General features: G+C 42.6%; 1 protein-coding gene across 1 annotated transcript; it reads left to right on the forward strand.

Annotated features, from left to right (window-relative positions):
- Nucleotides 1–1866: 1866 nt before the first annotated feature.
- LOC148540816 (calcium-activated chloride channel regulator 1-like) lies at nt 1867–52535 on the forward strand. Its single transcript, XM_088482196.1, has 14 exons — nt 1867–2025; nt 5371–5511; nt 7597–7744; nt 12265–12373; nt 29089–29272; nt 32217–32441; nt 36785–37009; nt 38545–38722; nt 42722–42828; nt 45432–45653; nt 47404–47674; nt 49560–49724; nt 51356–51583; nt 52192–52535. Exons 1-14 carry the CDS (start codon nt 1867–1869, stop codon nt 52533–52535), a joined length of 2706 nt encoding a protein of 901 aa, XP_088338322.1.
- Nucleotides 52536–72089: the final 19554 nt, after the last annotated feature.

A 72089-nucleotide genomic window follows, 5' to 3' on the forward strand; every position in this document is an offset into this window, starting at 1 on the left:
CCATAGTGTTTTCCCCTCTCTGAATAGGAGTATTATATGTGATGTATAATTATTGAAGGCACAGAAATAAGAGTCTCTTGCTGTTTACCAATATTATTCTTTTGGTTTAGAATGCTTTTTTAAGTGTTATGCTGCATGCAATTGTCAGACTCATTATGGAGGAGAGAAGAAGCTGCTAATAAGACTACAAGGATTTATCATGTCATCCATGCTGTTGACAGAATAGACTGGGATCGGGGTTTTACCGCATTTTAAATATGTACCATCACCTGGCCACCGTGGCTCCGATGCAGAAAGTAATGTCAGCTTTTGCTGGTGTTACCCTATAGAAGCCTATGGGCTTCTACCACATCGTGCTGGTATGAAGGATCCGATCTTATTCCTCCTATCATGCCCCACGGCCGCTGCGTCACTCTGCGCATGTGCAGATGGACTCCTGGGTCATAAACCCTGAAGTCCACAGCACAGCGCAGATCGCAAAGGACAGCTCTCACTGGAAGAGCTGTCTTTTGTGCTACTGATCGCATATGTTAGTGCATATGCGATCAGTAGGGATGCGATGCATGGCGGGATGTACACCGCAAGGTTAGTACATCCCGCCCATAGAGAGAAAAAAGAGATAAATATATTTTCACCTGCTTAATATTGAAGGTTATATGCTCCATGTATGAATAAGGTTACAAGTATGCTAAAAAATCTTTCTCCTGGCTATAACTTATCCATATTCTTAGAGTGATTTATTGATTTATATTCAGACACATACAGAGTCTATGTTTGTCTGAGAGTATGTTGTATGTGTGCTACATATATATCTTTTAATTTTTTAAAGAATATGAAATTAAAAGTTATATATTAAATTAAACCTATTACTTAAGCGTGCCCTCAAAAAGAGAGTTTTCTTTTCTTCCTTGTGTTCTGCTGGATAGCTTTACGTCAGCATCATTGGAATCGATGGATGGAGCACAGCACAGCAGCAGCCACTGGAGTGAATATTATGTATTGCAAGTGATACATGCTTTAGCACAATACCTTTCATGCCAACAGAAGTTCTAAGTGAGAGGGTGTTATGTAGTGCCACCCACCTCCCCAAATAATTAGATAAATAAATATGGTTACTAGGGGCTTGACACTTGCATGCTATGCCTGTCTATTGCTAATCTGTTTTCTGTTTCCTTTTACACATCAGCAAACAGTTTACCTAATGCTGGGCATACACTGCCAGATAAAATGTCTGTCAGACCGACAGACATTTTATCTCGCTGGCTGCCAGCCGCAGATGTCCGCGGCATACACTGTGAGAGAAATCTCACAGTGTATAGCCTGACATCTGCGCTCCGCCCCCGGGGGAGGAGACATTTCCCTGTTCCTTCCGTAGGAAGGAAGTCTGTCTGTCGGCCGCGCTGGGCATACACTGCCCGATGCGGCCGACAGTTTCCCGGGTAAATATCGCATCGGACGGGCATGCTGGACAATCCAGCATGCCCGACCGAGCAATATTTAACCCTCGGTCGCCCGCATACACGCTGCAATTATCGCGGCGATCCGCCGATATCGGGCGGATCGTCCCGATAATTGCAGAGTGTATGGCCAGCATTAGCCATATTATTATTATTATCCTTAGCAAATAATACCTAATATTTTATCATAGCAAATAATAACTGACTCATAGTTTGGTTGTGCATAGACACACAATATACAGTATTATTGAGAAATTTGTACCAAAACCAGTTGTGAAATTGTCGACCAATTACAGGATAACAAGATATCATGATAACATTGTATGCACCTCTCCACAGGGGTTGGCTGTACAGAAACTTATATTAAGAAGAACAACCACAAGAAGGTGTTGATCCCAGAGAAGAAACAATGAAGATTATTGGGGTATTCATATTATTTTCCATATTTCATTTGACACTTTCAGCTAGAGGCTCTTTGGTGAAAGTCAAAGATAATGGATATGAAGACATTATTATTGCAATAAGCCCAAAAATTCCTGAAAATGGAGAGTTAATTCAAAGACTAAAGGTATGTTATTGTTATTATAATTATAGTATGGGAATAGGCAAAGTCGCCATTTGTGTTGACGGCATACGTTCAGGAAGCCGGCGGACGGAATGCCGACCGCCGGCTTCCAGACACTGTTATCCTGACTAGGGATGAATGACAGGCATCTAAATCTAGAAGCCTGTCATTTACCTGATGTCGGGAGACTGGTGCCTGGCATCCCGACCGAGCGGATGCTGGGTGCCGCAGCAGACAGCCGTGGGGGGAGGGTTAGGTTTAGGGCTCCCGGGGGGACTTAGGGTTAGGCACCCCCCCGGGAGGTTAGGGTTAGGCTAGGGGGAGGGAGGGTTAGGCACCCCCGGGGGGAGGTCAGGGTTAGGCATCCCCCTGGGGGACTTAGGTTTAGGCAGCGGGGAAGGGGGGGTTAGGTTTAGGCACTTAGAGGGGGGATTAGGGTTAGGCACTGGGGGGTAAGGTTAGGGTTAGGCACCCTAAAAGATGGTTAGGGTTAAGGGGTAGATTAGGTTAGTCAATACGTACCTATGGACGATCAGGATTTCTTCCTCTGTTGGCCACACGCTGTCGGGATTTGAACCGCCGACAAGGGGTCCAGCGGTAATTCATACCGATTCCGTGTTGACATACAGTAGAAGTGTTAAAATACGTGTTTTAAATATATATATAAATCTTTATATGTTAAATGTTTTAGTTTTACTTTTTCAGTATTATTGTTTACATTATATAATAAAATTGCAGTTTTCTGGGCAGATTTCATTACATGCATTGCGCAGTAACAGTACAGTAGGCTGATTCTGCTCACACCTCCATAGGCTGCGAGCAGGATCAGCCGTCTGTGAGTTAACGCACGTAGCAGTCATAAAGCCTGATTCAGAAATGTATGCAAACCAGTAGTGCAACTTTGGTTCATTTTTGGGGCGTGGGTCCCCCTGGATTGCTTTTGTTGATCTGTTTCAGGGCACCGCATTATAACACATTTTTCTTTTATAACACATTTTAACCCTCCACTGTTTGTTTATTATACATGTACCTCACCTTTTTTTATTTTCATTCTTTATATGCAGCTGTGGCTGATCTTAACTATCTCTTTTACACTGCACTTTTCTTACTATGGTGGTGCCCTGGGGTGGCTTAGCTGGGCTAGTTTGGGGGTGCCTGCGCTCTGGATTTGAACCCTAGTATGTTAGGGACCTACCCTGAAGAGGTTACCTGGATATTGGTGGGTAGGCCCATAACCTTGGCCAAGATTATGCTAAAAACCTCTATTGATTGCAAAATTTTATTGCATTTATATGTTATCAATAATTTGGAGTTGTGCACCTGAGATTTGCCTGTTTTTGTGCCTGCAATTAGTCTCATCAGGTAGCACCTCCCATTATATATATATTCAAGAAATCTTTCCCAAACCCTGATGGCTTGCATACATCTCAGATTGTTAGGGGTATGCGCATGTGAGTGTTGCCCCCGTTGTGAAGGCATGCTGATCCCAGAGTCTGCTTCGTCAGACACAAATTTCCTGGACCCAGCTATCCAGTTCTGATTGCACAGCAGCTTTCCTGTGGCTGCCCAATAATATCCAGCTCTGATTCAGGCCCTGAAGCTGCTCCATCGTTTGCACTTTTAATTGAAACTACCCCTTAGAGGTAAATCTACTAAGATTAAAGTTTGGTCAAGTTAGCATTCTCTGGAGAGTTTGGGCATTTTTTTCCACTCGCAAATTTACTAATGACAAACTTGGGAGAGAAATCTCCTTTGCTACAGGAAAATTCTGGAGAGTTAGCAAACTCTCTTTACTTCACCATCGGCCAAACTCGAGTAACTTTTCACTAGTGAAGATAGGATTCGAGAATTTACCAAGATGAGAGTTTCTAAACTCTCATGAGAATGGACAATAGGCCTGTAAAAATTTGTGAAATCATTTTGCCTGCCTGTGAGCTGCTAGTTTGCCAGAAACATACACAGATCAGTGTGATCCATGTATGTTTCTGCCTGTATATAGTACATACTTCTCTGCTGTCAGATGTTCACCACCGCTTCTCCAGTAGATCCAATGGGAGTACCTGGAATAAAGATCCCATACTCACCTATATCTTGTCGCTGCTCTCCGTAGCATCCCCGTACTTGGCTCGGGAGACGGTTAGCAGAGTATGTGTTCAAACACATACACCGCTAATGTAAGTATCTGGTTCGGGTTTCGTTTTTTTTGTTGCCAAATACGGGGATGCTACGGAGAGCAGCGACAAGATATAGGCGAGTATGGGATCTTTATTCCAGGTACTCCCATTGGATCCGGGAGAAGCGGTGGTGAACATCTGGCAGCAGATAAGTATGTGTGAGTGGGATAGGTGTATGTATTAAATTTCTACTGCATACGGTGTGTGTACTGTGTTTTTTTAACTATTTATTTTACAGTGTGGGTACGGGTGCCGGCCACCTGCTGGCACTTGTAGTTCCACAAGTGTAAAAGGGCATGCATGCTGGCACCTGTAATTCCACTGTAAAATACAATAGTTTTGAACTATTTTCCACATTATTACCCCTGTAACCACAGCCCAGGGGTAGGAGAAGAGCCCCAGGCTTCAGATTAAGCCTGGGGTTTCGGGAGAGGGGGGACCCCTTCTTGGGGGGGTCCCCACCTTCCCTGAGATTTCTGGCTTGGGCTGGCCAGCTAGGGGTGTTAATGCTTTGGTCCTGGAGACCCGGTGATAGGGTCTCCTGGCTGTGACATTACACCCCGGTCGGTTTGGGTCCAGTGCTGGGTTTAAATATAGGGGGACCCCTACGCATTTTTTTATCCCTATATTTAAAACCAGGACAGGCCCTGTAGCCAGGTGGTTATCGAACATCCTGCACATGCACCATTCCCTCAACTACTATGATGACCCTCGATCAACGATCGAGGGTCCCTATATTAACCAGGTTAACCTGGTCGATATCGACCAGGTTGGCCTGCATGCACGGGCGTTGGTCGATATCTATATCAACCATTTATGCCCACACATCGACCATCGTTTGGTTGTTTGAAGGGGCCAGAAACTGGTCGATTTGAACGATAACGATATATCAATATCAACGATATATCAATATCGTTATCATTCAAATCGACCAGGGAATCTGACCGTGTGTATGCACCATTAGTGTGTGTGGCTTTGAGTCACACAAATCAAACTCTATATAGGTGAAGGCAAGGATATTTTATTACATTTGACTGACCTGACAGTCCATATACAATCACTGATCAAACTCCTTCCATTTGTTACATGTTTTCTCCTGAGTATGTTTGCCATAACAGGATATATAATAGGATCATCTATTACAGTACTATTTTGTTTGCAAATGTGTTTACAGAAAATGGTGACAGACGCTTCTACCTACATGCTGCAAGCTACGGGAAACAGAGTTTTTATTAGGAGTGCAAAAATTTTAATTCCCAACACCTGGTCAAGCAACAGCATGTTTGAAAGGCCAAAGGCAGAGTCCTATGATAAAGTAAGTTATATATATATATATATATATATATATATATATATAATATATATATATATATATATATATAATATATATATATATATATATATATATATGTGTGTGTGTGTGTAATTATATAGTACAATACTATTTAATTTATATAGAAAAGTTAGAATGCCCAAGTTCAGATAACAAGGTCGGTAAACAATGTTCAAATATTTATACTAGAGGTAGCAGAATCACTGGAATGGACACACAAGACAAATACTCTGCAGACATACATAAGTTCAACTATGCATCCAAAAGGATATTACACACTACACATGCACCCACCCCCCAAATGTGTGTTTGAAAGACACTTTTAAAATAGAGACCTAAGAAAAACATCTGTATCCAATGCTATTGTTTTACAGTTGCCTGGTGTACCTGAGCCCTTAAAGCAAATACTGTAAATTACATAAAATAATACGCAACACAGCAATCAATTAAAATATAAAGTGGGGTTAATGCAACAAACTCCCATTCACGAGGTCAACTGAAAAATGCTGCCGCTCCCCTCTCTCCCCTCATGCATACATCTCAAACATTGTGACCAGTGGCGTATCTATAATGGGTGCAGTGTGTGCTGGGCACATGGACCCCCCAGGTCCAGGGGGGCCCCGCACCGCACACACTGCACCCATATTATTTTAGACTTACCTGTCCGTGGTCCCATGTCGGGTGTCTGCGCTGCTCAGAACTCCGGAAAATGGCCACGGCGGCCATTTTTCCGGTGTTCTGTGCATACGCAGTAGACTCTGGGCACTAGAGTGTGCCCAGAGTCTACTGCGCATGCGCAGAACGCCAGAAAAATGGCCACCATGGCCATTTACCGGTGTTCTGCGCATGCGCTGTAGACTCCGGGCACACTCTAGTGCCCAGAGTCTACTAAGGCTCCGGTGGCTGGCTAGCCGCATCAGTCGGCTGCCGGCCACCGGGGAGAGAGGAGGGGGCCCCACACAGGGAGTGCACATGGGCCCCCTCCTCTCTTAAGATGCCCCTGATTGTGACAGTCCATTCAGTGACAAGGGGTGGGGCAGGGACATTGGCTGCTGGACACTGGGAGTGTGACAGCATCATAGTGTATGTGTCCATATCCCAGCGGGTGTTTTTACAAGAAAAGGCCATTTGTTATGCCAAATCAGTAGAGACACCTTGCAACTTGAGAGATATTCCCACAGTTAACACATCCCTATTTGTGACAACTGCTCACTTGAAAATGAAACTGCAGTTCTTAGACATATGTGTGTATTGCACATCATCTTTGCCCCAATTCTATAGGAATAAAATGTTCATGTGCACTGTGTATCTATTAAATGCAGAGCAATTTTTTTTATGAATTCTTGGAGAAAAGTGCTATATAAATAAACTTTTTTATTAGTAGTAGTAGTAGTAGTATCACTACTACAATAAATTGTTGCTCGATATGTGCTTTTTGTTGATATGTAGTTAAATTGTTAATGGCTTCATGCTGCCTCTTAACTATGTGTTATTGTGCATGACTCATCTGACTCAATAACATTACATGTTTGAGTCACTAGGCTTAAAGGTCAGACTCATTAGACTCCTGGTGCAAGACTACTTTACTTGGTTCTATAAAAAGATATGCATATGCACAAGACTGTATCTTTTCTATGGGAGCCTCAAAGTGCTGTACAGTTTTACAATACCTTGCCCAAGAGGGATTGAAACTGCTGTTTGTCCTAGCATGTTTTATCTATTTTATAATAACTCTGGTTTGGAACCAACATTTAGACTAATCTACTTGCTCACATCCACTATGATCCTACCAGCTTGTAGGTATCTGCCTATACTTTTAACAGTGGCCTGATATTGCAGAAATTATTTAGGTATATTGAAATAGCGTATATCTTTGTGTGGTAAAAGAAAAATAACATAAGTAGTATACATTTTGCACAATTAATGGTTGGCATGTAAGTTTACTGTACAAGCTGTGAAATATTTAGGCCCTTTCAGCAGTATGAGATCTTGGGGTTCCAGCTTATATGTTCACTGAAATTTACAGTCAAGAAGAAATGACTTTCCAATTTGCTCTTTTCCCCTTAGGCTGATGTTATCATAGCTGATCCTTTAATTGACAGAGATTTCCCATACACTTTGCAATATGGTGGCTGTGGGGAAAAGGGAAAATACATACATCTGACACCAAGTCTCATACTAAATGACAACTTGCTGACAATCTTTGGACCCAGAGGTAAAGTCAATTGTTTATCTATATATGCCTTCCATGACGTAGGTATCCATATAGAAGGGATTTTTCAACTCCTAAGAGGATGAAAAGGGCTAAAATGTGCAATCTCCTGCCTGACTGTCTCATCGTGGCTGTAGCACAGTTCATATTCAAACACCAACTGTCATCCCAAGTGCTACCAAACATCATTGGCAGTTGGTGTGGCTCCCCTATTTGAATAGTGAGGAAAGGAAATGTGTTACTACAGGGGTGAGAGAGGAAAATGTGTTACTACACAAGTGAGACAGTGGAATGTGTTAGTACACAGGTGAGACAAGGTAGTGTCTTACTATAGCAGTGAAGAATTACTATAGAGGTAAAGGATTAATGTGTTATTAGAGTGGTGAGATAAAAACAGTAAATATCTAAGGTCTACCCGTATGACACAAGGTACATCAGCTAGTAACATATCATTTTATGTATCTCCATCTTTGGGCGGGCCAGTCAGCTCTTCACAGTGTTCCGCAGGGCAGTGGCATCACAAGGTGGGTAAGGGCCACACCCGGGTGTCACCCATCGAGGAGTGACCACAAGGTGCAGGCTCCCCCTAAGTGACAGGAGCTGGGTGCTGCACTGTAGCAGTAAGTGCAGCACCTGGCTCCTATCACAGTGAGGGAGTCGGCATTGCCCTCACCTCCGGCACCCCCCACCACCCCTCTGATAACCATGGACCGGGTTTCAATATTTGAGGCCATGCCCCTTCCCTGAGATCATGCCCCTTCCCTGATGCCACACCCCTTCCCAAAGGTCACACCAATTTTTGCCGGCACTCGGCTACGCTGCACGCATAGCATCCCTCCCCACACCAGGTGTCATGGCGGAGAGGGACGCCACTGCCGCAGAGGAAAGGAATTTGGGTGAGCACTCTCTCCGCATTGGGTGAGTAGCATCTACACAGTTTGGAGGAGAGCCTGGGGGCAGCCTAGCATCTGCGGGCATGCCCCCATAGTGATGAAATGGGGGGAGTACCGCAAAGCCATGCCCCTTCTCCATGAGTCCACCCCATTTTCGGGAGGTTTGGCTTAGCCATTCACTTGTTACCTATAGTAAAGTAAAGTATTATCTTGTATATCGAGTTTTTTATCTGAGACTTTCCAGGTGAATGCACAATGTCTTACATCAGAAAAGAGAAAAGTTGGGAGTTATGTGTAGAGGAAGAGGCAGCAAGGGAAAGTAAAAGCTGGGACAGGACTTTTCTGCAAAGGCTATTCCAGCAAGTGTCAGATTGACACATTCAAGCGGCATTTGCATAGACTGCACTGAGAATTACAGCGTTATTAGTACTTTCAAATCATACTGAAAACACAAATTGTGATAAATATACACACCATGATCTTCTCAAAGTAAAACAATAATACCAGAAGTATCTGAGTATTTTACCAATAATATAATTAAACTTTTAGTCAAGTTCACATATCCAGTAACACTACTCATTTCCCTTGCTCAAATAAACGCATTGGGTCTGATTCTGAGGTGCACCTAGTACCGATGTTTGCGCCTTTGTTTTGTTTCTGCGCATACACTAGTCTGGAAATACTTAATGCACACGCATGAACCAATGAGTGCGATGATGTACAAAATCGCTATGACTTGAGATGCCATTTGCAATCCATAGCTGTTTCAGGGTGGATACTGGGAAGTGACCAAAAGTGATTGCACAAAGAGGAGGTGGCATGGGTCTGTAATGGGAGTGTGATGGGTGTGTTTCGGCATGTGGCTGCGTTCTCTGTCGATGTTGGAGAAATCGGACCCACCAGTGCAGCTGAACGTTGCTCAAAAATGCAAAGTGGGCATCGCAGGCTCTGCTCAGTTGGTCACATGGAATTACACAAGATACATGCTCAAGCTAACATTTGCCTATTTTCGCACTTGTGAATCCGGAACAAATCGCAGCCGCACATGTACTGCACCTCTGAATTAGACTCATTATTAGCAGCAAAAAACTTTGCTAATTTTGTACTCTAATTATTATTGTTATAATGCATGATTGCAAAAAGAGAACAAAAAAGAAGTCTATTTTGCAGTCTACCTGGACCGAAATTACTTAAAATATAACCTTTATTGGTATTAGTTAAAATATATTTATAACTTTAAGAGACAAATATTGTAATCGAAATAGTGAAACTTAAACATATAAAGTAAGACACACCTATGTGAAAAATAAAAAAATTACATATATTTTGAAATATAATTTTGCCACTGTGTTCCACTGGTAATTATATTTCTTTATTATTTTCAAGGTAATGTCAATCTATATTATTATATGGTTAGTACCTGCACTTATTGGTATATATGTCAGTATGCTTAATTGGAAATATATAGATTGTATTTATAAATAATAAAAGATCAATTGGACATTATTGTAGAAATTCCTCTTTTCTGGCTCAGTAGAGATATATATTGTATTGTTACATTGACAAACCAGTTCTAATTGGATCATTGTATTTCTCTGTGTCTTCTCTGTGTCTTCCAAATAATTCACATAAAAATCACTGGACATGCATGCCCAGAAAAGAATTGTAATAGTTGTTGGACAGAAAAATCTGTTGTAAATGCACCCTCTGGGGATTAAGATACTGTAGATAAACATGAACTCCTAGATTCCAGCATGCAGAAATTGACTAATAATTGAACAGATCCAAACATTACACCGGGGGCTTTACCTGTGCAGTAAATATTATGGGTAATTTAATCCAGAGCCGTAACTAGAGTTTTTGGTTGCTTGTGCCAGAAAGAGCATTGGCGCCCCCCTCATTTTTCAAAGGGACATAATGCACCCAAAAAAGGGCCATTCCTTCATGGGGAAGGGCCAGGGAAGAGATAGGTGAGGCCAGGAGATGCTGGGGATGAAATAAGAGGAAGTTACAAGCAAGAATGATAATAAACAGAAAATTGACAGGCACAAAGAGCGCCCCCTGACCTGTGGTGCCCTGTGCGATGGCAACGGCCGCACTACCCTAGCTATGGCCCTGATTGAATCTCCCCTTATGTAAACACCAAGCAGAAAACCCCACAGAGGTACCCTGGCATGGTAAATACAAGCACAACTTTAATCTACAGTATATCTCTGTGATAAGTGGCGATAGTGAATATTAGTTAGCACTTGATATTGTTTAATAGATCCCCTGGATCTTTAATGTATCTCTGTGTTAATTATTGTGAGTGTGCTTTCAGTTCCACTTAGGAAAACCCTGTACTCAACTCACCTCAGTGACATTATAGTGAGAGGAGTGGCCACTGATCCCTCATGCAAAGTGCTTCCTACGGGTCTATTTACTAAGCCTTGGATGGAGATAAAGTGAATGGAGATAAAGTACAAGCCAATCAATTCCTAACTGCCATGTCCCAGGCTGTGTTTGAAAAATGACAGGTAGGAGCTGGTTGGCTGGTACTTTATCTCTCTCCACTTTATATCTCTTCAAGGCTTAGTACATAGACCCCTTAGTCACATGCACACTTAAGCTTGTAACTCGAAAGCAATTTGCTACAGGGATCATAATCGCTGTGGGCCCTTGTCAGACTGACCAGCAGCAACATCCCCCATCCCTCCTCCGATACGACTGTCCTCACTTATGGTGATAGGAGGCGTGGCTGTGCTCAACCTGCTAGGACAACCCAGAACCAAAGTCATGCCTCCTCCCAGCATCAGTGAGGAGAGACGGAGCACCAGACTCAGGGGGTGAGTAGTTTGGAGGGGGAAGGGGTACAGCTAAACCTATGGGGGTCCCGTGGAAATTTTGCTATGGGTCCCTCATACAGTGTCGGACTGGGGCATAAAGGGCCCCCTGGGGGTATGCAGTGCTATGGGCCCGTGCTTAAGGGGTGTGGTCAGCCACTACAGCTGCTGAGCTAACCATTAGGCAAATCTTGGTGTAATTTCTTTAGAAGTTCATCAAGCACCCATGTTTATCCATAGTCCTGCTCCACCAGGTAACTGACCCTCTAATAGAGTAACAATGTATAATTTGAGTGCACAGTCTTGAACCTGACACCTAGTGGAGGGGGAGGGGCCCCCAGACACTGAGGCCCATCGGGGAATTCCCCTATGCCCCTGTGGGCCAGTCCAACCCTGCCCTCTTAGCTCTAGCTACACCCCTGTTGTTCTCCCTATAAGAAATAGGCCAGTTACGCTTAGAAATATCTAGATTCACACAAGCAGGGACAAAGATTGAATTTAATATGAGCAATGTTATGTACCTGTAATACACAGTAAATGTAACATGTTTCCTACATACTGTATGTGATACATACACTAAGAATTGTGTCATACTGTAAGTACAGATGGTGTACTACTCTGTATGACCTAATACAACCATGAAAATGTGTTTTCTAGGGAAGGGAATCTCATTTCACATTTCTGTGAATAGCAAAATGCTAATGTATGGCAAATACAATGCAATTATAAATTAAGATGCAATAGTGGGACATGAAATAATTGTTTATATGAATTGATGTTCTCGTAAATGTGTTATTTCTATTTGCAGGAAGAGTGTTTGTCCATGAATGGGCTCACCTGAGATGGGGAGTTTTTGATGAATACAATGAAGAGATTCCCTTCTACCACAGTAAAGTAGGCAAAGTGGAGGCAACCAGGTAAATGTGAGATCTGTGAAACTCATATTCAATGTCCCCTGTACAATCAATCACAATACTGAGGATCTATACTCCTGTTGTTTAGTGCAACCCCCTCACAATGAATCTTTCCAACAGGCTTAGTTTTTTTTAGATACTATGGGGCATATCTACAGTAATTAGGCACAGTGTTTACAGCATGGGGTAAAGCTCTGTGTTTTACATCTGGAGCTATTCAATTATTTTCCATTTTCCTGCACAGTAGACTCTCAGGAAACGCGAGGTAACCCGTAGATTCAGTGTAAAATGCTGTTATCTATTGGTTTCCCCACTCGTTAAATCCCAGATGGTCCATTTCAACAGCCCCTGAGGCTGCCAGTAAAAGTACACCCTTTGGGCCTAATGCGCGGAGATGCAGAACCTAATTGAATAGGCCCGAGTACATACTTACAAGAAAAGGAAAACACTCATGTCCGTGTGCAGATCTGACACTTACGCCTCCTCATGCTTAGAGAGGTGGGATGCGGGAGATGGTCTAACATAGGCCAATTACAGTAAGGACTTGTTCACATAATTGAGTATAAAAGGCTATTTTCATTTCACCGTGTGATAGTATCCCAGCGCTCTTGAGTCCCGGAGCCGCACATTGTAGCTGGAGGGACGGGGGATGTGGCATTTAGGTCAGCGCTGCGGTGTGTGTGTTTAATGTGTGTTTCTGTGTCAGTGTGTCTGTCAGCATGTGTGTGTGTGTGTATGTGTGTATCTGTCTGTGTCACTATGTGTGTAGGCTAAAGGGGGGGGAGAACAAGTCGCATGCTGTACATTTGAAAAGCGGATGTTTATGTTTATGTGGATTCCAAACTTTTTTCTTAATATTATGTATTATTTTGTATTAGGCTATGACCTGCATGTAATGAAGACAATCATGTAGTGGGCTAAATAATTATCAAGCATGAACTGTATATATTCACCAGACACGATATTGGCTAGGGTCATAAAATAGAGTGATCAGTGCAGGATACAAATTAAGAATTAAGTAATGATGTGCTCAATTCACAAAGACTATGATGGTGAATTGTACAGTATAACACTTCTATATAAAGTAAAAATGGGAATTTGGTTATTAATGCAAGTGCATTATGACCAATTGTTTTATACATTAGTAAATAAAAATACATTAATCATTCAGGTGCTTTTATGTAAAAAAAAAATATTTAAATATAAAAGGTAAGTCTCCTTGCAGTCTGGGCACGACAGACAGTACCTAGAGAAGGCAATCTGTATCTGCTCTCTCACCCTCTCTTCCTCCTAAATCCCCCCTAACTTTTTTCCCCTTTTTTCCCATATCGCTCCCCCATCACCCTGTCACTTTATACTCTTCTTTTCTCTCTCACCCTTTTTATCTCGTCTCTCACCGCAGACGGATGCGTGCATACCTAAGCGGCACTGGATTACATGCAAATAAAGCAATTGCCTGCGCAATTTTTCTGTAAGTGGGGAATGGGTAGTGTTGTACTGGGGCATGAGGAAAGTGTCGGCATAGCAGGAGATTCAGATCAGTCCCTGTAGGAGTAGGTAATACAACAGCAGCAATACTGCAGAGCAATTGTATAAAGGGAAATACTGGGGGCATTGCATAAGGGGGACCACTACTGGGGGCACTGTATAAGGAGCACTGCATAGGAGGGACCACTCCTGGGAACTCTGTATAAGGGGCACTACTGTGGGGAGTGGGTCTTTAATAAATCATGCTGGCTGTATTTATTTGCCTGCTGCATTCATTTTTATTAGTGATAGAGCAGTGTATGTCTGTGTCAGTCAGTTTGTGTGTACCCCATCATAGGCCGGGTGCTATATTTTACTGTAGTGGTCCTAAATCCAGTGTAATATATATATATATATATATATATATATATATATAAATATTCGTGGCTAGATGTTTTTTCATTGGTTTGGTAACCAATGATTTGGAAGTCCCCCTTTCAAAATCCTGCGTTTGCCACTGACATGCAGTCTATGCAACTGAGGTTTGAGCAGTAATGTGGCTCCTACAACCCACTCAGTGCCCACAATCTTCCCTTTCGATCACCACAACAATCTCACTGGCTTCCAACATCCTTCTTACTGCATACATTTATCTAATTTAGAATACACATTCAGCTCCCTTATTTTTAAAAATATCATACTCTGTCTCTGCATGTACATGTTCTTCCCCTACTGCATATGCCTTCATGCTGCTATATATTCCCCAATCCCTACTGCTTTGTGGTCTCCCAACTGTGCTAGTCTGTGTTCCCTCAACAGCACCAATCTGTTTTTCCCCAGCCAGACCGCCCTGCATCGGCGCTTTCTCCACAGCCACGTTGCTGTCTTTCTCTTATCTGTGGCACTCTTTCTTCCTTCATGTGCACTACTCTGTTCCCCCCAACCATGCAACTCTGTCTCCCCCCCCCATTGGCACCACTCTGTCTTCCTCCCTATCCACACCATCTGTCTTCCCCAATCCCTACTGCTGTGTGGTCTTGCTAGTCTGTGTTCTTTCATCTGCACCAATCTGTCTTTCTCCATCCGCACCGCCCTGCATCCGTGCCACTCTGTTTCCTGCTGCACCACTGCCTCCCCCTGAGCCATGCTGCTTGTCTTCCTTTCCACTGTGGCACTCTTCCTTCCTCCATCTGCACCACTCTGTCCCCCCCAACTGTGGAACTCTGTCTCCTCCCCCCACTCACACTACTCTGTCTTCCTACCCATCCACACCAATCTGTATTCCCCAATCCCTACCGCTGTGTGTTCTCCCATTTGTGTTAGTCTGTATTCCCTTATCTGCACCAATCTGTCTTTACCCATCTGCACTGCTGTCTTCCCATGTTCATGCCACTCTCTACCCCCATCCATGTTACTGTCCCCCCAAACTGTGCCACTCTGTTTCCCCCCATCTGCACCACTGTTTTCCACCCATCTGTATTACTTTGTTCCTCCACCCTATCCGCACCACTGTTTTTCACCCATCTGCATCACTTTGGTTACCCACCCATCTGTACTGCTTAATCTTCCCTAATCTACACACCTTTTTGTCTCACCCATCCAAACTGATCTGTCTCATCGCCCATCCACACCACTTTTATCCCATCAGCACAGCTCTATTTTCTGCTTAGACCTCAGTTGCATAGACTGCAAGTGTGTATTCCAATGAGCACATAATTCTGTGAATTAGCAGCTCCACCATTTTGTGAGTGACAGCAATCTTATTCTGTGAGAGTGCTGAATCTGCAGTTAACCACAGGTTGTGATGGCATACCATATCTGTATTGCGCAAGGAACACATCTATTAAGGTGTCAGCCTTAATGATTGTAATTTCATTGCTTTTTTTAGTTTGAGTGGCACAAATTCAGTAGGTTTTGTGGAATTTCAGATCATGTGTAAGAAGCCTTAATGGGACATGAAAAACCATAAGGTTTTTGTATAAGGAATTTCATTGCTTTTTTATAATTTATTAACCATCAGGGTTTTGAGGAGCAAACCGGTCCACCTGCAGGGCAGAAGGACAACACATAGGTACACTAACACGGGTGGAGGAGTAGACAGTACACAGGAGGTGTTTTAAGGGTGCAGAGGGAGAGACGGCTGCGGGGGCAGCCTGCAGGAGTGTGGGGCAGTGGCAGCAGTGGAGGTGTGGAGCAGTGGCAACAACGGGCATGCACAGAAGCATGGGTGACAAAGGGACTCACTGGTGCTGGGCATGCACCTGAGAAAATCAAATCAATATGACACAGATGCATGGACGTATCGGTGAGATCCATCCATATATTGTTTTAGAAAATGAATGTGTAATCCACAGCACAACCAGCATCAGGCTTGGAGCCCCAGTGCTGGTTGTGCTAAACACAGGGGACAAATTACGTAGGGGTTCCCTGTATTAAGCACAACCAGCACCAGGCAAATCAGAGCCAATCTTGGTTGTCAAAATGCAGAGGATGAGCGAAAAATGAAAAAAACTGAATTTTCCCCATAGAGAAATCTGAGGGGGCATGGTGTTTAAGGGGCTGCACCTCAAAAGGTATTAAAGGTATGGTGCTGAAATTTGGCATGGGCTGGTAGAACTGTTGCTCAGTGCTGCATGCAAAATTTCAGGGCAAAAACATACAAAATGAGGATTTGGGAGTAATTTAAATTTCCAACTGTCAGTAATTTCTGACACTCAATTAGGACCACTTTTCTACTGTTCTCTAGGGGGGATTTTTGGGAAGGCATAACTCAGGGTAGGGGACAAATTTACACTTTGGGTTTGTTTTATTATGTAGCTATTGTTCCAGGGTAAGTGTTTTTGGGGTTTAGGTAATTGAGAAAGTTATAGTTTTTAAACTATTACCTCATGAATCCGCCGTTATAGAGATAGGAATTTTCAACTTGATGCGCAGCCTCAGAAGGAGCCTCCATCAGGTGTACTCACTGTGGCTTCACTTGGGTGCACCAAGATGGCAGGTCAGTATGGGTGGTAGTGGCGGTGGGCTCGGAGGAAGGAAGCAGTCATAAGCTGCGGCTGGACATGGGGGATAGCAGACATTAGCTGCGGCTGGGACCCATGGGTGTTAGCAGCGGCAGTGGTGCAGGTGGCAGGACCCGGGGGAGGTAGCAGCAGACTGATGCAGGCTCAGATCTGAACGATCCGTGATACCTGTATCTAAATAAACACAGAAGCAGGGACAGGTCAGTGAGACCCATCTGTGCTTCTGAGTAATTAAAAAAATACCCTGTGTAAAAAAAAAAATGGCGTGGCCCCCTCCCCAAAAACAACAACCAGCCCTTGGCTTTGGAAAGCCAGTACTGGTTGTGCTAAGTACAGGGGACAAATGATGTAGGGGTCCCCCATATGTAGCACAACCAGTACCAGGCTTTTCAGAACCAGTACTGGTTGCCAAAATACGGGGGACATATGACAGAGGGGTCCCCTGTATTCAGCGCAACCAGCACAGGGCTCTAAGCTGGCCCTAGTTCTGAAAATACAGGGGGAAAAATGCGTAGGGTCCCCCGTATTTACCAGAACCAGCACCGGACTCTTTCTAGCGGGGGGTGATGCCACAGCCAGGGGAGCCCTTTCACCAGGCCCTCCAACCAAAGCATCACCCTGCTAGTCAGCCCAGGCCAGGGATCCCAGGGGAGCTGCAGACACCCAAATAAAGGTGTCCCCTTCTCCAGGGCACCCCAGGCCCACGCTGATATCCCGGGGCTATCCCCAGCACCCCTGGCAGGGGGGTGCCGGGTTGATTTTGTACAGTATGTGTCGTGTTTGTTTATCTAGTGTTTTAAATACTTACAGACAACAGCTTAGTTATATACTGTAACTTACCATCTGGGAAATTAACTCCACCTTACCCTAGATCTTTGCAGGACAGCCATACTGATTTTTGTTTTTTTGTTATTCCAAATAAATGTACAAACTGTTGTGAGAAGTTTTTCTTTTATCAGGATTAATCAATATTAAGGGCAAGACCTGAAGTGGGTAAAGATTTTTGAAAATGCAGTAATTTTTATAAGATCCATCCTTCCCCAAGAAAGAGAAGGTGACACCAACTCTTAAACTCCTCTAGAGAGCATTATACAAAGTTTTATATTAAGGGGCATATGTATCAAAGCTTGATGTGAAATAAAATTGTGAAATATATATCACCAACCAATCGGCTCCAAACTATCATTTCTTAAACACAGCCTGCAAAATGTAAATTAGAAGCTGACTGGTTAGTGATATATATCTCACAATTTAATCTCACATCAAGCATTGATACATATGTCCCTAAGACCATAAAAATCACCTATTCTGTGGGGAAGGTATATCCCCAGGCATTTAATATACAGTAGAGTTTCGCCTATCTGAAGCTTATGCCTCACCCCCAGGAAGGATGTAGCTCTGGACCTATGGAAGGGGAAGAGCATTACATTTGTTTATATTTACTTTAGAAACAGAAATAATGCCAAATTGAGTAATTTTTATTCATTATAGCTGCAAGACTGTCCTCTGGGTTACGTATATATAAAAGTAGTCAGTAAAAGCAGTTAGTTATGAATTCCATATGTCCTACCTAAATACCTCTGAAACAAGTCCAAGTCTGCAAAATACTAAGGTGTGGGTCAAGAGCCAGGTTAAACACTAAAAAGGGTAGAGGACATTCCCGATGTGTAACCCTAAATAGCACCAGGGGGGATCCCTGCAAGTCATTTATGAGTAGCAATGTCTGTGGCAAATGATAAATGTATTCAAAAAAAGGGGTGAAGGCAGGGTCAAAACCATGGGCTTCAAAACCACTCTGAAGATGACTTCACAGACTACTATCAAATTGCTTTACAGCGTCTAAACTCAAAATAATATTTTGGAAAGAAGGATTGCCCATAGATGCTAATACTTTCCAGACTCCCTGTCTATCATGAGTAAACCCCAGTTGGTGTGGGGTAAGTATGAATACTATTTTTGTAAGTGGGTAACCATCAAATCGGTGATTAAATTAGGCTAGCTACTTGGGAGTCCATAAGCAATGGGAGCTTGGCTTTGGCAAACAAAGTGCGAGCATTATCTATGTCCACATGAGTATACAATTCCGAATAATAGTCATAAAACTATGCAGATATATTCTTATGAGAAGTAAGTTTAGTATCAGCAGAGGGATTAGTTATGGACATAATATAACACTTTCTACACTGTTATTTAGTAATGGAAACCACAATCTTCCCTGAGTTTTTACCCCATCCATGGAATTTATTTTTAGTATAGTCTACACTTTGCTGTGCTTGTTTCAACTAAACTGTTTCCAGAAGATGTTTAGGACTAGTATATAGGGTCATGTTATCGGGGGTGGGATTGGTCACAAAGGTGTCATAGGAGGAGACCATCTGATTATGAAAATATTTAAACTTGGCATTATTGTAAGAGGTGGTCCAACCATGCATGACCCCTTTGGACGTCTCCCAAAACAGTATAGGTGTATCCCAATACTCAAAATTATCATCCACAAATTTATTCCATTTTTATTTGTTATACAAGTCAAATCGTCATTGTGGGACAAATAAGAGGAGAGGAACCAAAAGCGGTTGGAACATCCAGGCAAAATATGCATTTCTAACTGTATGGGAGCATGGTCAGAAATTAAAATAGGATTGATGAAGGTGCAACAGTGTCCTGACTATTTATGTAATTAGTTTTGTCTTGTGACTTACCCCTGCCATCTGATCTGTGGATCTGGATGTTCTAATAAAGAGATCTGCTCAACATGCAGGCTGCAACACTTCCAATGTGTGCATTTAGACTGTGCTATTCCTTCCAAGCTGATTACTAACTTGAGTCTCCTTTTGTCTGTGAATTCAGCAACAGCAAGTGTAGTCCAAACAGTAGTGCTGGCTTTGAACTATACAGATTGAAGATACAGTTACTCTCTGTGCATGCTGTTCTTACACATCCACAGCATGCTGTGGGCCAGAGTTCCCTTCTAAAATCAGTATGATCGCAGCCGTGTTGGATCCAATCACCTGACTTTCCTCCACCACTCAGAGCACTGCTACCAGACCACCTGATTGCATCACCCAATCCCTGTGAGTCCCAGGGTATAAGTATCCTGAACTGACAGCATTCAGTGCCTGAACAATAGCTACTTCCTGCGGTGAGACAGGTTACTCTTTTGCACTCTCACAGTGTCTGTGCTAAACTGTTCTAGGCTCCTGCCGATTCCAATCCAGTTCTGCAAGTTGCTCCTGCCATTCTCAGCCCAGTTCTGTAAATTGCTCCTGATGGTCCCAGTCTGGTTCTGCAAGTTGGGTATGAAATCCTGGTGGTGTTCAGCCGCCATGTGAAAGGCCAATGCCGGATGCCCGAAATACCAGAATCCTGAAAGGGCAGGTAAGTATACTAACCCTACCCCTCTCCCCCCCTAACCTTAACCCTCCCTTAGGGGTGCCGAACCCTAAAACTCCCAGGGTGATGCCTAACCCTATGTCCCCCCCAGGTGTGCTTAAACTAAAAACTGTTCCCCTTCCCATACCTTAAACCTAACTCTCCAGGGAGGCCTAACCCTAACCTCACCCAGGTGGTGCCTAACCCTAACACCCCTTCCTCTAGCCTAACCCTAACCCTCCCTGGGTGTCTAAACCTAACACCCCCCCCCCCCCCCTGCACGTGGCTAACGCTAACCCTGTTCCCGCTTACTATCATTCGGGAAGCTGACTGTCGGGATTCCATCGTCGGGCTAAAGATAGGAACAGGTATTTAGTCACCTATCTTTGGTACTAAGTTGGGATTTCGATGATGGGATTCTGTCAGACGGCTTTCTGTGCATCGGTATTCTAACTACATCCCCCTGCCGGTCCCAGGCTGGTTCTGCAAGTTACTCCTGCCTGTTCCAGTCCAATTCTGCAAGTTGGCAGTGGCAGTGTGTTTGTTTTAGTACTGCAGCCAACAAGAGTCAGACAGACTCTTATTTAATGCTGCACCCAGGGCTGGAGCTGGACTGGAGTTCACTCATGAGCTCCGTCTTTGGGCTTCCACACTCGGTGAAGGGAGAGACGTCATGATGTCATGACGTCTCTCCCATAGTGGCGAGTGGGATGGGAGTAGCGGATGGTGGCACAGGAGTGGGGATTCTGGTATAATTTTGTCTGTCTGTGTGTGTGTCTACATATTTTATGTGTAAAAGTCACTACTACTAGGGGCACTGTATATTGGGCACTGCATAGGGGGCACTATACAAGGGGAACTACTGCGGGCTCTATATAAGGGGCAAAACTGGGGCACTATATAAGGGGCACTATATAAGGGGCACTACTGGGGGCACTGTATATTGGGCACTGCATAAGGGGCACTATATATGGGGCACTACTTGGGGCACTGTATAAGGGCCACTGTATAAGGGGCACTATATATTGGGCACTGCATAAGGGGCACTACTGGGGGCACTGTATATTGGGCACTGCATAAGGGGCACTATATATGGGGCACTACTTGGGGCACTGTATAAGGGCCACTGTATAAGGGGCACTATATATTGGGCACTGCATAAGGGGCACTACTGGGGGCACTGTATATTGGGCACTGCATAAGGGGCACTGTATAAGGGACATTACTATGGGCAGTATATAAGAGACACTACTGGGGGCACTATATATTGGGCACTGTACAAGAGGCACTACTGGGGCACTGTATATTGGGCATTGCATAAGGGGCACTACTGGGGGCACTATAGAAGAGGCATTACTGGGGGCACTGTATAATGTGCACTACAACAAGGGGCATTGCATAATGTGCACTACAACAGGGGGCACTGCATAAGGGGCACTACAACAGGGGGCACTGCATAAGGGGCACTACTACTGGGGCACTGTATAATGGGCACTGCTACAGGGGGCATTGCATAAGGAGCACTACTACAGTGGGCATTGCATGTGGGGCACTACTATTAGGGGCATTGCATAAGGGGCACTACTACTGGGGGTATTGCATAAGGGGCACTACTACTGGGGGCATTAAGTTGCATATGGACCTGAAAAGAAATGTGATGAGAGATGGTGGTGTGTCAAGTTGACAAGCACCATTTTTCAGTGGCCATACCTCTTGTGACATGTGGCCATGCCCACTTTTTTGGCATGCATACACAGAGGGGGGTTCCATTCTGGTTCTGCAAGCTATCCCTGCCGGTCTCAGTCCGGTTCTGCAAGTTACTCCTGCCAGTTCCAGTCCAGTGCTGCAAGTTACTCCTGCCAGTCCCAGTTTGGTGCTGCAAGTACTCCTGCCAGTCCCAGTCTGGTGCTGCAAGTTACTCCAGCCGGTCCCAGTTCAGTTCATTCGAATTGCAGCTAATCTACCTTTCCCTGTTACTCACTACCAAAGGCAGTTCTCACTGCTACCTAAAGTTACATGAGAAAGAATTATATTCAGCTTCCTCTGTTTCTGCTGCACTCACCCGCTGCTAATCCTCCATCTATGCCAGAGACAGGTAACTCAGTAACACCAGCCGTGATAATTCGTTTAGGCCTACAAATGGATTTGGGTCAAGCGCAAAACCCTGGAGCTAATCCTTTACAGAGTCTGGCCACCCTTCTGGACACACAGGAGGCAGCACACGATCAAGTGCTACAGTACTTACAAGAACTTTCTACATGTTTAGATAGAATTCAGTCTGTCTTGCCAGCTCCCAGGACCTCAACCAGTCCTTCTATTATACAGTTCCTGCAAGATCTGGCTAGTCAGATAGATGAAGCTACTATTCCCTATTACCTTTGTACTTGAACACATTACTACTTTGCATCAACTGTTGGAACAGTTACAAGGCCTTCTCACCAAAATGTTTCAGATTATTCCTGAGTCTCTTGGTGATACCTCTGACTCAACTAAAACTTCAGCTCTACGTCTCATGTCTGAAGAGACTTCTGTCTCAGACTTCCCTAGAACTAAGGCTTCTTTCATGCAAAGTAAGTGAGACACTGGAGTTTACTGCGTCCCAAGTTCTCCGTGGCTGAACATCAGCAGCACAAGGAGTTACGTTTCTGTTTTTATTGTGGAACTTCAGATGACTTCATTAATGACTGTTTTCTTTGCAAGTCAAGCAATGGTGACAAGTGTCAGTGTCACAGTGTCTGTGTCTTCAATTCTTCCCATCTGCCATCTGCAGTTCCAATTTCCTCACTCCTGGGCAAGAGGGTAATGTCTGCCTTTCAAAAGAAGGTTTAAGTTTATGATTAGGGCCCCGTAAAACAAGATGATCCTACTCTAGATTTGAAAACTAAGGGAGAATGTCCAAACCTCTCATAGTCAGAGAGGCATCTGATTTGCAAGCCACAGGAGAGGCATCTGATTTTCCAGCCTCAGGAGAGGTATCTGATTTCCCTGCCTCAGTAGAGGCATCTGGTTTTCCAGCCTCTGGAGAGGCATCTGATGTTCTGACTCCAGGCAAGGGTCCTCAGTACCAAGTTCCCAGATGGGAATTATAGTGCCATGAAGGCAGTCATGCATTCCTTCAAAAAAGGAGAGAAGGGAAGAATCCCTATATGAGTGCACTATTACTTATAATAAAAAATAAAATATAACCTTTATTATAATTCTTAAAATACACCCTTGGGTGAACAAACACTGCAAAATACAAAACATACAATATTACATATAACAGAACATATTAAAATATGTGTGCTCAGTCCTATATATTTGTCACATATACACTTGATAGTGGCCCTTTGTGTACCTATTAAATTTATAATGCTACTAAATTCAATGACAGTTTGAGTTTTTTTGAGTTTTGAATTTGAGTTCTCAAATTATTGGCTGCTTAATAGAGACTATCTGCAATTAGTTTAACCCATGTGTGTACGTCTCATTTGAGAAGATCCAGTTATAATCATGTGTGCTTTCAAATCTAAAATATCAACCAAATGAATCCCCTTACTAGGGTATTATATTATGATGTAACACATTATAGACCATTTCTCTGTTTGTAATACCCCTTTTCCACCTAAATTCCGGGTCTGACCCGGAGTTGGAACAAAGTTCCTATCTGGATCAGACCCGGAATTTTGCTGGCGCCGACTCGGGATATTCCCGAGTCAGCGCCGCACACACCGGAGTCGGGTCTGCATAGACCCGGCTTTTCCGGAGTGAAAGTGGTCGCTTGGAGATGACTTCATTTCCAAGCGCCACTGAAGCCGGACCAATCGGCCGGCTACCAGTGCACTCCAGGTCATCGTGACCCGGAGTGCGCTGTTCTCACTGCAGTGTTTCACGGGCTACGCCCATGTTAAACCCTGCTAGTTACCTGGGTTGGATTGCCGGGTCACTCGACTCGGCAATCCAACCATCTCCCCTTTTACACCAGGGAGCTGCCCGGGTTAACCCTTCAAAAACCCGGGGTTTAGTTCTGGTGTAAAAGGGGTATAATTGTGTTTCCACAACACCATGTCGATTCCAAAACAGCAACACTGTATGAATCTCAAGAGTCTGGTTTAATAGTGGATAATAAACAGATCATTACAGAGTATCCAACCTGCCAGTAATTCCGCTAATTTATTTTAATTTACAGGTGCTTGTTCCCATTCATCACTAATTAATAGCTTGGTTCATACACATGGGGTAATAGTATAATATAAAGCGACACTGCTGATTCTGGCTGTATATATCTCTCATTCAGCTGAGTTATCACATAAGGCAGTGCTGCTTACAGTGGCTGCATTTCTTTCTCAGCTGGCTCACTTAATATACACAGCAGTGCTTTGAGTCTGACCACATGTCTCCTCTCAGAGAGAGATACAGCCAGAATCAGCAGTGCCGCTTTATATTATACTATTACCCCATGTGTATGAACCAAGCTATTAATTAGTGATGAATGCGAACAAGCACCTGTAAATTAAAATAAACTGGAGGAGTTACTGGCAGGTTGGATACTCTGTAATGATCTGTTTGTTATACACTATTAAACCAGACTCTTGAGATTGATACAGTGTTGCTGTTTTGGAATCGACGTGGTGTTGTGGAAACACAATTACAAACAGAGAAATGGTCTATAATGTGTTACATCATAATATAATACCCTAGTAAGGGGATTCATTTGGTTGATATATTAGATTTGTAAGCACGCATGATTATAACTGGATCTTCTCAAATGAGGCATACACATATGGGTTAAACTAATTGCAGATACTCTCTATTAAGCAGCCAATAATTTGAGAACATCTCAAACTGTCATTGTATTTAGGAGCATTATAAATTTAATAGGTACACAAAGGGACACTATTAAGTGTATATGTGACAAATATATAGGACTGAGCACACATATTTTAATATGTTCTGTTATATGTAATTTTGTATGTTTTGTATTTTGCTGTGTTTGTTCACCCAAGGGTGTAATTTAAAAATTATAATAAAGGTTATATTTTATTTTTTATTGTAAGTAATAGTGCACTCATATAGGGATTCTTCCCTTCTCTCCTTTTTTGAAATAATGTATAATGTCCCTGAGTAGCACCCCTTACCTGATCAATAATTTATAATAGCAATAGGAATTTAAGGGTTATTTGAGAATTCATGATGTTTTGAATATTAGTCCTTGGTGCGACCTTTCTTCCATTCCCCCTTACCCTTATTTGTGTAGTCATGGATTCCTGTTGACCACTTCCGGAAAGTGCCATCAAAATATAGACCAGCTTGGTTCAGATCCTAGATGAGCCAGCTGAACATCTGGATTCTACCTATTCTGGTTCTTGCTGGATTCTGCTTCCTTCAGTGCCAACTGATTTAAGTTTCTCTGGACTCCATCCGGTTTCATCCATCACTCCAAGGTCACCTGCGGTTCTAGCAAGAAATTCTGATTCCAATTTGGTTCAATCTTATTTGGTTCCTACTGATTCAAGTGTCTCCTTACCCAATCCGATTCCAACCGGTAGTCCAAGTAACCCAGGAGAGGCATCTGAGTCTTTAACTCCAGGAGTTGCGACTTATCTGCCAACCACAGAGGGGGTCTCCAGAGTCTCAACCCCAGAGGGGATCTCCAGAGCCTCAGCCTCAGAGGGTGTCTTGAGTACCACAGATTCAGATATCGACTCTTGTCAGTCAACTCCTCAGAACACTACCCTGTTGGAGTCTAGCTTGTGTACTGCCATATCAACCTTGTGACCTTCCTGGTCACTCAAGACTTTCAGCAAGGTTCTGGCCCAAGAAGGACCATCCAATCCTGTGGTTCCAGCTGATTCCAGTCCACTCAGACTCAACCCAAGTTTATCCGTTTGTCTAATGTCTCCTCCAGCTCCAGTCAGTTTAAATGTCTCTGGACTCAATTTGGTTCCATCTGTTGCTGTAGCATGGGCTAACCCATTTGTTGAGTCTGATGATGCAATGCTTCAGAATTTAGGTACTTTTAGTAAAGCTGTAATTAAGAAATTTGGTCCAAAGACAGCCCATGTGGGATCACCCATGCATTCAAATCCTTCTGCCAAGAATTCATCTATTGCTAAGTCCTCCACTCCTTTGCAGTAAGAGAAATATCAAGTTTTAAAAGGCCAGCATGCAAAGGACTTCCAAGCCTTCAAGAAAAGCAGCACTACAGAATCTGCATCCATGGACATTAGAATTGTGTACACTTCCTTGTCTCCTTCTTACAGCAGTTCCTCTCAAAACTTTAATGTTCTGCATTGATCATCTACTCAGCTCTCTAGATATACAACCCTTTCCGAGCAAGACCAAACTTTGTCAGTGTGTGTCAGACCACCAAGTTACTCCTGCCGGTCCTAGTCCAGTTTCTGCAAGTTGCTCTTGCTGGTCCCAGTCTAGTTATGCAAGTTGCTCCTGCCAGCCCCAGTCCAGTTCTGCAAGTTGTTAGTGCCGGTCCCAGTCCAGTTCTGCAAGTTACTCCTGCCGGTCCCAGTCCGGTTCATTCCAGTCGTAGCTAATCTACCTTTCCTTGTTACTCACTACTAAAGGCAGTTCTCACTGCTAACCAAACCTACATGAGAATGAGTTATATTCAGCCTCCTCAGTTCATGCTGTGCTCACCCGCTGCTGATCCTCCACCAATGCCACAGACAGGTAATTCTGTAACACCAGTCGTGACAAACAGATCCCGTGAAAGAGACTATTTGCAGCAAGAAAATAGTCAATCCATGAGAATGTTTGATGTATCCTGAAGTAAAAGATATATTCAGGGCTATTGCCATGTGTAAGCCTCCAAGGGTCAATCATACACATCCTATTTTTTAAGAGGTGCATCCCAACCAGAGTGCATAGCACAGAACATGAGGACATAGAGCGATCCAGATTGGACTGACCCACCACATTAAAGTCTCCCCCAATTATTAGGTTTGGAGTGCCTGACTCCATTAGTAGATGCAATATTTTCCAGTAAAGGGAGTACTTGGGGATATCGCGAGCATAAGTATATTTACCCCCCTGAATAGTAAGATGTATTAAAATATATCTACTTTCTGGGTTGAATATTATTGCTTTGATATCCTAATGTTTGCTTTAGATTGCAGATTACATAATGACTGAAAGATTGTAGATAATAAAATTACTATGAGAATGATGGGTGAGGACATGGCATGAGCCCTGCCAACCCTTAGCACCTGAGTGGTATAGTTTGATGATGCAATTGCATTATCATTGTTACTGCCACTCTGTGTATTACTGGACGGACAGGACCTAATTTCATACAGTAACTGAGCCACTCACTTGATAAATCACATTATCATCCCCTGCCCACCTTTTCTTTCCTGTCTCACCTACACATCTCCTAGAAGTGAAGAAGAAAAATTAGGCGCACATAGGGAGTTGTGGACAAACCCATTGTAATAAAGGACAAATTAAAGAAAATGAATTAATAAATATGAAAAAAAAATAATTAAATACAGCACAATATTGGTGTAATCTCTATTTGCTAATCATAGAGGGTAATAAAAGAGAATGGGTTTTATTTCACAAGCATTATAAATGCCAGTCAAGCTCAATATTTAAACATCAGTGGGTGAGGCCTCTTATTCTGTGTTGTTGCCTGGAGAATGTAGATTAATTGTAACTGCTTTAATGGAGGGCAAAAATTATATGCACTGGTGCACACAGGAGGGGGGATTCTGAGTATCTAGAAACCCTCCCCGCAGCCGGACCAATGTTTTTTTTGTTATGTCTTTGGACACTGGTCCAAATAGCCAGAGATCGGAACTGCAACCGCACCTCATGATATAGTGCATGATCATCCAGCGATGGCCATGGGGTAGCATCCACAACTGCCACGCGCAGCAGCTTCCCCCAGTGGCCATTGCGAGCAGCGCTGGCCTGGGCTGACTAACGGTCAGGGCTGATACTGCGGCTGGGGGGCCCGGTGAAAGGGCATCCCTGGCTCTGGCATCAACCCCCCATTAGAATGGGTCCTGGGCTGGTTTTAAATATACGGTGGAACCCACATGATTTTTTTTCACCGTATATTTAAAACCAGCTCTGTCCCTGCAGCCTTATGCTGGTTCTTACATTACAGGGGATCCCTACACATTTTTTTCCCTGTAATGTTAAGAACCTGGACAGGCTGGCAAGCCTGAAGCTGGTTAGTGTTTTTGGGGGGAGACCTCACATCATTTTTTTTTAAAACATTTTTCTAATTTTTACAAGGATTAAAACACAAGCAGCAAGCACATATCTCACTGATATGTGTAGGCTGCTAGCTCGGGAGAGATTTGCAGAGAGAAAACACTGCAATCTCTGGTGACTAATCTCCTGCAAAACGAGTTACTCGGGAGAGATATCTTGTTCTGCTTCACCATCGGCAAACTCGTTTAGCGTCAAATCGCCTGTTGGTAAGTTTGGTAAAAGAAAAGGTATTAAATCACCAGAATTCCAGCGACTTAAATCACTTTGAAAATCGGGACCATCTCGAATCTTAGTAAATTTACCCCTAAGAATAGTATGTTCATGTAAAAATGCATAATGTCAACATTTTGGATATGAACATTTTCGAAATGTTGAATGATGACATTATGAATGAAATTGTCTACATTCAGAATGTCGACAATATGACTGCATACCCTTTATTTAAAATGGAAAACATGCGTTTAATAATTTAGTGCCCTGTGCATCAACTGGTTTAATTTAAATAACCATAAACATATATTGACACCATCAATTAAAATATAGATCTCATCAGCTTACAAAAGTGTCTTTGCTGCTGCAACATAGTGAGTTCTGTAAAGGAGAAAATATAAATTATAACATTTGTTTCTCTTTCCATTTCAGGTGTCCTCTGAGCTTGGGTGGGCTAAGTAAGATTGATGAATACAAACATCTAGAAAACAAATATGCAAAAGTAGATTGTAAGATTCATCCTGTCAATGGCCTCTATGAGGAGTACTGTCAGTTTTATCCAAATATGGACCCGAATGTGCATGAATCTGTTATGTATGGACAAGCACTGGAACCTGTAAGTGTCAAAAGTAAAGTGTTTCATTTAGTTGTAAATCCTGAGAAACCTGTTATATAAGTAGGAATATATTCATCTGTAAAAGTATCTTCCCCTACATTTTGTTATGCTTTTATATATTACTATCACTGATTTCTAAGGCAGAGGGAAAACAGGATATACTGCACATCAAACAGGGACATACAAAACAGACAAATCAATGCAAATATAAACCCAAGTATTAGGGAGGATACTGATATTTTCAATAATTTTGCAAACTCAAGACTGTCCAAACTCAGAGAGGCTGCCTAATATTTATGATTCACCACTAAAGTACTATGGGGCTGGTTCAGTGATGTACATTAATTCGATGTTAACACACTTCTCTGATGTTTTAAGATCTGTGCATGTGCCAGAGCTGCACTGTGCACCAGGAGATCTGGTTCTGCGATGACACTTGCAGTGCCCAAAACGCCGCAGCATGATTGACATGCTGCTGGTGTTTAGGGAGGCCGCAATGGCCAACGCTCCAGAAAACATGGGCATGTTGGCCCCGTTTTCTGGGAGTGGAAAAGCCTGGAAACATGATTTCACAGAACATCCTGAGTAACCTAGGGGTTACTCAGCTGTCCGATGGTCACACAGTTGATCTGATAGCTTTGGATGTAGCATCAGATCAGAGAAGACAGCAGTGGGCATCTTTTAACATAAAACATCTCCTGCATCTTCTGCATAATTTTGTACCACCGCTCCGTACCAAGACGTAGCAGCTTTATCTCTGAATCAGCCCCTATATTGTGTGTGAATTGGGTACTGTACCGTTAGCATCTACAGTGCTACTATTACTGTCAAGATGCATCATGTGACATAAACCAGGTGCCCTTGCATTGTAAGATAAAGTGTATCCTGAGATTCATCCAGATCTGCAACATGAACAAAATGTGTTTTTAATTTTGGCGCATAATACGTCCAACTCCACATCAGCCTCATGTTCAGCAGCTAGATCTGTACTTTTCCATTTTTCATTTATTGTACTGCGTTTGTCTCATATTCTGACAAGGCCTGGATTCATGTAAAGGCCATGCAGGCCAGGTTTTCCTTATGAACACTTGTCATAGAAATCTTTTAATTACACTACTCAACAAAATTGGAAAGATTCTCTGCATCTGGCATGTGAATATGAGTTTTTGCCTAATATCGGGTTGCTGAATTCAGTTGAAAAATCTGATTTTCTCTATCACGTCACATTTCTTAGATATATACAAATAACAAAAGTGGTAATATCTTACTTATTTCATATATAGCAAATTGAAAACTTTATTTCAATTCTATAGAAATTACTTACTCATCGTATTCATTTATATAATACTAATAAAACTACAGAAACACTTAAAAACTACAGAAACTAAACTAGTGTAATGTTTTATGTTCTAAGATAAAATGTAAAGCCACTGCTTTAGGAAAATAGAATGTTGATACTTTCCATTTGTACAGCATCTCATTGGTCTCTCTAATAATGAGCCAGCTGTAGTCCACCATCATTGCAGGGTGCCAGCATCCTTGGTAGCAATGCTCCATTGGCAGAATGTCTTGGTGAAAATGTTCTCGTTGTTCATTACTTACACTACCTAGGTTGTCAGAGAAAAAGTCTAGATGGGAATATAAAAAGTAAATTTTAAGTGACATTCTACAACCCATATTTTGTAGTTGTCCAATAATTCTTTCACAATGGACATATAGTTGGCCTCTTTTCTGTTTGCTAAGAATCCATTCACAGCAGCCTTGAAGGAGGAGCGAGCAGCAGATTCAATTTCTGTAAATTTATCGTTAAATATTTAATCTGTAAGCAGTATCCTTATTTGGGGCCAGCAAATATGCCTTGTTTTAGCTTTGCTTAACTCAAGAAACTTTTTTCAGATAACTGAAATCCTGGCGTCCTTTATCCAGAGCTTTCACAAATTTCTTCATTAGGCTCAACTTAATGTACAGTAAAGCAGAGGTCAAATGCAGTGTATTTCACATTTTTCTCTCCTGCTACATATGTTACTCTCTCTGGCCACTTCTTTGTGATATAGTGATTTTAGTGTCTGCTTACCCATAAACACAGAAAACAGCCTTTCTGCTCCAAAGGAGGTTTCTTTTCTCCCTGAGCTCGCCTTGGGACACCTTTATTACGGTTTGACAGGTGTACTGCCCCAGTCAAACTCCCCACTTGACACTGCAAACCTAACAGCAGTGCAACTACCTTTAAGTCCCAAAAAAGATTCCATCCATGATCTTTATACTTAATTCCCTCCAACAACACAGCCATACTTTCATAAGTTTCTTTTATGTCCACCGCAAAGGCCAGTGGCACTGAAGAGGGTGTCTTCCCATTATGGAGTAACACTGCTTTCAGACTACTCTTCGAGGAATCCATAAACAGTAACCACTCAATAGTATTGTGCTGAACACCAAACTCAATAATACCGATCACATCAGTATACACACACATTTTGAATTTTTCTTTTCCAAAAATGTGGGCAAAATGTTTTTTCTTGTTCTAAAACTTGAAATTGTTGTACCTTGAGTCAGAAGGTTCCACTGTTACAGCCTAGAAACCAAAAGTTCGGCTTGTTGTATTGACAGTTTCAAGTCTCGAACCAAATCATTTCATTCCTACTGTTCTATGTTGTGAGGTGATTTATCTTGAGTTTTGGGGTGATACTCCTCTGTAGTTTTTGTATCTTCTGACTAGCCTTCCTCTGATGTCCGCGATTCACTGGTGCACACACGAGGTACAGGCAGCCTTTCTGCATGAAGTACAGGTTTTAGCACCGAAGACACTTGGGGATATTTGAGAGACCACTTCCCAATCCTCCTTTAGAAGAGACCACTTCCAATAATAATAGTAACCTAGAATAGGGAGGGCATTCTCTTAGCAGCAATCATTTAAAATAATGAACTAATAAGACCATTTCTCCAGGTGCATGCATTCTGCAATGAAAAGACCCATAACAAAGAAGCTCCAAACCAACATAACAGATTATGTAACCAGCAGAGCACATGGGAAGTGATTATGAAATCTCCGGACATATCACAGAGCGCTCCTCTACCTGACACCAATATCTCCCCACCTACTATCAGCCTGCTGCAGTATAAAGACAGAGTGGTCACCTTGGTTCTTGATGTTTCAGGAAGCATGAAACATGTAAGTTCTTTTTCCATTTACTAATTTCTTTATGGGACACTTGTCCATATTTACAGCCACACATGATGAAAAATGGTCTATTTTTCAATTTTAAAAAGTATTTTATAAAGATTTATTTTACAACATGGTACAAATAATACTAATAGTAATGTGCTGTAAAACATAACAAAGTATTGATGTCCCTTTTCTAACATTGAATGTACGGCCACAATGTACACTTGAAGCAACACAAGACACTTGCTGTCATTGTCTAACTTTTACTAGTCAGATAAAAGCTAACTTATTATTAGTTGATGAGATTCAGTGCATACAGTATATTGCTTAGAAATTAAATGTCAGTAAATGATGAATTTTATATGTATTTGGTCTAATTAATTAGCCATTGACTTATCAAAGCTTACACATATACTTGCTTGCCAGGGGTTCCAGTACAGTACATCTATACAGTATATAGTATATACAGTACATCTATACAGTATGTCCACATATAGCTGTACTCCATGCGCTGAAAGTCACATTGCACAGAATTTGTGAGCGTCGTGCGACTCGGTAGCACTGAGTGTCTTTTCGTGCAACTTTTACCCTTAAAATGCCTTTTACTCGCAAAGCAGCTTATGCTGATTAAATTATATGCTATTGACTGCATGCAAAATGCTACAGTGTCAGTGAATTACTGTTGCTAAAGGACTGTCATTCTAAACTGCAACAAAATATCCACCATCTGGATTTAGGTCTGATTTTCATGATTGTAATGGTGCATACACACGGTCAGATTTTTCCTTCAGATATGAAAGATAACGATTTAAAAATCGTTCAGTCGTTCATATCTGAAGGAAAATCTGACATATCTGACATACCTGAACGATGGACGATCAACGATGCGCGTTCCCGTTCGTCAGATAACGATTTCTGACATCTGATGTGTTTGCAGTCAGACTTGGACGATTCCATTCATTTTAATGCAGTCAAAAATCGTTCAATCGTTCAAATCGTTCAAATCGTTCAATCGTTCAATCGTTCATCTGACAAATCTGACAAGTCTGACAAATCTGACCGTGTGTATGCTCCATAATGGTGATAACGATTTAAAAATTGTTCGGTAGTTCATATCTGAAGGAAAATCTGACATATCTGACATGCCTGAATGATGGACGATGAACGATGCGCGTTCCCGTTTGTCAGATAACGATATCTGACATCTGATGTGTTTGCAGTCAGACTTGGACGATTCCATTCACTTTAATGCAGTCAAAAATCGTTCAATCGTTCAAATCGTTCAAATCGTTCAAAACTTTGGTAAAATCGTTCAAATCGTTCAATCGTTCAATCGTTTATCTGACAAATCTGACCGTGTGTATGCTCCATAACAGTGTTTGTGAGACAGGTGATCTGTTGAGCTGATAATTTTTAAAAATTGCTATTTTATATATTTTTCAATTTGTATCTATATTCTTTTATTGATTATAGTTTTACTTGTGCATGTGTATCTAAAAAGGCCCACTGCAAATACATTTTATATATATTTTTAATGTTATCCCTGACATTTGACAGTGGTCATTTTCTTAAAAGTGTGACAAACCTAGAGAGTGCTGTGTTGACTTTGCACCTAACAATATTAGCTATGAACTTACATGGTTTATCAGAAGATCTGCATTAATTAGTAGAATTATCTGAAAAGGGGGGAACTGCAATTACTTTTTCACCTACTCCAGAAGTGGAACGGATTGCCAACACATCCCTGGACTTGCTTGATTGTCCATAACTGCATGGTGCGCAAACTATGTCATGACACGTTGACCTCCGATTTTCATTCTTAGATCTGGTCTTATCCAAAATGGGATGCAGTAATCTCGAAGCAGCCATATGTGAGGGATGGTGTGAAACAGGGACAACTAAAGGAACAAAAGGGGTGAATGAAACCCTTTGAAGGGATGGAGGTGGGGTTTAGAGTGAACTTCTGAGGGTGGGGTAGGTGGCCATGTGGGAGAAGGAACCAATGGTAGTAGGGCCAAAGCTGTGGGGTACGAATCCCAACATAATGAGGGGGCTGCACAAATTGTTCAGGGTAAGAGCTATATAAAAACCTGGCACACTAGCATAAGGCTGGTCATAAACTTGTTATAAAGTAGGCAGTATAACTTGCACAGTGGGCTGCACAAAAGGGGTATTAACCTTTGGCCTGGGAAGGATGCATGAACAGCCTGTATGAGTGCATTTTACTCAAATAAGGTGACCAATCAATTGATGAAGAGGAGGCAGCTAATGGCAGTGCAGCCTGTGCAGGATCCATGACATTTAGAAGCCTAGTGTCAACAAGGGGAGATGCAAATCCAGGTGTAACCAGGCAGAGGAGGGCTCTATGAGGGAAATTGGGTTGAATGGCTTGAATAATGCAGCCCTAATCTGGTAACATTCACAGGAAGGTGGGACTGTATAGTAATAATGGGGGTCACTGTCAGACTGCCAGGAGGGGTCTACAATGATAATTAGTGCTTCCCCCCTCCAGCTTTTGAAGCCATGGTGGAAGCAGGGGGAGAGCTTCATCATTTTGGGAAGCTAAAATTGTGGCAGCAACTATGGGGGCAGGCCTAGACATGGGCACCAACTCTAAGCTAGCTGTGGCTGTGGGTGACAGGGACCAGGAGGCTGGACAAGGGCTGCCGGCGGTACTTGTGGCACCCCTCTCTAACCATATCTGTAGGCTGAAAGTGGAAGGCATGGGTCGCAACGCGATCTTGGCAAGGTACAGCGGCCAGTAACAAGCCGCACACCAAGTTTGAGGGTGACTGAAAGAGACCAGGAGGCTTCCATTAGGCATGGGGAGGGGGGCATTTTAACAGGAATGAGGCATTGTTAAAGGAGATTGAAGTAAAAAGGAAATAGTACAAGAAAATCAAGGGAAAAAGACTGAGGTAAAATATAAAGGGCCTCATTTATCAACGAGTTTGATCATTCACGACGAGTGATAAAACTCATTGCATATGCTAAATGGTGCTCCAGCCAGTCAGCTCCCAATTGTCATTTTTCAAACAGATGACAGTTGGGAGCTGATTGGCTGGAGCATCATTATCATACTCAACAACTTTTATCACTCATTGTGAATGATAAAACTCATTGCTAAATGAGGCCCAAAGGACGGTAACAGTGACAGTGAAAAACAGGAATAAAAGATAAAAAGAACAATAATTCAGTGATACACTGTATACCTAACCATCCTAGATCAAAAACTAGAAAAAAGAAAATGACCCATGGGGTCGCGCAAGCCGGCCACCACAGATACAACAAAGAGGCCTGGAAATCTCCATCCTCTGATGGAGATCCTGGCCTCGTTGCTCACACAATGGTGGTGACACATGTCAATTTTGCGAAACTATGGCCATTGCCGCCCCTTCTCACCTCCAAATGCCATCAGACTGTCAATCACTGACAGTCTGATGCCATACTGCATCCTAAGTCGCAGAACCATACTACACATGTGCAGTACACATTGGCACTTTGACTATGCACAGCACCTCCATCCACATCTGAGTAAGGCTCAATGCAAATATCGGCCCATATTCTGAGTTTTATGTATGTATGCAACAACATTTATTTATTTATTAACAGTTTCTTATATAATTCAACATATTCCACTGTGCTTTACAAGTAGAAATATTAATAGAACAAAACTAGGTAATAACAGACTGCTATAGGTAGGAAGGCCCTGCTCACAAGCTTACAATCTATAGGGAAGTAGGCATTAATACACAAAAATAAGTGCTACAGTACATATTGCATATTGGTCCAGCCAGATTGCAGAGGTTCTTGGTTGGCTGTATGATCCAGTTACAAAGGATGTTTGCCAAAGGTCAGGAGGATGTGAAAGTAAAGAAGGACAATGTGTGAGGTTATGTGGGCTGTGTGAGGGGATGTAATTAGATATGAAATCTATGAAGGTTAAGAACTTCCCACAGCACTCTGATAATAGCTATCACAACTTACACATACACCATTCTTGGTGCAGAAGATGCCACTGAAAATGGCTAAGAATCATTAGTAACTGCTCTAAGTTGCTTATGTTGGCTGCTGCACATGCACAGTTTAATCAAAATATATAGCCACATTCAGGATCAGAACCAGTGATTTCACAATGTAATTCATGTTCCTTCTTTCATCTACAGAATAATTTTTTTTTATATAAAACATTATTTCAATAAACTGCTCTTCACCTTTATTACAATTTTTTACGCTTAGTATAATGCAAGTATATAGTATATCACCATGCTAAATACATTGTGAAAATTATAGTCATTAGTTTTTTTCCTATATACATATAATTTAAAACTGTCCCTTTTACTTTGCAGTTCGATCGAATCTCCCGCATGTACCAGGCCTCTGAAGTGTACATTATGCAAATCGTTGAATCTGGATCATATGTTGGAATTGTCACTTTTGCTAGTGATGCCACAATTATGACCAACCTAGTTAAGATTGTTGACACATTTCAGCGTGAACAGCTTAAAGGGTTTCTTCCAAAGACAACTGTAGGTGGTACAAATATATGTTCTGGAGTTCACAAAGGATTTCAGGTATTTCCTTTTATGAGTAGCTTTGTTTAGTTGAAAATGTTTATGCCATACCTGAGCGCCAATGCCTGTATCCGTCTTGCTCAAAAGGTCCCCTAAGCAGATAGAGGCGGTGATTCAGAGGTGGACTCAGGGAAGGGATTAGGCACAAGTGGAGTAGCTAACAGGAGTGGGCATTTTGTGGATGTGTCGGTGTCAGTGACTGTGTCTAAAGACACAGTTGCACTGACACTGGCGTCCATGGTCAGTTGGACATTCTGTCTCTGCTACAGGCAGGTGCAATCTCCGATGATGTGGCCAATAGTGCGCCAGTAGTGTATCTTTGTACACACATCAGTAGAATCTTGTTAAAGTTGGTGGGTATCTCAATACGATGACAATCGGTCACTGCATTAAGATAAAAATGAAGTAGCAGCAGCACCAAAAGATGAAGCCGCTACTACAACTCAGTCCACCTCTGAACCACCCCGGAAATGTTTATATAACTCTAAATAAAAGGATACAGCCACAAGCAATCGAAAACAACAACCTATCAGCAGGACCAAAATAGCTGCATAAATACAATGAGAGACATTTTTTTAATATGTCCTATTCCCTGCATGGTATTCATAGAAATGTCACTGTAACTGTGTTGGAAGTACTGATGCATCTACTCTATGCTAGGCCTATAATGGATTTAGCTGTGTGATTTGTTGCAGAGGTAAGGTCCAACAAGTAGGTCACTTTATACCAGATGTTATGATCAACACCAGTAGAGAGCAAATGGCCAACTTATAACCACTTTAAGATATCTTCCCCTATGGAGCCACCTTTTCTATAAAGCTGGATATGCTTAGTACTTGGATGCCCTAGGTCTTCAACTCCAAATTATAAAGCTGATTAGCTCAGGGTATTGGATAGAACACTGGAAAGTGGTCTATGTGGTGTTCAGTGGACATGTTAGGTGGAGGATACTGCAGGACTGAGGACAAAGAGTAGAATAGCGTATATTTAGGTCACATACTTATAGCAGACAAGAATAGTGAGTACTCAGTCCGAGGTCTGGGGTGGCGACAGACAAGCAAACTCAACTACAATCCAGGGTCAGGGCAAAAACAAAGCAAGGGATATCCAAAACTAGCCAAAGTCAAGACACGAGAATACAATGAATTCTAAGAACAATAATCAACTGAAACACAGATACAGTATACAGCATCTGCGTAATAAGGAGCTCTAAGGAAGGGAGGTTATTTATACTTGACTACCCAATGGAAAGATGTCTGAAATATCAGCCTCCTCCTACTGCACAGCCGACTTGAATAAACTGAGCATCCTAGCTAGTGGTAAATATAATTCAGTAGAGAGGTTTGCAGTAGCTGAAGAAAGCAGCTGGCGGCTATTGCTGAGTGACAGATGTATCTTCAATTGATGCATAACGCTTACAGAGATCAAGTTCTAACATCAGAACCCCTCAGACCAGATGTATTCTTTGCAGTAAGGCCTAAAAGCAAAAATATTATATTGGATAATGAATGTTGGTATTTATATTGTTTGTGCAGGTAAACAAAGGTATGGATGGAAACACATATGGCACAGAAATTGTATTGTTAACAGATGGTGAGGACTCTGGTATTAGCAGCTGTTTTAATGAAGTAAAGAACAGTGGAGTAATTATTCACACTGTCGCTCTTGGAGACAAAGCAGATCCAGGACTAGAACAGTTATCTAGCATGACAGGTGGGTTATGTCACTGTGTAATTAAGTACATCTCCCAGGAGAGCAGGTCACTCTCCCCGTGATTTCTAGCATATCGCGTCATCCTGGCCCCATCCTACAATGATAGTATTTAGCTTAAGGAGTTTGGCCTAAATGGTGCAATTCGCTCCACCACCCACAATGGCCACCTACAGAAAAATAAGTATGAATATAAAATCATAACAATCTGCTTCAAATACAATTGGGAATTACTAACAATTTGGAAATTAAGTGGTTTAATTGGGTTAATATATAACATGAATGCACAGTAGGACATGTGGGTTTTCAAGTACATTGTAATATATTTTTATATATAGTCAGACCCTTCTAGTCTCTTATACAAACTGAGAGAAATAATTGTTTAAAGGTGTACAATATCTTCACAAACAAATATTAGAATGTGCTGGTGAGAGTTTCATTGAGCTACAACATACAGGGTTGGGTACAGGATCCCGATGCACACAATACCACTGCTCAAAATCCCGATTCCGGAATCAATACAGACACCTGTAAGTAAGTACCCTCACCCTACTCCTAACCCTTCCCCTAAACCTAACCCACCCTTCTACAGCACCCTAAACCTAACCCCCCCTCCTGCGCAGCCTAACCCTAAATCTCCTCCGTTGCAGCCTAACATTAGCCCTTCTCTTAGGTCCTAACCCTAATGCTTATCGCGACATTGTATCAGTGATGTAACCACAAGATTAACCTCAATTAATCTTGCGGCTACGATGTAGCGGTTCCCACAATAGACGTCTATGGGGATTTCTCACCATAGACGTCTATGGAACACACAGGCTGGCCGCATTCAGCTAATCAGGGAGCTGCTCCGACGGAGATGCTCCCTGATTGGCTGGTGGCCCCTTCACTGACGGGGCACACGTGTGCCCTGGTCATTTACGCGGAGCAAAGGTATGTGTACACACATACCTTTGCTCAGTCCGTATGGTTCGTTTTTTTTTCATTTTTTTATTTTAACCCCTGGATTGCCTACTCGGACAAGTGGACGTGATCTACGCATAGGAGAGGTGAATATGGATTTTTTTTCAGGTACACCCCTATGGATTACTTCGGATACTAGGTGAGTATGTGTGAGTGTGAGTGTGCATGTATGTTTATTTACGTATTTCTTTAGTTATGGAACTACAAGTGCCAGCGGGCCCGTAATGCCCCGCATGCTGGTATTTGTGGTTCTCCAAATACCAGCATGCAGGGGGGCTTGCTGGTACTTGTGGTTCTACAAATAAAGACAATATTGAAAACTTAATTTTACACTTTACACTATCAACCCGGCACCCACCGCCCTAGGGTGCCGGGGATAGCCCCGGGCTATCAGTCTAGACCTGGGGTGCCCTGGAGAGGGGTACCCCTTTATTGGGGGGGTACCCAACTCCCCAGGGATACCCGGCCTGGACTGACTAGCGGTCAGGGGTAATGCTTTGGCCGGGGAAACCGGTGAAAGGTTTTCCCTGGCTGTGGCATTATCCCCCCGCTAGAAAGAGTTCGGTGCTGGTTCTGGAATTTTCAGGGGACCCCTACTCGTTTGGCCCCTGATTTTCCAGAACCAGGACAAGCTCAACAAAGCCCTGTGCTGGTTCTCAATATACAGGGGCCCCCTACGCATTTTGACCCCTGTATTTTTAGAAACAGAACAGGATTTATAAAGCCCGGGTCTGGTTATGCTTTTGGGGAGGGGGTGCACATTTTTTTTTTTTATTTAAAAACATTTAACATAAGTACACACAGAAACATGTACATATCTCATGGATATGTGCATGTTTCTGTGTTAATCTGACCTGCTCAGGATGTACTCGCTAGCCTGAAGCAGGTCTATTATTTGGGGACTTTTGGTAAACTTTTTTTTGCGAGTCTGAAACAGACACTCTATTACATTGGGCGAGTTGATTGTTTTCAATGTGAAAACATATGGATGTGAGTTTGAGAATGGAGAGTTTTAGTAACTCTGAAAAATGCGAGTTTTAGTGAACAGACACCCTATTACATTGGAGAGTTGTGAAAAATTGCGAGTTTAGCAGCAAACTCGCAATTTACCAAAACAGACTACCTATTACATTTGGCCCATCATCTTACTATCTCCCATATAAAGCACTTTTCCATATATATCCGTTATGCAGTACCAGCATACTATTTCATGAACTGAATGATTGCATAAGAATAGAGGTTGAATTAAACCTCAAGGATGTGGCTGGCATGGGTACTGACCACTAGTCTTATACCCCTTTCAGACATACGACCAGGGAAATTTCCTGCTCAGACCCGGGAATTTCTCCTGTGCAAATTCCCGGGTATTTGGTAGAGACCACCCTTTCACACTACAGCGTCTACCCGGGAAATTACCGGGTAACACCATTCAGACATGAGCCGTGTTTTTCAAAGTTTTACACAGAAAATCACAGTTTTGTCAATTTAAGTGGACGCTTTGCTGGCACACATTAATGAGGTCATGCAAAGGTGGGGGGCTTGGTATCTCTTGGTATCGCTCAACTCCTCTCCTCTATGAACACCTGGCACTGCACTCTGGGCCTGATTCAGAGCCGGACGCTCTGACAGAGCGCTTGCTCTGAATCAGGGCCGGCCCTCTGGTTTTTTTGAGCGGCCCCCTGGCCGCTAGCATAGCTGTGGGTGACCACCCACAGTTATAGCGAGCGGCCATGATGATGGTCGCGATGGTCAAGACCATCGCGACCATCGGGCTTGTGACGAGACCCTTGTGGTAGGGTCTCATTGCCGCAAGCCCAAGAGTGCTTTCGGCTCTAATAGAGCCGAAAGCCCTCCCACTGACATCACTTGTGATGTCAGTGGGGCCGGCCCCAGACGGTAGGCATTCCCATGGGAACGCCTCCATCTAGGCAGCCACGCCCACGGCCCACCCACCAAAGGGGCATGCTGTCACTCAACATTGACAGCACGCCCCCTTTGGTATGAGACCCGGAGCGACGGTTTGCCCGTCGCTATCCGGGTCTCGCGCATGCGCACGACAGAGCCAGCTCCGTCGTGTGCATGCGCAGTGGGCCACCATTGACCTGCTTGCGAGCGCATAGCACTCATGAGCAGGTCTGAATGAGGCCCTCTGTCCCCTGTCAGCACCAAATTCACCCTTGTAGCGCGGCAGAATGTATGGCAGCTGCCCTCCTCTGCAGCTATTCTTATGTCCCCTGCCGGCACCAAAATCAGCCTTGTAGTGCTGATATCTACCCACCAAGTGTGGCGTCTGTCCTCCACTCTACGGCAGCCTCTGATGATGTAATCAACAGGCAGCCATGTCCGGCCAATCACAAGCTGTTTGGTGAAGCTCAGGAGTAAATTCCCGGGTAGCACCATTCAGACATAAGCAGTGTAATTTCCCGGGTCTTAAGTCCGGAGAAATTCCCTGGTCGATTTAAGGGTCAGCTACCGAGTATGTCTGTATGTCACGGTATGTCTGAAAGGGGTATAAGTAGCCTATGGTAGTGCAGGGTACTTAATTTATATAAGGGGTTTGGGCTGTAGTCCAAAGCACAGGTCAGTCTCAGTGCAAATATTTAGTTTAGGAGTGCTCAGTCCCTTCATAGACTGCTAGTTGGTTGTACCATCTTGACAGGGGGCAATGTCACCCAAATGGGTGGGTAGCCAAAGTACAAGGTTGAGTGGATACATTTGTTGTTTAAAGGAGCTTTACAGTTGTGTTTGTGCACCTTGGGTGTTATCCTCCTGCAAAGCATGTTGTTGGTTGTTTTTGTGCATTGTAGATTGGGCTGATTTGTCTGTCCTGTCTTTGCCAGCATACTTTACCTTAAATAAATATATTTCATTTAATAAATAGATAAAAGTTTCTGCAAAATCTAAGTCTCAATGTCTTTATTTATGGTTATATTTTAGTTGTTAAATGATTTACACATGACACACTTTGTCCAATAGACGTTTAATAACTTTGTCATTTTTTTCACCATGAATTTCAGTAGAATTTAATTTTGTGCACAGGTGGTTTACAACTTTATGCATCAGATAAAGTTGAAACAAATGGTTTGATTGACTCCTTCAGTGGGATCAAATCCAGCAGAGGAGATGATATACGGCAGTCTGTTCAGGTATGTCATGACATGTAATTAAAACATACCAAAAAAATAAATCTTTTGGGGTCATTCAGACTGAGACACAAGCCCCATTTTTAACACAAATGTGCTTTTTTGTACTTGGCATGTCCATGAAAAATGTATAACCATGCATCATTATTAAGCTTTTTATGTATTTATGACTCTAAAAAGTAATGAGACTGGTAAGTTATTGACAGGTAACAGGTATGGATACTCTTCAATATATATGTGAGCTGATTGAAATGTATTGAGACTGCCTATGTTTCTCTGTCCCATAGGTAGATGTGGCAATGCTATGCTGGTTATTGTGAAGCTTATAAATCGATGTGTCTGAACCTGCAGTTGGACTGCATTAGTCTTCTTTGTTTGGTCACAGCAGGTGGAAGATCTTAGTACTTTTCGTCATGGCAGATGAGGAAGATGTGTCTGTGAGATTACGTCAGAGATGTGTGATTGAATTTGTGTTAAACTTGGAAAAAGCGGAAATGTAACTCTTAAAATGTTACGGTAAGCATACGGCGGAGAAACATTTAGCCATGCTGCAGTATTTCAGTGATGGAAGCACTTCAAAGAGGGTAATAAGTGAGTGTCTGACGAAGCGCATTCTGGAAGACCATCCACCGCGGTTACAGATGTCAACATTGCTAAAGTTGTGGAGATCTTTCAAAATGACAGAAGTTTAACTTTACATGAACTTTCAGCTTCACTTGGCATCTCATTCGAACGGGTTCAGCATATTGTGACAAAGGAACTAAAAATGCATCACGTGTGTGCCAGGTGAGTGCTCAGAAATCTCACAGAAAAGCACAATGGGGTCTATGTACTAAGCAGTGATAAGAGACAGAGTGAAAAGTGATAAGTCAGTGATAAGGTGCCAGCCAATCAGCTCCCAACTGCCATCTCACAGGCTGTGTTTGAAAAATGACAGTTGGGAGCTGACTGGCTGGCACCTTATCACTGACTTATCACTTTTCACTCTGTCTCTTATCACTGCTTAGTACATAGACCCCAATGAGTTGAATCGTGCAAGAACACTGGGCCTGATTCAGAGATGGACGCTCTGAAAGAGCGCTCGCTGTGAATCAGGGCGTTTTTTTCTTTTTTGGAGCTGGCCGCTCGCATAGGTTGATGGTCACGATGGTCAAGACCATTGCGACCATCGGGCTTGCGACGAGACCCTTGTGGTAGGGTCTCGTGGCCGCAAGCCCCAGAGAGCTTTCGGCTCTAACAGAGCCGGAAGCTCTCCCACTCTCACTGGTGATGTCAGTGGGGCCGCCCCCAAACGGCAAGCATTCCGTTGGGAACGCCTCTGTTTGGCCGGCCACCCCCCCGGCCCGCCCACCAAACAGAGCGAGCTGTCACTCACCATTGACAGCTCGCCCCCTTAGGTGCGAGACCCGGAGCGACGGAGCACCAGTCGCTAGCCGGGTCTCGCACATGCGCATGACGGAGCTGGCTCCGTCGTGCGCATGCCCAGTGGGCAAACATCGACCCGGTTGCGAGTGCTCTGCGCTTGCGACAGAGTCTGAATCAGGCCCACTGTTCAAATGTCGGAGAGGATACCCAATTTCCTGACATCAATTGTGACATGTGACGAAAGTTTGTGTAAATGCGCTTAGTCGGACACTCACATATTACCCTCTTTGAAGTGCTTCCACCACCGAAATGCTGCAGCATGACTGATTGTTTCTCCACTGTATGATTACCTTAACATTTCATGAGTTTCATTTCCACTTTTTCCAAGTTCAACACAAAATTCAATCACACATCTCTGATGTAATCTCACAGACACATTTTCCTCATCCGCCATGATGAAACGTATGAAGATCTTCCACTCGCTGTGACCAAACAAAGAGGACTATGGCAGTCCAACCCCAGGTTCACATACATGAGCTCTGCAATACCCGCATAGCGTTGACACGTCTTCCTGTGGGACAAAAAAAAGAGAGGCATTGCAGTCTCATTACTTTTCAATCAGCCCTTGTATATATCTGTATCTGAGTTTGACTCTGGTAGCTAGAATCATCTTCAGACTGTGCAGAGCATAAGTTCTGTGCTGAACATATGTTCTGCATAAAACTGCCCGAATCTTCGTGACTGATGTCACAACTAGACGGACATTTACATTGCAGATATATTGGGCATTGGCTGTGCAGCACACTGGACAATGCACACATAATATACCGAAATCGCGTTGGGATCCCAGGACCGGCATCCCGACCACCGACATACCGAAGGAAAGTATTGGGGGTTATGGAGAGGGTTAGGGTTAGGCACCAGGGAGGGAGGGTTAGACTTACCTTGTTCCTTATGGGTATCGGAATTCTGATGGTCAGGATGCCACTGTCGATATTCTGACCAGCGGCATCCCAACCGCTGGGACCTCATACCCAACCCGTTCAATTGAACAGATGATATGTCAGACAGTGTGTACCCAGCATTAGATTCCTCCACCTGAATTGTATATCCAATGGTACTGTAATAGTGTGTAATGGGCTAAATAACTACAAAACTGCCCTTCTGCACTTGTATTGCCTTTACAGGGCTGGGGGTTATATTTTTACATAATGCTAAACTTGTTTGTCTTCCTTGAACAGATTGAGAGTACTGCAACAACAATACAACAAAATCAATGTCTGACTGGCAAAGTTACCATCGACAATTCTGTAGGGAATGACACTTTCTTTTTGGTGACATGGACCAGCGCAATTCCAAATATCAAGCTAACAGATCCAAATGGGAAAGTTTATATAAATGACCAGTTTGTCAGTGATCCGATCTCAAAGTCAGCTCGTCTAATGATCCCAGGCACCGCAGAGGTATGGTACCAAATTTTAGGTAGCAATAAAATGAATTTGTAAAAAAACTGTATAATGGTTCATTCTAAGCAGGTGTCTTGTCTTCCCTTCATATTTTAATGTACAAATTATTTGGAGCTGCCATATTTTTTACTTTATCCATGTTAAAATTTACACATATAGGGCCTGAGTTAAAAACGGATGCATCTCCTGATTCTTAGCCAACTGTGCATGTGTCTGAATCACAAAACAGGGTGTGTTCTTGTGCCACACGATGTGTCGAAATTCGCAAGTAGATTCATGAGTGCATCTTGTGCGAACGGTACCAGTATGAAGTAGGCATTTCTGAGTAGAACTGGGTAGTGAGAATCAAAGTGCACGGAGAGGCTATTTCTGATGGTGACCGCATCTGTGGATGCTAGAAAAGTGGGCGGGATAGACTTGCGCTATCAGATGCACAGATTTGCAAATGAGTTCTGCCGATTTTCACATTAGGATATGAATGTCAGCACAATAAATGCCGCAGCCATAGGGTAGTTGCCGCAGACGCAATCGACTTGGAGTTAGGCCCATAAGATCTTATCCAGAGTTACAGTAAGAAAAAAAAGGAGCATTTTGCTTCCTCATTAGATATTGTTCATGTCACGTGCAAGGCGTGCAGTTTTTATATTGTTTTGCATGCAGAGAAAATACTGATTTTGCATTTAGCAAAGAAATACTGGGCTGCTTTGTTTTAGACTGAATGTAGTAATAAGCTAGGACATGCCCTTCCCAACTATAAATCTCTTTGAAAGTTTTAAATCTGCAGTGTAATGCTGGGTACACACTGGCAGATTTATTGATCAATCAAATGATCCGCCAATATATCATGTCCCTGTCGGCAAGTGCGTACCAGCGATATGTCTGTGAATGACGCCGTTCACAGACATATCATGTCGGCTGTGCTGCACAACTGATGGCAGATATATATGCAGATATATCTGTCCATCGTGCTGTGTGTATGGACTTTCTCCCGACCACCCGTACACTTGCAGCAGAGGCCGTGGGGAGGGGAACAGTACACGCCCCGGCCAGCGGGACCCGTGGTCAGAAGACAGATGATGGTTGTTCAGTGTGTATGAACAACCATCATCTGCAGATATATGTCAGGTGTGTACCCAGCTTTACATGGTTTTACCAAGGTGCGAGGTCTAGGGATATGTTTGCGTAATTCATGGTGAGTCACATCGCTGTGGTCCCGTTCCCCACTGCATAATGCCACACATTGCGGCATTACTGTATGACGAACTTAAAGGTCATGTAAGAAAGGCAGGGGCATGGCGCCATAAACCATGTCACAATACATTGCAGGGAGAGGAGCTGCTATGACACGATTCATAGTAAGAGAAGTGTCTTCTCCTGGGAGTAGGAAGAACTCCCCAAGTTTGTGAGTTCCCTGGAAATTTGGAAAAATAGGCAATTACGGTTATACATTTTACAGTAAACAAGTGTAATGTGACTTAATAAAATATGAAGTTGGTCTATAATACTGCAATAAAAGATGATCCAATGTATTAACTGCTGCTTAAAAAATGTAAAACAAATAATATCTGACATGTAGGCTACTCACAATTATTTTTGAAAAAGACTCTTATGGAAACAGGTTTGGGTGACATCAGTTTCTAATTTCTTCAGCATAAAACAATACAATATTTTTTTATAATCTTATAGTTATGCTTCTAAATTTTCTATCACCTTAAACTATAACCACAATGTGTGCATTTCATTGCAGAGAGGTGCTTGGGAATACAGCTTATGTAACGCTCAACCAGCAGAGCAAGTTCTTGGTTTAACAGTGAGTTCCAGAGCAGCCAATCCAAATGTGCCGCCAATTGTAGCTGAAGCATACATGAACAGTGACACAAGCCGGTACCCCAGTCCACTGATTGTGTATGTGACGGTAACCCAGGGGTTTGCTCCAGTTACAGGAGTAAAGGTTACTGCTTTTATTGAAGCACAGAATGGAAGTGTTGTTACACTGCAGCTTTTGGACAATGGAGCAGGTGAGGATTTTGATGCTAAAGTATTTATTTATATATTGGTGGGGTATTTGAAGATACAATGGGGGAGATGTATCAAGCATTGGAGAAAGATAAAGTAGAGTAGTTGCTCAAAGCAACCAATCGGCTTTTAACTGTCATTTCCACAACTGTGCTAGATACATTATAGTTAGAAGCTGGTTGATGGCTTTGGGCAACTTTTCCATCTTTATCACTCTGCAAGGCTTAATAAATCTGCCATGAAGAGACATGAAACTGTTTATTCTTTGAAAATAGGTTCTTTTATCCTAAGCAAAATGCAATTTTAGAATTGCACATAAATTATATTGGTGTCAATCAGTTTATTATCTGGCCCTGTGTTTATACTGATATCACACAGTGATGTTGCAGACAGTATCAGCAAACTGACAGATATACAGTACGTATGTTTCTGCATGTGTGACCATTATTAAACTACCCACAGTCACATTCACATTTTTAGATAAAGGGGCTTATGTAATAGGGTGCGAGCTGAGGTCAATGTGGGAACTCCTGTGAGTCTTCCTGTATTGTTAAAGCGGCAATCATTTTAAAGGCAAAACCAGCTGTTTTAAAAGATTGCCGCCTTAAAAGTATGGGAAGAGTTGCAGAAGTTCCAGCAGCGGCTGCAGCTCGCACCCTATTACATAAGCCCCAAAATGTTATTAGAATTTATCCTGCCAGCCAAGGACCACATTAGTGTGTTTGTCCAGTCATTGGGTAACATGGGTTTTCTTAAGATATCTTTGTGCAGCCCACCTACTAAACAATTAGATCTCCAAAATTAGATGCATATGGGCAGCACAGACAGTGTAATGGTTAGCATTACTGCCTCACAGCACAGAGGTTGTGGGTTCAATTCCCACTACGGCCACGACTGTGTGGAGTTTGCATGTTCTCCCTTTGCTTGCGTGGGTTTCCTCTGGGTACTCCAGTTTCCTCCCACAGTCCAAAAATATACTGGTAGGTTAATTGGCCCTCCAAAAAAATTAACCCTAGTGTGTCTGTGTGTGTGCATGTGGTTGGGAATATAGATTGTAAGCCCCATTGGGGCAGGGACAGATATTCTCTGTAAAGCACAGCGGAATATGTGTGCACTATATAAATAACTGGTAATAAATAAATAAGTATTAAAATGTATCCTCTAACTATTATTACTCTTTGTTTATATAGTGGCAGCATATTCTGCAGCACTTTATATAGTGAATATTCATTCACTTCAATCCTAGAACTGATGGATTTGAATCTACTTTCCCTATTAGAGATACACAAACACACACCTACAGCTGCATGGACAACTACAGCAGTGCTTAATACGGTTCTCTACAGTAGGGGTTTAGAGTTCCTCCTTAAGATATTAAGATAACCAAATTATTGTTTACTAAATAATTCAAACATTATTGGGCCTGATTTTGAGTCAGACGCAGCTGCGCCCCCATGTCTGGGTTTTTTTGCCGCAGTCACATCTGTGATTTTATGCTAATGCTGCTACAAAGCCCTTCCCTGGTGTTTATGCGTGCATCTGAATGTGACAGGACCGAGATGCCCACTGTCAGTGACCTTAGACACTCAATACCTCTTGGTGTGTCTTTAGATAATACATTGGCTGCACCATCGAAAACTTGCTCCAGCCCTTTGGCAGATGCAGATTATCCTCCTGAATATGGCCTCCTATTTGAACGATTCTGCATCCCTGAAGGCAACCACTAAAAGCACCTCGCCCGCTACAACCACATAATAAACAACATACCTGTGCATCTGATTAGCCACCCCCATTACCTCGCAGGAACGCCCCATGCATCATGCTCTATTACCGTTATGAGCAGTGTAACAGTTTATGTATTTGCTTTACTTTGTGCTTTCCTTTAAGGTGCCGATATTTTCAAGAATGACGGCATTTATTCCAGATACTTCACTAAATACCAAAGAAATGGCAGATACAACCTGAAAGCGCGTGTTGAGAATCAAGACAAAGGTGGAAAAGTTGCCGTACCAAACAATCGAGCACTATACCTACCTGGTTATGTTGAGAAAGGTAATAATATTTAATCAATAATGAAATACTAATATTTATAACATTTAATTTGGATTGTTATTTTTTCAAATGCATATACTACATTACTTGTCTGCCTTCTTCTTTAACTAACTATAGATGTCACTTGATAAATGTTGTCAGGTCCACAGAAAGGAAATGGGTCTCCAGTGCAGGGGCTTCTTGGACTGATTAGTGGTGTATAACCTCACAGACCTATATAAAGCTATTGGTATGTGCAGATATCTGTCCTCAATCTTCCCCTGTGCCTATTGGCGAATATTGGATATCCCTAGGGTGGATGGGGCCGTGGCCTTATTGGAGGTCGCCCTTATATCCTATAATAATCCACAACAGCTGAGTTCTTAGGTAGGCCCAAGTACATTGTTCCTGGCTCCAACCTCTAATGGCTACCTGATGGTATAAAAACAAAAACAACACAATCATAAAATATGTCAATGCAAAGCAATTTTTCCTTAATATATGTATTTAATGCTATTTATACCTTTTGTTTTTATACAAATCCTATGGAGCATTCCTGCTTTATTAGGTGGACTCCAAATATTTCCCCTATGCTTGTGTTACCCCTAGCACAGTGGTTACCAAACTGGGTGCCATGGCCACAGGACACTTTCAAGGCTGCCACAAGTTGGTGGTCCAGTATCAAATAAAAATATTTTTGGTCAATGTTATGGGCAAAACCATTGCTGGTGGCTGCCACTCATAAAATATGTGGATAACCAGCAGTGCAGTCCTGTCTGCCACCAAATAACTGAACCTAAGGGTGACATATAAGCACAATTTACTTAATTTAATATATCTTTCTTAATTTCTCAACAAGAAATTTTTGGCCTAGGGGTGCCATGGAAAATTTTTTGACACTATTAGATGCTGTGATTCAAAAAACATTGGGAACCACTGTCCTAGCATATTGCTATTGTAAAGTACTATTTATTGTACAAATTACTAGATATTTGTTCTCCAAAATATACTACAACATTGTAAATAAATCTACTGTAATCTTGCCTTCAGTGGTCCTAGAGTTTATAATCAGAGAGGAAAAGCTCTAGCATTATTAATATTTGTACAATAGTGAATAAAAACATTCCTTATCATCGAATAACTTGGACAGTCTGAAATTTCATTTACAATTATTATACTAAGTGTGAGCCATAGTGTTCTGTCTGCCTGTATGCAAAACTTGTAAGAGTTTAGCTGAAATTGTTAAAAAATAAATAAAGTACAGACAATAACCAAAAAGTTCTGGAATGGTACACTGAGTTTATTTGACAAGTCCAAAATGTTTATTCACAATCCACAGAGAAATCTAATTTTGATTTAAATGGCGTCTTACTTGTGTAATCATTTAACTATCGATGACGGCATCATTTAACATTCATATAAACTAGGGGTGATCAGAAAGAAAATAAATGACTGTCTTAAAGAAAAGCAGAAATCTCTAAGTTTGAAATGGCCTCTGGGCTCCCTTAATAACAACTTAAATAATGAAACATGTTCATTTTTAAGTAGATTTGTCTTTTACTCATCTTACAACCTACAGCTTATATATTCTACCACACTTCATCATCTAAAGTAGTGAAAACCCCTCACCATTGACACATTTCTCTTAATAGGTACTATAATCAGCAACCCACCAAAGCCAAAACCTACCTCTGAACCTCAGAATTTGGGAACTTTCAGCCGTATATCTTCAGGAGGTGCCTTTATCATATCAGATGTACCAGAAACTAAAACAGATGTCTTTAAGCCTAGTAAAATCATTGACTTGGTGGCAGTTATTGTAGGCCAACAAATCATACTGTCTTGGACAGCAACTGGCGATGACCTGGATCAGGGAAATGGTATGTGCTAAATGTAATTATTTACCTGGGTGAAACTAACATTAACATTCTGCTTGATTTAATTCAAAACTCTAAAGTGTATTTAAACATTTGTGGCTGTAAGGGTATGAAAGCTCTAACTAAATGGCACTTACATTGGAATATGGAGAGGGCCCAGGTATTTTGGTCTCTTGAGCCATCTCTTGCCCAAAATCTGCCCCTGGCCTAAATAGCTGGAAAAAAACAGATCTTTGTGGAATTATTCATAATCTGGGTAGAATGGTTGTAACTGTGATGTATTAGCTACTCTGGCTTTTAACAGCTGCTCAATATCACAGTGTGTGGTACCAAAACTAGCACAATGTCAGAAATCCACATAAAACCTGATCAGATGGCCGGTTGGATAATACATTTGGAAGATGAACGCTAGTCATCTGTTTCTACAGTAATTCTTTAGTTATAATAACAGGCCAGAAAATATCCACCCCCTTGACCTGAGTAACAGATCCAATTTGGCTGGCCATGTGTGGGGAGGGGAATGTGGGAATGAAAGTAGAATTAATGAATTACTCTATATGTGATTTGGTAAGTTATATGATCATTTATGTTTTATATTTTTCAATTTTCAGCTTCAAGTTATGACTTACGAATGAGTTTCAACAGCCAGGCATTAATAGGCAAACTTCAGAATGGCACAGCTATCAATGTCTCCAGTCTTATTCCACTGGAAGCCGGCTCCAGAGAACAGTTCAGCTTTACTCCCGAAAATATTGTTATTCAAAATGGGACAGTCTTTTATTTTACATTGGTTGCTATAGACAAGAGCAATCAAAAGTCAGAACCATCTAATTTGGCACGGGCAGCACTGTTCTTACCACCACCACCAGGCAATTCAGGCATTGGCATATCAATAACAATGAGCACACTGCTTCTCACTCTTGTGGCAACATTAACTACTACTTTCCATGTTTGAGACACAGCTGGAAAGTAATCAAACAAGGATTTGGAAAACAAAAAGAAAATGCTACTTGAGGTCTATTAAGTTACATAGTGGGAAAAATATCAGTGTCAGTCATTTTACACTATAATAAATCATGGCAACATATAAATGTGCTTATGAAAGGCTAATAATGCAGCTCTGGAAGTCCTTAAAAAAAAAAAACAAGAAAGCAAACAAACAACAAAAGCCCTATAGGAAATGTGGTACAATAACTGACTCATCTCACAAAACTTGTTAGGTATTAAAAATGTAACTGTTTAAAAAGGGAGGGGCAAATGTTATAGTAGGAGGTATTGCTGGAAAAGTGGGAGGAGTTAACACTGATACTCAGGTATACAGCTTCTGATTATTGTCATTGACAATATCTTTTCATGACTGTACTTCTTCATAGCCGGTAATGGAGCTCTACACAGATTTATAGTTTTCTGATAATTGACTATTAATTATATTATTCATTGTGAAAACTAGTTGTAATTTAAGAATCACTGGTCATGATCAATTCTCTAGTAAGACCATCTATAAATGGTCGATGGCAAATGGCAACTAATACCACGTTCTGTGGCCTTAATTTGCCCAGAGACTTTCAACACATATCACAATATTTTGTATGTCTTAATACGGGATGCGGTCATAATACCGAAAGCGGGGATTTTGACATTCAAAATGCCGACGCCGGAGTCCCAAAAGTAAGTAGTGAGGGGAAGGTTAGGGTTAGGTACTATGGGGAGGATTAGGCACTAAGTGGGGAGGGTTAGGTTTAGGGTGCAGGGAGGGGGAGGTTAGGTTTAGGCACCTAGGGTTTAGAGTTAGGGATAGGGAGAGGGAGGAGAGTTAGGATAGCTACCCACAGGTGCCGGTATCCTAATCCTGTCAGGATACAAGTGTCAGGAATCTGAAGGCCGGGATCCCGCGCGCCGGCATCTCGTACACAACCCCTCAATACAATGCATTCTGCTAATGTATAAATAAAACATATAAGGGACCCTCATGGAAATCTTGGGAAGTGCTGATTTAAAACCTATTTCCAACAGGCATGGGTAGCCACCATCATCATCATCCCAGTCTTTGTTGCCAGCTCGTCCATGACCAATTGCATCATGGGAAAAGGGGTTCAGTCACACTTTTATAGCCAATCATAGGCCATTGTATGTCTATGCTATATGTTTACATAGACATTATAAACAATCTAATCCTTATTGCACCTATAATGTTTCTTTTATCTTCTCTGGCAACTCAGCACAGTAATCCAATGGACAGATAGCTAAAGCATCTATCGAAACACAAATTTACAGCTATTGAGTATATAACTTATTTATGACTCTGAACTAAATAAAAGTACTGGAACATCTCTAATGAGTATGAAGATACAATACAGGTTGAGTCTCCCATATCTGTTATTCTAAAAACCGAAATATTCCAAAAACCGGAATATTTCGGTGCATATGTGACGACGTCGTGACGTCACTAGTATCAGCGGCCAATGACTAGTGGTGTGGGCATGGTCCACACGCCAGGCCACCCCCCCGCATCACCCACGGACCCCCAGCGGCAGCCGCCGGACCCCTCGTTACAGCCGCAGCACCCGCCGGACCCCTCGTGACAGCAGCACCCGCCGGACCCTTCCGCCTCACCTGCCGGACCCTTCCGCCTCAGTCGCCGGACCCCTCACGACACCCGCCGGATCCCTGTAGCACCTGCCGGACCACCGCCACACCCCCGCCGGACCCCTGTATCACCCGCCGGACCACCGCAACACATTCCGGACCCACCCGCAGCACACGCCGGGGCCTCCCGTGACACCCGCCGGGCCAGCCCCCCCAGGTATTCCGAAAGCCGGAATAATCCAAAATCCGAAATGCTCGTGGTCCCGAGCATTTCGGATATGGGAGACTCAACCTGTACTATAAAAATGGTGATACATATTAAAGATTGCTCGTGTTCTCTAACTAGTTAGAAGAACTAAGTTAGCATTGACCAGCTTATCAGACAAGAACAACAATTAAGCAACACAAAAAGGTGCCGTAATAAAATTTAATTATTAGTACTATTGCATTAAATTAAGAATACTGTCAGTGTTAATACCATTGCATTCAATTTTAATATATGGGAAGCAGATACACAGACTGTTAAACTTAATGTTACTTTGCAAAACATACATTTCAGGGTAAATTTACCAAAGTGCAACTTTATAAAAGTGGAGATGTTGCCCATAGCAACAATTTAGATGTGATCCATTATTTTCTAGAATTAACCAGTTAAATGATAGCAGGAATCTCATTGATTGCTATGGGCTAAAACTCCACTTTTGTAAACTCGTAAGTTACCCCTTCATGTACATTCACCACTAGCACAATTAGCCTTGACTAGTGAATTGGGCTTAACGTGTTCACTAATGCAAAATGCAAATATAATATTGGACACTACTATTAAAAGTCATACATATGCTTTTACCAAGGATGATATATATTTTGTTGCAGTAAATCAATGTATTATAAAGAAAATAAAGCTATGGAAGCGAAAGATTGTATTATAGGTTTTGCTTTTTGTTAAATCTCTGTTTCATAATTTCAGTTCGTAAAAATCTGTTTCAAAATGTCTGTTCATATAAATCTAAATAAAAAAACCAGAACAAATACTGTACTGTATATGATTCTTTAATTTCTTTATTTGGCACACTTTTGGAAGTGGCAAAAGTGCATAAAATGCGCTTATGCCTGCTGTATTTACTGAATATTTAATTGCTAACCTTCGCCAATTAGTACACTGATGTGACTGTGGCAGAGAGCAAAACTCCTGCAGCAGCTGTGAATAAAGCAATGTGTATATATAGTAACATGGGGTATTGATATGAGGATTCCAGACAGGCAGGTATTTTTGGTAAAGCAGTGGCTTTTTAATAGCAGCAAACACTGCACCTTAGCATACGTGAGTTTAGGCCTGCACACATATACAGTAGGCACATAACATAAAATAAACAAACAAACATACAGTAAAAGTCTCAGCATTCCTTGTGCTAGTCAGTCAGCAGTGGCTTGCAGCCACAATTTGGACATGCTCTCCCAGCATAGCCCTTGGACCCTGGCACTACAACACTGTGTCCCTACTTCCTGGCTTCTACTCAGCATCAGGGCAATGAGCATCAGGTGTGTGAGAGTTTCAATCCCTTCTAGTGCTCCAGTGATTATTCTAGCTAGGTCTATATAAATGTGAGACCATGGAATTCCACACCTCCACTGCTAATGCAGAACGCACAGTTTTCACTCCAGCCTCCCTTGGAGGGAGCCGATTCCACCAGAATATGGGTAATTCAGGTGAGAGACAATCCCTCTCACCACACATCCCCGCTTTCACTTTTTCAAGCTTGGGGAAGTCTTTCACGACAGCTGACTCCACTCAGGTTTCTCAAACTTCCGGGACAATGCGTCAGCATTTCTATGTTGAGCTCCCAGCCGAAGCTGTATGACAAACTTGTACTGCTGGATGGTTAAGAACCAGCGTGTCACTCTGAGGTTAACTTCTTTCTTGAGGTGCATCCACCTCAGAGGTGCGTGATCCGTGACCAAGACAAATTCTCTTCCCAGGAGATAATACTTCAGGGCTTCTACTGCCCACTTTATCGCCAAGCATTCTAGCTCATCTATGGCATATCTTGTCTCTTGTGGTAACAGCTATCTACTTAAGTAGAGAATTGGCTTTTCTTCGCCTGCAATGAACTGTGACAAAACAGCTCCTAAGCATGTCGTGGAGGCGTCAGTTTGCAAGACAAAGGGTTTCCTGAAATCCGGTGTCTGCAGAAATGGTTTGGAACACAGAGCTGTCCTCATGTCTTCCCAGACTGCTACAATTGTTTTGGTCCAGAGAATATTTTCCGGTTGAGCCTTCTTAGGGGTCTCAGTCAGTGTTAAAGCTCTGGACGCAAAATTTGGAATGAAACAGCAGTAGTAGCCTTGCAGCCCAAGGAAAGTTCTCATTTATTTCTTGGTGGAGGGTCTTGGCCAGGACTGAATCACCTCCACTTTCCACAGTTGGGGTTTCACTTGCCCATTGCCAATCACATACCCGAGGTAATTGGACTCTAAAAGTCCAATGGTACACTTGGCTGGATAAGCCGTAAACCCATGCTGTCGTAAGCTGTTTAGCACTTCTTGTACTTTGGGCAAGTGTTCTTCCCAATTTTCTGTATAGATGACAATGTCATCTATATAGGCTATAGCATACCCTGGTGTGGCCTCAGCTGGCAATCCATGGCACGCTGAAATGTTGCTGGTGCCCCATGAAGGCCAATATGGAGCATTTTATATTTAAACAGGCCATCAGGGGTCGAGAAGACAGTCTTCTCTTTGGTGGTCTCACTTAAGGGAGTTTGCCAATATCCCTTTGTGAAGTCCAGTGTCATAAGATACCGGCTACTTGCCAAATTTTCTACTAATTCGTCCACCCGTGGTAGTGGGTATGCGTCAAACCTGGAAACCTGATTCAGCTGCCTAAAGTCCTTACAAATATGTATGGCTTCTGATGGATTAGGGACCAACACAATAGGACTTGACCAGTTACTGCTGGACTTCTCAGTGACCCCAAGTTGGAGCATGTCTTTCACCTCTTGCTGGACTGCTTGCTGCCGTGCCTCAGGGATGTGATATGGTCGCTGCTTTACAACCACTCCTTCAGGGGTATTTATCTTGTGCTCTTCTAAAGCAGTGCACCCTGGCAGGGAAGAAAACACATCCTGATTATTGTGAACTAAGGCTTCTGCTTCTTTTTGCTGTTTTGCTGACAAGGTGTCTGACAGCAGAACGTCTGTAGGGTAAAGTGAACTAGAGCGGCCCCCAGGAACCTGATCTGTGGCGGTTTCCAGCACATCCATGGCAACATCTGTATTGGGTATGACACCTCTGCAAATATTTCTGTCTGGCCATAACTGGGCAAAGTGTTGTGGATTTCTATCTTCAGACATCAATTGCGCAGAGGTTCCCTCTCCAAAGAGGACTCACCGTGCTTTTCCACTCTTCTACCTTTTCAAAGGTAGGGTCTTGGAGACTTTACATTGGTGTTGTCACTGTGATTCCTTTAAGAGCTCAACAAATCCTGGGAAATTGCATCCCAATATTATAGTATAGGGGAGCTTAGGACCAACCGCGGTGACCACCTTATAAGCGCTCCCCTTTATGGTGAGGCTAACTCGCACTCGGGAAAAGTTTTCTGTGAATCCATGAAGAGTACTTCAACTAACCCTGGCACCTTTTCCACTTGCCTGGGCAGGACAGCCTCTGAGATCCTGGTTAGCTCACTCCCTGAGTCTATAAAAGCTGGGAGTTCTCATTTGTGGAAGCACTGCACTTTCCCAGAAGGAGTGACACCTGACCTGGCTAGAATAGCACTTTTGACTAGGTCATATTTCTCTGCATCAGCAGAGAACAAATCAGCATTGGCTTTCTGAGCCTCCCCAGTGATATAGGGAGCAGTCTATCAGCACAAATATCTGCTGGCCATTTTAAACGCTGTGCCACCCTCTAAAATATCAGCAAATATGCCTCTGGGTCATCTAAGGCAGACATTTTCTTCAGATGCCCAGCACCTGTTGTGCCCTTTGTCTGGGTCACTGACTGTAACATTTGTTCCTCTGTCTTTTGATGAGAGGCCAACAAAGTTACTGTAGTGCAAAAAACTTCCTCCATTTTTACAGTAGGAGGTGTATGTAAGGCTTTTATATAAGAGCAATTACAAGCCAGTTTACACATATAAATATATTTCTTTCTTCAGCAAAGCAATTGTAATTCCCATTTAACACAGAAAAATAAATATATCTCTTTTTTTCCAGCAATGCAGGGGTTAAACAGAACACATAAAAAAAATCGCTTTTTCTCTTTCAGCAATGCAGTGCTTAATTAAGCATGTATGTGAGTTATTATTATTATTATTATTATTATTATTATCCTTTATTTATATGGCGCCACAAGTGTTCCGCAGCGCCTTACATAGTACATAGAACTAATAAGTGAACAAGAAACAAGTAACTTACAGTACATTACAGTGCAGGACAAGGACACAACTTATATACATTGCTGAAATAGTGATTAAAGCACTCACAATAAGCTGCCGGGAGTTGGCGGTCCCGTGATAGGTGCCCTAATGGGGAGTAGAGAGTAGAAGAAAATGTAAAGAGAAGCACATGAGGGAAGAGGTCCCTGCTCATGAGAGCTTACATTCTAAGAGTTCTGCTCTTGTTCAGTCAACAGGTGTACTTAATTACACAGCATACTAGCTGGTGAAGATATTAATCAGCATTTGCTACTGTATATATCAAGCACCTTAGTAAAAACAAAGCAAAGTAACTTTTTTTTCTTCTCAGTACACACAAACAGCTCTTGCACAATGCATAGTAAGTTACAGTGTTCTTAACATAACTGCATTTTTTCTTGTTCACCAACCATACTCACGTATACCGAATGTTCTACCTTGCCAGTTCCTCTGCCACGCTGGATGTGACTAATGTATGCGTCGCCCCAGTCTGAGGTCAATAGCACTCTGGAGCAGGTTTTCATCCTGGATGTCTCTCTACATTGCTGAATTCATCTTTCCATCTATCCTGATTAGACTAGTTCATGCCACTGAAAAACATCCCCATAGCATGATGCTGCCACCACCATGCTTCACTGTAGGGATGGTATTGGCCTGGTGATGAGCGGTGCCTGGTTTGCTCCAAACACAATGCCTGGCATTCATGCCAAAAAGTTAAATCTTTGTCTCATCAGACCAGAGAGTCCTTCAGGTGCATTTTGGCAAACTCCAGGTGGGTTGCCATGTACTTTTTACTAAGTAGTGGCTTCTGTCTGGCCACTCTAATATACAGGCCTGATTGGTGGATTGCTGCAGAGATGGTTGTCCTTCTGGAAGGTTCTCCTCTCTCCACAGAGGAATGCTGTAGCTCTGACAGAGTGATCATCAGGTTTTTGGTCACCTCCCTGACTAGGGCCCTTCTCCCCCAATCATTCAGTTTAGACAGCGGGCCAACTCTAGGAAGAGTCCTGGTGGTTCTGAACTTTTTCCATTTTTGTATAATGGAGGCCACTGTGCTCATTGGGACCTTCAAAGCAGCAGATATTTTTCTGTACCCTTCCCCAGATTTGTGCCTCGAGACAATCCTGTCTCTGAGGTCTACAGACAATTCCTTGGACTTCATGCTTGGTTTGTGCTCTGACATGCACTGTCAAGTGTGGGACCTTATGTAGACAGGTGTATGCCTTTCAAAATCATATACAATCAACTGAATTTACCATAAGTGGTCTCCAATTAAGCTGTAGGAACATCTCAAGGATGATCAGTGGAAACAGGATGCACCTGAGCTCAATTTTGAGATTCATGGCAAAGGCCATGTGATTTCTTAGTGGGTTTTTTTTATAAAATTAGCAAAAATCTCAAAAAAAATCCCACGCTGGATGTGACTAATGTATGCGTCGCCCCAGTCTGAGGTCAATAGCACTCTGGAGCAAAAAAAACTTTTTACACATTGTCATTTTGGGGTATTGGGGGAGATGTAAGAAGCTCAGAAGCGTTATCAGCGCATGTTATGTGCACTGATACCGCATCTCCCCGATGTATGATCGGGTGTTTGGTGGTAAATGACAGGGGAACTATGTGCCCCTGTCATTATCGGTGCTGCTATCTACACGGTAGCAGCACCAATAGCCTGGGCCATGTATAAATGGTCAGATCGCCTGACCATTCAGCCCGCTGTAGCTGTTGCTATCGAAAAGGCGACCACAATTGTGTAAGCAAACACTCTGCTGGTGGCAACACATTTTGCCCAATATGTACACAATATCAATAATTTCATATTTATGCCACGACGTGTTTGAGGCTCTGTTATGACTAAGTGATTAATGTTATAACACTTTGTGTCTACTATGCACTGTATTTTTATATTTTGTATTTTTTGTAGTATTTGTACATACACATGGGTTGTCATGGTGACCACATGCCCGCATACAGCTGCCGGGCCACTGGGGCGGTTAACAGGTTTCGAAGACGCTGGTGACGTTGCCCAGGCTAACGTCATTGGTGTTATACTGCGGCGACTTGGCTGCATGCTGTCCTGGTGGTTATGATGGGGGCTCATCATGTTCACTGTATACGTGGTACGGTTGCCTGGTCGCACAGACGCTGGTGGCGTCGGGTCGGTGTTGTTGCCGACTGACGTCATCAGTGATGGATCGCGTTGCCCGCGGCTGCACACTGTCCTGGTGATTGCTGTGGGTGTACACCGTGACTGACCTGACAGGTGAGCATAATTATGATTGATTGTTGTGAGTATATATAGGCTGCACATGCACTTTAGAGATGGCTTTTCCTCTGACGATGGTATTAACCAAAACAGCTGTTGGGATCATGCACTGGGAATGATGTGGGACCCCAGTTATGCTTACACATACGAGATATGTAATGTATGCTGAACTAACTGCTAAACATGCTGTCAATCAATGTGCCTCTGTAATTGATCACTTGAAACAGTAAAATGGTGATTTGGAGAAAGAGTGCTGGCCTCATCATTGCTTGAGCACCTGGTGGAGCATCAAACAGTGGATGGATATATATATATATATATATATATATATATATATGTCCAGAGAAAGAGGGCACACTTTATTCAATTCTTAAAAAACAACAATATCTTTTTAATGTTATTAAAGATTTCGACACATCTTCATCACCACCCAGTGTGACATCAATATAACTCCCGGCACATGTTGGTGGCTGTGCCAATATACTGCATCAAAGTAAAGGACATGGTATTAAAAATATGTATAGAATGAACTGCAAATGTACTGATAAACGATCCACAATGCATGTTCAAGCTTTTTCAATCGTTCACTGATACTTATAAAGTCTGTCGACCTCAGTCCTCTTCAAATTGGGCCATTAAAGACAAGCAATACAGCATCACCATTATCAGCGTCAGGAGGAGATTCAAAGTCACTTACTCCAAAGGCATCTTATCTGTGCAACACGCATAGGATTGAGTGGTGGTGCCACACGTTGGATGAGTAGTGATGACTCAAAGCAATACCAGATTTTTGGATGATCTTTTGCTGGATAACGCTGAGAATGCCCAGGTCAGCCTCACAGATGAGGATGCTGAAAAAGTGTTGTTTGAGGTTGAAAAATTTGGGGAATTGCCAGTGGATTCTGCATTAAATCTATACCACAAGTTGCTGCGGCTAAGCAAAAGGGAGGTCGATTTAGTGCTCCACGGGCAATTCCTGTCAGATTATTTTAGGCAAAAAAGATAGCAAGAGGGTTTAGAATCCACAACATCCCCACTATTGGACGCATGAATCCATCCTTTTGTAGTAAATGGTGTGGGGTGTTGAACAAATGTTCTATGGATTTAATACTCTTGGTTGTAGAAGAAGAGGGTAATGAACTCAGGAAAATGTGATCTGATTTGGGACAGTTTAGAAATTAATCACAATTGAAGTTGCTTGAAGATAAATCTGAGAAGTGGTATAGAAAGGAGCTGGTGGCCTTTAAAAGGAACAAGTTGGAAGTGGTGCAGAATGATTATGTGACACATAAGGTTTACCCTTGGTTAACTGGTGATGGTACAAGATCTTATAAACCAAGATTTAGATCTAATAGACCCAATAGACGTAGACTTCCATTCTCTGTTGACTCATCCTATTCCTCCTCTGATACCGAAGGAAACAGTCAATTGCCTCCTAGGGATCCCAATTCTTTTTTAGGGGTAATGGTGGACGCCCCACAAGAATTGGAACTCAGGGGAGAAAGGTCTTACATGAGGAGGGGGTACAAAAGAGGAAGGAGGAGATGGTGAGAGATAATGTTTTTAATTTATCCAAGCACATGATTACACCTATGGAAGAGTCAGTCCTAGCTCTGGGACTCACTTTTGTTCCCACTTATAGTGGCAACAATTTTGATTTTGAAGTAGACCTGTATAAGATGGGCAGAAAATTTAGGCTTAAAGAGTACTTTAAGGATAATGTCTCTAATACCAGTACAAGTTCATCTAAGTTACCTAAAAACCCTAGTAGCTTTGATCCCCTTTCCTCCAACGCGAGTATAAAGACTTTTTTATAAATGGTTGAGTAAGATTACAAGACTCAGAGCAAAAAGCTCTGTGGGTATCATAATTTGTCTAGACAACAATGTGAGGCCACAGAGTCATTATGAAACAATGATGAAATTGTGATTCGGGTGGCAGATAAGGGCGGTGTGGTGGTGGTGTTGGATTGGGACCAATACAATTCAAACATTAGAATTCAGCTGGCCGATACAGCCACTTATCAGCAGGTTGCACATAACCCTATGTATGTAATCAAGTCAAAAGCCGATAGATCGTTGGGTGTAGGTTTGACTCAAGGGTGGATAGATGAGAATCTAGTCAGGATATTGACGGTAGACCACCCGTTGTGCCCAATTTTCTATAGCATATCAAAAGTACATAAGTCCTATAGGTCACCACAGGGCCACCCTATAGTGTCAGCTCGCCATTCATCTTGCAGCCACTTGCACAGTTTGTGGATTTGGTACTACAACCAGTGGTAGTCCAATGTGATAGTGTTATGGTACACATACGTTTGTGTAAGACCTGTAGAGCCAGGGAGAGGATCTTCCACCAATAACAGCCACCCGTTGTTCCCTTAGTGAATTATTTACACACTGTTACTTAGGTGGCTGCCTGGATTTACGCATCCAGCAATGGAGGCTTACACAACCGGTGAGAGACTGCAGGACTGCAGACTAGGACAAGTCAGGACAGTGATGTGGCAGTCCACCCATAACTGGCTAACTGGAGTGAGGCTGCAGGTAATAGTATGGAAACAGGTGTGATGGACGGGATACACCAGCAGCAACAGATAATGGGTCTCAGCAATGTACAGGGACAGTGGTCCAGCTGGGTAGCTGTATGAAGAATGGTGGTAGCACGGGAGCTACTTGGTACAGCTGGAAAGCCGTATGGAGAATGGTGGCAGCACAGAAGCTAGTTGGTGCAGCTGGGAAGCTGTATGGAGAATGGTGGTAGCACGGGAGATACTTGGTATAGCTGGGAAGCTGTATGGAGAATGTTGGCAGCATGGGAGCTGCTACATGCGGCTAGGAAGCCATTAGGAGATAGCTGAGCAGACAGCAGCATGGGGGCTGCTAGATTTGGCTAGGAAGCCATGTGGGAGTTCAGTGAACAGGAGAACAGGAACAACCTGACTCTGCAGCCAGGCCGAGGGAACTCACAGACACTCTATAGTTGGCACATGTGCAAAAGATCAGTGAGTATAAATAGGCTGAATTTCTAATCAGGTTTAAGCTTGTGGAATACACATCACTTCCTGAGGTGTGCCAATCTCCTAGCAACATGAAGAACTGGAGTAACCCCATCCTGCCTGGGCATACTGTCAGAAAGTGTCAAGTCATGACCCATGACCGCAAATTGTAACACTCCCCCCCACCTTGAGGGTGGACTCCGGACACCCCAACACTAGTAAGAGGATCTGTAAAACAAGAAATCAAATGGACAAGGCAGACTCAAAATTTATGTCGAGACTTCTTCTTCTACTTTCTGGAAGATTGCTGAGGTCTGAGTATGGTAAGTCCAAAAATATTTTCAGAACTGATGGTACCCTCAATCAAAGGTTTTTCTTCGGCTTCAGAGTTGTAATCAGAGTTAGAATCCATATCCAAAGTAAGGATTACAGTGTATTTCTCAGAGACAGATGATACCGGAAAAGAAACACGATTAGATTGGGCACCTGCTGAATGTCCAATAGCCTGGACGGGTATTGGATACAATAGATAAGATTTATTACAAGATGAGGCCAAAGTGGCACAGCCAACAGTTATCTTCCCAGTTGGAGACCTTGAAGAAGATAACACTGTCTTGTGATTGACCAGAGACTGAAAGTTCTCAGAAGCCTGGCTCTTACAAGTCTGACTCTTTTTGTTGGTGCATTGATTAATTGAAGATTCTCTGAGCTCGTGATAGGCGGTTCTTTGGCCAACAAGGCAGAAATTCCAGAAGAGTCAGGAAGGATTATATCAGGACCACCAAATCTTCTAAGAACAGCATTATTAAAGGCTTGTAAATCTTGAAGAACAGGATCATTGGACCCAATAAGTGGCTTAAGCTAATTCAAAGCCTCCCCTCTGAAGGACATAGTCAAACATTGTATGCTCTCAGCTGGAGTAATAAGTGGAGCTACTTCTAGACAATGAAGCATCAGATCATGATATTGTTCTAATTTTCCATAAAAAAAAAAAACTAAGCCAGAGTATTTAGGAGGATGCTGTGATTTCAGTGCAGAAATAACTGGTTGAAATATCTTTCCAGACTTAATAGGATGCGATGCCCCTCCCAGTACTGACAAGTCAAAAGTTTTTTCAGAAAGTAAATGTTTAGAAGTTTTTGGAGACAAGGGATGATCCACCCCTCCTTGGGTTTTGACTGGAGTCACTCCTTCAAGAAACTCAGCAGGATCTACCCCCGTTCCTGGGGTCTCAGCTGGAAATGATCCCCCTTCAGGGACTACAGGACTAGACTCAGAATCCGACACCCCCTCTTGAGGTACAAAACTTGAGACCCCCTCTTGGGATGAGAGACTTGAAACCCATCCTGTCTGAGGCTCTGGAGACCCCTTCTGGGGTTGCTGACTGGAGTAACCTACTGGGACAAGCAAAATCCGGGATGGGACCGGAATGGGTAGAATCCGGTCTGGGACCGGAACGGGCTGAATCTGGACTGCAACCAGACAGGCAGAATCTGGACTGAGACCGGGGCAGGCAGAATCCAGGATGGAACCGGAACAGGCAGAATCCAGACTGGAACCGGAACAGGCAGAATCCAGGATGGAACCGGAACAGGCAGAATCCAGGGCAGAACTGGAAAAGGCAGAATCCGGACTGGGATCAGTACAGGCAGAACTCAGACTGCAACGTTAAAATTTGGTAATGATACCAAATACCTTTCAAGAGGTTATTGACAAATTCAATGCCTTTTTTGGGCAGCAGAGCTAAATGACCCTCCATGAATGGTAGTGTTTAATGTATCTCCTAGGGCTAAAGGATCAGGGATTACCCTGGAAATGGTAGATTTGCATATCTACACTTGGTTCGCAATCTTAACTTGGGGGTCTGGGTCAGAGGACCCCAGTTATAGAACTGATCCCTTTTTTGGGAACTTTTGGCACCATTATTGTTAGTTAGGAAGTATGGAACGACCACTTGAGACGGCATGTCGGTCTGTAGGCCGCCTCCACCCTTTTGCTGAGAGATCGATGACCGTGTGTTACTGTGTGACCGGCAGCGTGTATTCACTCTGCGAGCCCCCAACTATTGATTCCTACCTCTCTATACACTCTAAAAATGTCGCTATTTAGTGTTATGAGTCGCACAAGAAATAATTGCTTTCAGACTTTGATTGTGGTTCCAAAGCACAAAAGGATATTATTCACCAAAAAGCAGATGGTTACATGCTGTGATCTAAATACAATTAGCGCAAACAAATTATACAGTCACAAGGTACAGTCGTCACATACGCATGCGCTCTGGATCCAGATCCCGGCATCAAAGATGAAACCTCCGTCAACAGCAAAGAAAAGGTGACTGACATCTAGTTTCAGAGAGCCTGCATATATACCCTTACAGAGATAGGCAATACAATATAACAGGTTGGCATGATTCCATTGGTTCTTCTTCCTGGTTCTTCTGTTACAGTATAGCTCATAGGTCATTTTGTATGGTCACAGTCCAGCCTCCAACATCTCTTTGTGTCCATTTTCCCGCTGCATAACAAATCTAAACTGGCTGCATTACAGAGTACATTTTAATGCCTAACTCTCTATGATCCATAATTTGCAGACTCATGTTGCGATTTCTTCACCGACGGAACCGGAAATCTGCAAAGACACAGTGGTTTAGAATGACACCAAAAATGGTCTTCTTCTCATGCACTAAACCTTAGATATCAAATAACATGTATTTCACAACATTACTGATAATGAATAAAGCCTTAAATATTAAACTTAATGCTAGGGAACCTTTTTATGTAAGTGTGCAGTGTGTAAGTATTGGGGTATTAAGAAAAGACGCTAGTTAGCATTGTGCGTTTACGTGTTTGTGAAGTACACCATGGTAAATGTTTTGCAGGGTTGATCATATTAGTTTTTTTCCAAATTTTGCCTTGTGCTATCATGGCAGCTTTCAATTAAGGCTATAAAAGGCCTAGTTGGGTGTGGCTAACAGCCAGCCCTGTATAGATGTGTCCCTCTGTATCTAGAAGGTGAGTACATTTAACTGCAATGTAATGATGTGCTAGGCATATATGCTAGTGTTAGGGACCTGCAGAAAAATGGGGTCCCTTGATGCTGGGATGCAGGCTTAAATGTTTTGATCAAATCATGACAAAATCCCCTTTGTTTTATTTGCTGCACACATAAATTTGCAGTATATTATTGTTAGCGCCGATAGCAAAAGTTTTTCTGTTTTGTATACATATATGACATTAATATTGCCATGCTGCTAGTACCATGTATGATATGGGTAAAACCGAGAGTGGGCATATTTCTTTTCTGTTTTGTTTCAAAATTTTGCCTTGTGCTATCATGAAAGCTTTCAATTAAGGCTATAAAAGGCCTATTTGGGTGTGGCTAACAGCCAGCCCTGTATAGATGTGTCCCTCTGTATCTAGGAGGAGAGTACATTTAACTGCAATGTAATGATGTGCTAGGCATATACGCTAGTGTTAGGGACCTGCAGAAAAATGGGGTCCCTTGATGCTGGGCTGCAGGCTTAAATGCTTTGATCAAATCATGACAAAATCCCCTTTGTTTTATTTGCTGCACACATAAATTTGCAGTATATTATTGTTAGCGCCGATAGCAAAAGTTTTTCTGTTTTGTATACATATATGGCATTAATATTGCCATGCTGCTGGTACCATGTATGATATGGGTAAAACCGAGCACGGGCATATTTCTTTTCTGTTTTGATCATATTATAGGTTTATATCAATGTAGGCATTTATACAATGGGGACTTTTAACATTGTTCTATTGAGTGGGAATCGCAAAACGCTATATAATAGCATCGCCGTATGTACTTATGTGTGAGATTTGCTAAAATGGCACTGGGCAGCCATTCGCAAAATGGAGTCTTGCTGCCATTCGCAAAATGGCGTTGTGCAGATTTTGATTTTAACAGATTCAGTCTCAGCCAATTATCCGGCTTCGACAACTGCTTCAGAGAAAAGGGAAGTGGCTTTTGTGGCATTCCGAAAAACTTCCAAATAATTCAGTAACTTGCTGATCTTTTTCAGGGAATGATGCCATCAACTGCTCAAAAGAAACCTGTAATATCCCCAGTTGTTCGGGACTCCCATTACTGGTAAACTGAGGGGGCAGAGAACAGTCCCTTTGAAAGGTGCAAAAAAGTATTTGTCCACATGATTGACAAAGCTTAGATTTGTCAGGAAAAATTTTATTTGCAGAAATCTGCTGCTGCAGAGCATCTACATGAAAGGATAGCCCTAGGAAGCCTTGTGATGTGAGGGTTTGCAGGTCTTCACAGATTTTCAATCTGCTGAACAAAACCAGAACTGGATTCCCATCTGGATTCTGACTTGAAGAGACCTGGCTTGAGGGTGAAGACTGGACCGGATTTTTCAGAGCAAGACCCATCTTGCTATACGCCAGAATTTTTTTTTTAGACTGGTTATAATGTTACAGTTCACGCATGTTTGTGTAAGACCTCTAGAGCCAGGGAGAGGATCTTCCACCAATAACAGCCACCCATTGTTCCCTTATTGAATTATTTACACACCGTTACTTAGGTGGCTGCCTGGATTTCCGCCTCCATTAGTGGAGGCTTACACAACCGGCGAGAGACTGCAGGACTGCAGACTAGGACAAGACAGGACAGTGATGTGGCAGTCCTTCCACAACTGGCTAACTGGAGTGAGGCTGCAGGCAATAGTATGGAAACAGGTGTAATGGATGGGATACACCAGCAGCGACAGATAATGGGTCCCAACAATGTCCAGGGACAGTGGTCCAGCTGGGTAGCTGTATGAACAATGGTGGTAGCATGGGAGCTACTTGGTATGGCTGGGAAGCCGTATGGAGAATGGTGGTAGCACGGGAGCTACTTGGTATGGCTGAGAAGCCATATGGAGAACGTTGGCAGCATGGGAGCTGCTAGATGCGTCTATGATGCCATTAGGAGATAGCTGAGCAGCGGCCGCATGCCTAACTCTCTATGATCCATAATTTGCAGACTCATGTTGCGATTTCTTCACCGACGGAACCGGAAATCTGCAAAGACACAGTGGTTTAGAATGACACCAAAAATGGTCTTCTTCTCATGCACTAAACCTTAGATATCAAATAACATGTATTTCACAACATTACTGATAATGAATAAAGCCTTAAATATTAAACTTAATGCTAGGGAACCTTTTTATGTAAGTGTGCAGTGTGTAAGTATTGGGGTATTAAGAAAAGACGCTAGTTAGCATTGTGCGTTTACGTGTTTGTGAAGTACACCATGGTAAATGTTTTGCAGGGTTGATCATATTAGTTTTTTTCCAAATTTTGCCTTGTGCTATCATGGCAGCTTTCAATTAAGGCTATAAAAGGCCTAGTTGGGTGTGGCTAACAGCCAGCCCTGTATAGATGTGTCCCTCTGTATCTAGAAGGTGAGTACATTTAACTGCAATGTAATGATGTGCTAGGCATATATGCTAGTGTTAGGGACCTGCAGAAAAATGGGGTCCCTTGATGCTGGGATGCAGGCTTAAATGTTTTGATCAAATCATGACAAAATCCCCTTTGTTTTATTTGCTGCACACATAAATTTGCAGTATATTATTGTTAGCGCCGATAGCAAAAGTTTTTCTGTTTTGTATACATATATGACATTAATATTGCCATGCTGCTAGTACCATGTATGATATGGGTAAAACCGAGCGTGGGCATATTTCTTTTCTGTTTTGTTTCAAAATTTTGCCTTGTGCTATCATGAAAGCTTTCAATTAAGGCTATAAAAGGCCTATTTGGGTGTGGCTAACAGCCAGCCCTGTATAGATGTGTCCCTCTGTATCTAGGAGGAGAGTACATTTAACTGCAATGTAATGATGTGCTAGGCATATACGCTAGTGTTAGGGACCTGCAGAAAAATGGGGTCCCTTGATGCTGGGCTGCAGGCTTAAATGCTTTGATCAAATCATGACAAAATCCCCTTTGTTTTATTTGCTGCACACATAAATTTGCAGTATATTATTGTTAGCGCCGATAGCAAAAGTTTTTCTGTTTTGTATACATATATGGCATTAATATTGCCATGCTGCTGGTACCATGTATGATATGGGTAAAACCGAGCACGGGCATATTTCTTTTCTGTTTTGATCATATTATAGGTTTATATCAATGTAGGCATTTATACAATGGGGACTTTTAACATTGTTCTATTGAGTGGGAATCGCAAAACGCTATATAATAGCATCGCCGTATGTACTTATGTGTGAGATTTGCTAAAATGGCACTGGGCAGCCATTCGCAAAATGGAGTCTTGCTGCCATTCGCAAAATGGCGTTGTGCAGATTTTGATTTTAACAGATTCAGTCTCAGCCAATTATCCGGCTTCGACAACTGCTTCAGAGAAAAGGGAAGTGGCTTTTGTGGCATTCCGAAAAACTTCCAAATAATTCAGTAACTTGCTGATCTTTTTCAGGGAATGATGCCATCAACTGCTCAAAAGAAACCTGTAATATCCCCAGTTGTTCGGGACTCCCATTACTGGTAAACTGAGGGGGCAGAGAACAGTCCCTTTGAAAGGTGCAAAAAAGTATTTGTCCACATGATTGACAAAGCTTAGATTTGTCAGGAAAAATTTTATTTGCAGAAATCTGCTGCTGCAGAGCATCTACATGAAAGGATAGCCCTAGGAAGCCTTGTGATGTGAGGGTTTGCAGGTCTTCACAGATTTTCAATCTGCTGAACAAAACCAGAACTGGATTCCCATCTGGATTCTGACTTGAAGAGACCTGGCTTGAGGGTGAAGACTGGACCGGATTTTTCAGAGCAAGACCCATCTTGCTATACGCCAGAATTTTTTTTTTAGACTGGTTATAATGTTACAGTTCACGCATGTTTGTGTAAGACCTCTAGAGCCAGGGAGAGGATCTTCCACCAATAACAGCCACCCATTGTTCCCTTATTGAATTATTTACACACCGTTACTTAGGTGGCTGCCTGGATTTCCGCCTCCATTAGTGGAGGCTTACACAACCGGCGAGAGACTGCAGGACTGCAGACTAGGACAAGACAGGACAGTGATGTGGCAGTCCTTCCACAACTGGCTAACTGGAGTGAGGCTGCAGGCAATAGTATGGAAACAGGTGTAATGGATGGGATACACCAGCAGCGACAGATAATGGGTCCCAACAATGTCCAGGGACAGTGGTCCAGCTGGGTAGCTGTATGAACAATGGTGGTAGCATGGGAGCTACTTGGTATGGCTGGGAAGCCGTATGGAGAATGGTGGTAGCACGGGAGCTACTTGGTATGGCTGAGAAGCCATATGGAGAACGTTGGCAGCATGGGAGCTGCTAGATGCGTCTATGATGCCATTAGGAGATAGCTGAGCAGCGGCCGCATGGGGGCTGCTAGATGCGGCTACGAAGCCATGTGGAAGTTCAGTGAACAGGAAAACAGGAACAACCTGACTCTGCAGCCAGGCCGAGGAAACTCACAGACACTCTAAAGTCGGCATAGGTGCAAAAGATCAGTGAGTATAAATAGGCTGAAGTCCTAATCAGGTTTGCACTTGTAGAATACACATCACTTTCTGAGGCATGCCGATATCATAGCTACAGGAAGAACTGGAGTAACCCCATCCCACCTGGAGATACTGTCAGAAAGTGTCAAGTCGTGACCGCGACTTGTAACAGATAGCTATATTAAAGATATGCCACATCTTCTTCAGACATTAATAGAAGTAGTTGAAATACCAAATGATTTCTATCTGGCAACCATGGAGGCTACGTCCTTATATACAATCATCCCCCGTCAGCAAGGGATCCAGGCAGTATGGGACATTCTGATCACAATGGAGTTTGTAGGTCAGCCAGTGGAATACATTTGTGATTTGATAGAGTGTGTTTTGGTGAATAAACCACTTCCAACATTGTGACTCTTTTTATGTGCAGAATGCTGGGACTGCTATGGGTTTGAAATTGGTGCCAGTGTATGCCAATCTGTACATGACGCAGTATGAGCGCAAATACATCTATCCCAGGTATTGTCCCAGCATTCTGCACTATTTTAGATATATTGACGATGTCCTCATTTTGTGGTGTGGTACCATTGACTCATTCAGAACAATGGTTGATGAGTTAAATTCACTTGATACTCCCATTAGATTCACAAGGGTGGAACATAACTACATAGAATTTTTGGATGTGTCAATTTTCAAACATGACCATGCGTTGGGGACTACTTTATTCCATAAGTCAATGGACTGG

This window comes from Taudactylus pleione, unplaced genomic scaffold, assembly GCF_031769625.1.
Source record: "Taudactylus pleione unplaced genomic scaffold, aTauple2 ptg000017l, whole genome shotgun sequence".
NCBI lineage: Eukaryota > Metazoa > Chordata > Amphibia > Anura > Myobatrachidae > Taudactylus > Taudactylus pleione.

What these genes read in the sequence shown, in the direction of transcription:
- LOC148540816 (XM_088482196.1), top strand. Translation starts at nt 1,867, where the DNA reads ATGAAGATTATTGGGGTATTCATATTATTTTCCATATTTCATTTGACA. An exon ending in AGTTAATTCAAAGACTAAAG is followed by an intron (nt 2,026 to 5,370) that starts GTATGTTATTGT and finishes ATGTGTTTACAG; the next exon opens with AAAATGGTGACAGACGCTTC. An exon ending in ACCTGGTTATGTTGAGAAAG is followed by an intron (nt 49,725 to 51,355) that starts GTAATAATATTT and finishes TTCTCTTAATAG; the next exon opens with GTACTATAATCAGCAACCCA.